This window comes from Dasypus novemcinctus, chromosome 18 (genome assembly GCF_030445035.2).
Source record: "Dasypus novemcinctus isolate mDasNov1 chromosome 18, mDasNov1.1.hap2, whole genome shotgun sequence".
Lineage (NCBI taxonomy): Eukaryota > Metazoa > Chordata > Mammalia > Cingulata > Dasypodidae > Dasypus > Dasypus novemcinctus.
In genome coordinates, this window is record NC_080690.1 from 32,768,589 (window position 1) to 32,840,677 (window position 72,089).

The 72,089-nt window shown below is 39.2% G+C and overlaps 1 protein-coding gene across 1 annotated transcript; it reads left to right on the forward strand.

Annotated features, from left to right (window-relative positions):
* Positions 1 to 3,527: 3,527 nt before the first annotated feature.
* Positions 3,528 to 40,032, forward strand: CSNK2A2 (casein kinase 2 alpha 2). The gene is made up of 12 exons (XM_058279922.2): positions 3,528 to 3,876; positions 4,630 to 4,741; positions 14,528 to 14,629; positions 18,279 to 18,329; positions 25,180 to 25,239; positions 29,200 to 29,283; positions 30,069 to 30,179; positions 30,386 to 30,487; positions 30,938 to 31,038; positions 32,294 to 32,442; positions 33,937 to 34,030; positions 39,585 to 40,032. The coding sequence occupies exons 1-11, from the start codon at positions 3,773 to 3,775 to the stop codon at positions 34,011 to 34,013; spliced, it is 1,053 nt and encodes a 350-aa protein (XP_058135905.1). The 5' UTR covers positions 3,528 to 3,772; the 3' UTR covers positions 34,014 to 34,030; positions 39,585 to 40,032.
* The last annotated feature ends 32,057 nt before the right edge of the window (positions 40,033 to 72,089 follow it).

Below are 72,089 nucleotides of genomic sequence, written 5' to 3' on the forward strand. Positions count from 1 at the left end.
ATAGGTCTCTGCCAGGTCTGTGGGGCGCCCAACCTAACCTACCTGCCAACAAGCCAGAAAAACATACTCTATTTGGCCAACAAACTAGAGGACTGACTGGCGGTTTCAGGACCAAATTAGGGAAGTGTCAGCCAACTCCAGGAGTGTATTGCACCAGAGTGGTGTGTGGGCGAATCCTCAGGCATCCTAGTAGGTGTGGGAGCAGGTTACGTGAGATGGGTGTGGGTTAGTTGGTGAAGGATGAGAGGAAGATGCAGGGAGAGTGGGAGGGGTCACAGGTAGGCGAGGGTGGAGACAAGGAATAGGCCCCTACCAGTGTTGTACATGGTAGTTAGACCAGTGGCTTGGAACCATTTTTGGGTCACGGCCTCCTTTGAGAATCTGATGGATGCTAAGGAAAGAATGCCCACACTCCCCCCCACACACACACACACACACATTGCCCCACAAAATTTGAATATAGTGTCAAGGGTTCCTGGAAACCAGGAAGCTCATCCCAGGGATCCAGATTAAGAAACTCTGGTACAGGCTAGTTTATAGGAAACTGTCATAAAGAAATTCTAAGGCTGCATTTCCTACGGCTGAAAAACGTTTGTGTCTTCTCACAAGAAAGAGATTTAGGGAGGTTTGCAAGTTTGGGAATTAAATGCCAAAGCCCACTTATTCCTTACATGTCTTATTTATTTTCCTTCAGTATTTATTTTGAAAAACTTCATATCTACCAAAAAGTTGCAAGCTCATGTGTTCTTCATCTACATTCACCAATGTTAACAATTCCCCCCAATTTTTCCCAACCCCCATGTTTGCCTTGCTCTCAGGAACCCAGGTTTTTTTTTTTTTTTCTGGAGAACCATTTGAGAGTATGTTGCAGATATTATACTTCATCCCTAAACACTTGGCACGTGTCTCTGTTTGCAGGGTTGCTAGGACAAATACCATAAATCGGCTGGCTTAAACAACAAGAATTTACTGTCCTTACAGTTTTGGAGGCTAGACATTCAAAATCGGAGTATTGCCAGGCCATACTCTCTCCTGGAGTCTCTAGCATTCTGGTGCTGTCTTGCCAGAATTCTTGGGGTTCCCTGGCTTGTAGATGCCTCTTTGCCCCATCACATGGCACGCTCTCTCTCTCCTTCTCTGGCTTCTCTCTCCTGACTGCTACCAAAAGTCCTCTGCTTATAAGGGCTCCAGGCGTATGAATCAAGTCCATCCTGATTCAAATGGCCTCATCTCAATAGGATCTTTGGAGAAACTATTCACAAATGAGTCCACATCCACCAGGGGTTAGGGTGTGAACATGTCTTTATGGGGGTCATGATTCAATTCCCAACATCATGTAATGCCCAAGATCAAGGGATTCTCCTGCATAACCAAAATACAACGATCACACTCACAAAATTTAACATCGATACAATAATGTTTTTTAGTATATTCCATACTCTAATTTCCCCAATAATCTCAATACTGTCTTTTAGCTGTATTTTTCCTCCCCTCTCCTTCCCTTCCTTCCTTCTTTCCCATTTTATTCTCTATCTAATCCAGAATAATACACTTAACCTAGTTATGTCTTGCAGTCTCCTTTAATTGAGAAGACCATTTCGGGGGTTTTGTTTTCTTTTATGACATTGATGTTTTGGAAAAGTCCAGTCCAATTGTTTTGCAGAATGTCCCTCAGTTTGGATTTGTCTGTGTCCTCTGATCAGATTCAGAGCAATTGTTTTTGGCAGGAGGACTACATGGGTGAAGTTGTTCCCATCCCTGTGCATCACATCAAAGGGTCGGTTGGACGCATTTTTGATAAGCTCAGTTCACAGTTAAGGTGATGACCTCCAGGTTCTCCTCTGTAATTCATAAGTAATCCATGGGGTAACATCGTATTCACTGAAAACCTCCAACTTTGGAAGAGGCTGGATGTGCCAGTGGTGAGCACTCATGCTGCTTTTACAGTAGAGGAGATAAGACAGTAAACTAGGAGACAAATCATCATAAAACATGCAGACTTATGAACGATATAGATAGGGTGCTGAGATAAAGTGACCTTTCAGTTGAGACTTGAAGTAGAAGACAGAGTCCACCATGGGAAGATGGCAGAGGCCTCTGACCAAGTTGGGAAGGTGGAAAAAACTGAAAGATGGGCAAAGTGTAGTCTCAGGGAGGGAAAAGTGATAGGAGAAAGTTTCTGGGTCTGGAACTAATAATATTGGGTAATTACCCTTATTGAGCACTTAGTACCTCCCAGATACTGGTGTAAGTGTTTTACATGGAATACCTTGTTCAGTTCTCCCTGCTGCCCTGTAAAGTAAGTGCTGTTAATGGTTTTATACTGTAAACTCTGCAGCACAGAGACGTTACGTGATCAGCCCCAGGTCACATGTCTTGCAAGCAACAGAGTGGGGATTCAAACCTGGATTGATCTGTCCCCTGTGTTCTTAACAATACCAAGGAGGAGGGAGCAGTGTCTCATCTAGAGAACAAAACATGAAAAGGGAGTGGAGTTGAAACAGTCTGGGCTGAGTGAGGAGGTTCTGTTGATAGAGGATGCGGGGTGGGAAAGCAAGACAATGGAAAAGCCCTGAAGATCAAAGAAAGGAGTGTTTAGGGTTAGGAGGCAACATCCCACAGTCCACCCCAATCCCTGGCCGGAGTCTTCAGGCAGAACCCTCACACAATTCTCCTGCTCGCCCTCCTCCCAAACGAAAACGGGACATTTGCATAGTCTGAAATTATCTTCCCTCAAATTACTTATTCATGGGAAAATAGTAACTTTACAGTGGAGCAACCTGGCAGTTTTGATCACTAAGTACCAAAGTGATAATTCAGAAATTGTTCGTTGTTCAGGTAATAGTCTTTCAGGGAAGGGAGTCTAGGGGAAAGAGTAAGAGAAGGGTCTTAAAGGAAGGCTCTGGAGAAGAGACCACGGGAGGCCTTAGGGTTGGGGATTCAAGATGACAGGACCAGGTCTGGAGGAGAAACGGGAGGCTCTTGAGGTGGGGGAAATTCTGGGTTGGTGAGAGGGAGTCATTAGGGAGCGAATGGATGAGAACGTTTGGGTCCGAAGGGGTGGTCTTGGGGAAGGTGAACTCTGGGTGGCTAGAGGGTGGAGGGCTTGGGGAAGCAGTCTCCAGAACAGGGTAGGGACGGAAGAAGGAATGTTGTAATGAGACAGTCTGTGAGCGGGGGAGGCCCTATAGCGTCAGCCCGCACTGCGGTAGCGCACACAGCGGAGCGGGAAATCTGGGCAGGGGCAGTGGCGCCGGCGGGGGGCGGGACCGGGGCAGGACCGGGGCGGGGCCAGCTCCTCCCGGCGGGTCCCCCCGCGCTGCAGGGGGCGCTGTGAGGCTGAGCAGCCCCGGGCCGGGCGGCGGCCGCTCCTAGTGAGCGCGGCCCCTTTTCCGGGTTTCCTCCTTCTCCTCCTTCTTCCCCGCCGCCGCCGCCGCTGCTGCCCCTTTCCCGGCAGGCGGCTGCCACTGCTGCTGCCACCGCCGCTGCCGCCGCCGCCGCTGAGTCGGGGCCGCGAGCCGAGGCCACCTCTGAGCGCGAGCCCCGCCCGCCCTTCCGCCTCGCCGGTCGCTCCAGGGCCGGCCGGCGCGGCCGGCGCCCCCCGCGCCCCCAACCCGCCCGCCCCCGCGGGCCCGGCCTGGCGCGGCCGCCCGCCGCCGCACTCCTCCTCCTCCTCCGGCGCCCCCCGGCCGCCCGCCTGCCCCGCCCGCCGCCCAGCGCCCCCCGCCGCGCCGCCCTCTGTGCCCCGCGGCGCCCCCCGGTCCCGCCCGCCATGCCCGGCCCGGCCGCGGGCAGCAGGGCCCGGGTCTACGCCGAGGTGAACAGCCTGAGGAGCCGCGAGTACTGGGACTACGAGGCGCACGTCCCGAGCTGGGGGTAAAGCCGTCGCCGCCCCCTGCCCGGCCCTCACGCTCCCCTCGGCGCGAACCGCTCTCGGCCCCCGGCGATCTGTCTCCCGGCCTGCCCCTCTCCTGGGCCGACGCCTTCTCTCGTCTGGGGTGGGAGCCCGAGCCCGAGTCCTCCCTACCTCCCGTTTTCCCCGCACATGTCCTTGGTCCCCTCTTCCCACTTGGTGCACCCCTTTCTTCCCTCACCTCCCTTTCCCCCTGGGAAGAAGTAAAGGGTGCCTTCCGCCTCACACTTTCGGGTTTCTATTGGGGTGGGGAGTAAACAGCTGTCCTTTTGAGCTATTAAAATTCTTTGTCTTTTAGTTTTTCTAAATAAGTCTGGGTGGGAGGAGATTTTTTAAAGACGTTCAGATTCGCCAAGCCGGCACTGTCTACTTGCGTTCAGGGTGTGAAAGCTGAGGCAGGTGCTCTGGAGCCGGGGATGGAGGGGTACCCTGTGGGCCTCCAGGATGGATGCTTAGCTCTCATTTTAGATTGGCTTAGAGTGTTGCCTTCCTAGCTCATCTCCCCAAGTTGGGAGGAATCAATTAGGTTAGGAGCTCTGCAGAGTAAAGGGAGCCAACTTTATGTTGTGGATTTCATTTAGGGAATGAGTTGTGGTGCCATGTACAGATAGGTCCAAGTGCTTGATTAATGGAAGCATCTGCATGGAATGTATAGTGGGCATAAACTTGGATAATCCCAAATCCTGGCATTTATGTCTCTCTCTTGCTTTTCACAGTAATCAGGATGATTACCAACTGGTTCGAAAGCTTGGTCGGGGAAAGTATAGTGAAGTATTTGAGGCCATTAACATCACCAACAACGAGAGAGTGGTTGTAAAAATTCTGAAGGTGAGTGTCCTATGAATGGCATTTAATTTTTTTTTTTTTACACAGGCCAAAAGGATAGTTATTTCAACCGCAGTGCTAGCTCTCATTTTACTACCATCTTCTGTCTGATGTCCCTCCACTACTCCTGCCTTCTCATTTCCAGGAAAGTAAGCAGAACAGCCTCAGATCTTAAGCATGTTAGCTGAGGAAAATCCTTGTTCCCAAATTTAAATTATAGGCTTGCAAAGCAAAAATTCCAGTGGGACTCTGTTACAAAATAAATAGATATTCAGAGGAAAGAAAAGCCTTTCATAAAGATCTCATCAATCCATGTGTTGAATATTGTTTTTTTGTTACTCTTGGTGCTTTAAGTTATTCCAGAAGGAAAGTTTGAAAAATATCAGAACTCCTTCAAAGATAAGTTTGAAGCCCAAGTGCAGGAAAACACCTCAGTGGATTATCACTTATTCCTTCCTGCTTGGTGATAAAGTTTCAGGTGGAATGGAAATAGTGAGCCAGTACTGCTGGGAATGTTCATTGTTGCTTGTTAGCTAGTAAAAGTGAAATTTGGAGCAGAAGAGTACACTTGTAATTACCAAAATAATAATTGGAACAAAACAATCTTAATATCTGGTTTAGTGACCTAAGTTTGGTAATGATATGGCTTTTGTAATCACTTGAATGAAGACATAATCTTAATGAAAATGAAGAGTTAACTAAATTTTCCTTCAAGCAACTGATATTTTAGAGTATACTAAAAAGTAACTCTTGGAGCCTGAGATGGGTCCTCATTTGGTCAGGTCATTTAATGTGTGTGCATGTCATTCAGAGAAACATTCAGGAGGCTAAGGAAGCACTTTACATATACACAATGTGGCCATTTTGCGGAGGTTTTGTGGAATAAGAATGTGGGATTAAAAGGCTGTTTTTTTGTTCCTTTAGGGTAGTGTTAGGGCAGCTGTATAGGTGGTCCTTTTTAACGCGTGGGGTCAGGCTTCTGCTGTCTGGAAATTACCTTTCATAAATATCATTGGCTCTATCTCTCAGGACCATCCTAGCCTAGTGATGAAGGAGCACAATTGCAGTAGAGCAAAATAGGCAGTTATGTGCACTGGGAACAAGAAGGTGAGGAATTGATGTTAAAGGTGTGGACTGTGCTTTTCCCCAAATTTGAGTTGCGTCTGTGAAGTCACATGGTCCTTTTTTTTTTCCAAGCACAAATATTTAAGTGAATGTTCTCTTCAGACCCGTCACCTGGGGAAGCCATACAATTATTCTTTTATGTACATAAATAAACATGTTTTTAGTATAAAATGCTTCAAATCTTTCTAGGAAGGCAATAAGACATAAGTTGATGTTAGGAATATCTACATTCCACTATTGTACATTCAGAAAAATGAACTGCAGGCTAAAGCAATTCCAGAAAAATGTCTAAACTTTTGTGGAATGGCAATATTTTTTAGAATAAGTGCAGTCTCCAATCTCTTGTAAATGCCTCCTTTGAAAGGAACAGCATTCAGGTTATATATAAAAATACCAGTATATTCATTTAGGAAAGTATCGCTTTTTTTTTTTTATTCATCCTAAAGAACTTTATAGGGTCAGTTGCTAGATCTCCCTTGATCTAAAAATTCTTGGGATATGGTTAGGGAACCCACAATGGAAGCCATAGGTATTGGTTATTTTTACGAATGGGAAATCTAAGCACAAAGAAACTTAGCTAACATCATTATGTTGAAATGATCTTTACTGGAACTCCTGTTTCCTATCTCTTCCTATGTCTTACTGCTCACTTCGTCATTGAGTTGTAGGATCTTAATGTGGTGCAGTGTTCATGAGCTCTTTTCAGGGTATAGCCTGAACTACCTTGTTTCCACTGGTGAAAACTACACTTTGCATTTTCAAAACCATGTGGCAATTCTATCCAGATTTTGTTTATTAATGGTATCGTGTGGTTTTGTTGTTGCTCTGACAGACTGAATCAAAGTAGATTAAACATATTTTTGCACAAGAATAGGGTCTTTATCCAAAGCTGTGCTCCTCTAGTCAAATAAATTGGTGATGGCTTATATCTATAGTATTATGGTATTTGTTAGGAAATTAAGTCCTTAACAGCTCATAATTTGGAGGAATCTATAGAAAGCTTCCTCTTCATATAGGCCTACTATATTTCAATTCAGAAAGGAACTTAATCTATTAATGTGCACATATTGAGAGATAGAGGTAGTATTCCTAGAGGACAGGGCTGTCTTAGTTGATAACATCTCCAATGAGTCCTTTCCAATATGTGAGTGTGGTTGGATGATGAGTGAATTTATCATATTATTTAATTTACTTCAACAGATTTCCAAGATATTTTATTGATCGAAACATATTGGGGGAAGCTGCTGTGGCTCAGTCAGTTGGGCTCCCGTCTACCATATGGGAAGCCCTGGGTTCATGTCCCAGGTCCTCCTTGTGAAGGGAGGCCCACCTGCACACTGCAGAGAGCCGACTCAGCAGGGTGACGCAACAAAAAAGGGAGACAAGCAAAAACAGAAGAGTGCGCAGCGAATGGACAGAGAGAGTAGACAGCAAGCAAGCCACAAGGGGGAAGGGGAAATTAAATAAATACAGTCACAGAAGAATGCACAGCAAATGGACACAGAGCAGACAGCATGCAAAAAACCACAAGGGGGGGATTGAAAAAAAACATTGGGGCTTATATTAGTTCCCCTAGGACTGCTGTAACAAAGTGCCACAAACCGGGTAGTGAAAAACAACAGAAATTGATAGTCTCCCAGTTCTGGAGTCTAGAAGTCTAAAATGATTATCAGCAGGGTCATATTCCTTCTGAAACTTATAGGGGAGGATCCTTCCTTGCCTCTTCTAGCTTCTGGTATTTGCTGGCAATCCTAAAGTTGGAGCTACAGCACTTTAATCTCTGCCTCAGTGATTGCATGGTGTTCTCCTCTGTGTCTGTCCTCATGTCCAGTTTTCCCTCCTATTGGCTCAGGGCCTACCCTCATCTGGTTTGGCCTTTTAACTAATCACATATTCAAAGACTCCGTTTCCAAATAAGGTACATTCACAGACTAGGGGGTTACAATTTAACCTGTAATAGGGCTGTTAGGGGGTTATAGGAATTTAGAAATTGATGAGCAGGATTTTATTGACAATATCCTCAAGTGAAATTTGGAGGCTAAAATCATTTAAAAAAACAAAAAACAACATTCCAATTAATAGGGAGGTGTGTCTTTGACAAAATGTTTTGAGGGATAAAAGAAAGAAAAACGGTGAAGATTTACAGAGTGGGCCAGAAAACCATTTTAGTGCCTAAAGTTTCATCTCTTGGTCCTGAAAAAAATCAGTTCTTCAGTAGTACCTCTTACAAAGGTGTACACAAAAATAAATGCATTTGCCTGTTTTTTGACAACTTTTAGCACTTTGTGGGCACTGCCTGTGTATGGGTTTCAGCTTTTCTGGGGGTCCCTGAGATCCTGCACATTAAACTGCTGTTTGCTGAATAGGATTTAATAGCAAAAAAATCAGTACAGTGTTGTAAGCCACTGCTACAGTGACTTGGAAATTTCCATACATGCCTGTACATAGCCTTTCTTTATTAACAGCTTGGCTGTGTATTTTGTTTTCTAAAACTAAGTCTCAAGTATAAACAAAGAATGATGGTATTACAGTTTGTTTTTTAAAATTCATTTGTTGTAAACTTTAAAAAAAAAAATTTGCGTTGCCAGGAGGTGTTGCTAAAAGAAAGATGAGATGAATATCGATGGTAGATCCTTGTTAGTAACTTCATAGTGAGCTGGTAACTGGTTAGGTTACATCAAAATGGTGTTTTCTCCATGCCAGTGTAGTGCTTTCTCCTTTCGTTTTTACTGTGTTGGTGGGTAGGTCTTTTTACCTCCTTTCCTTTACCAGGCTTGTGTATTAAGGCATCTTCTTGAAGCAGGACATTAATGTAATTATCTAAATCATTTGTGAGCTCTATAGTTTTCACAAATGTTTTCATAATAGCATAAAAGTCATTCCAACAGTTATTAACCAGAGTATTGCTAACATTAAAAATAATTGAAATTATAACAATTTTAAGTGTACTAGTCAGTGGTGTTCCTAATATTATGATTGTAGGATCGGAGATTGGTTAACCTACTTGAACCAAATCTCAGAACCTGGAGAGCTTAGACACTGTTAGAGCACAATCCTTTTTTCCAGATGATCCAAGACCCAGAGAAAGGATGCAGTTTGCTTAGGGTCACTTGTTTTGGAGGCTGGAGACCTAGTACCTTTGCCTGACATGGAGTCTTGGTAAATGTGAGGAGCAAATTGCTGTGTATTTGACTTCTTGATGAATGTACTATATTGGAAAGATTAAGGTATACTCACTAAAAATCAAATGAAGTTTTTCTTTCTAATAATTTGGAAGTTTTCTTCTGAAAGGGAATATTTGACTTTAGAGCGTTACCAGTTGAAGTGTGAAATGAATGAATGCCCAGTAAGCTACAGGAATGCAGACAGAGGTTTTCTGTGATTTGTATGTACAGCAACATGTTTACACATATGTGAAATATTACTTTATTCTCTTGATTTAAAGCCTCAGTAACCAGTGTTTTTATACTTTTATAACTTACATAGTTCCCCTGAGTCTCATCATGACTACTCTACAGATTTTTGGGCCAACAGTTTCATCCCATTAATATATATTAAAGTTTATGAGAGAGGACCATGTGTGAAAAGTATGTCTTAGTAGAGTATCCATTTTCATATGTAGAGTATGCTCCATATAGTTTTTCGGTCCTAATTTCAGGATCTGTGATCTCATAATCTGAGTGACATAGTGTAAGTACTGTAAATAGAGGGCAGAAGACTTCAGTTCTGGAACCAGCTTCTGCATTTGTACCCATTTTCTCATCTGTAAAATGGGTATGCCTTTCCTGTTTAGCACACAGCGATGTTGGGAGAATCGAATGAGATGTAGATGGATGGATGGAGAAATTAGTGAATGATAATGTTTTAGTAATCTAAAAAGCGTTTATTCTTCCCTGAGAGAGTATGGGTTGAGGAAGTGGACTGCCTAGATTCAGGTGTCACCTCCAACACTTAGAAGTTGTTAACTTGGGCAGCTGTTTAAACTCTCTATGCCTCAATGTTCTCAGGTAAAATGGCATTAATAGTACTTATCTCAGAAGATTAAATGTGCTTTAAAACAGTGCCTGGCACTTAGAAAGCAATGAAATATAGTTACAATTATATCGTTACAACTGGGCAAAGAAAATTATTTTAGAGGGTAGAACCAGTGCTAGAAGGAACTTTAGTGTTCTCTAGATGAGATTCAAAAGGCCTGTTTTATGGCTGGCCTTTTAAAATAAAAATAATTTTTAAATGCTAAAAATAAACAGTTAACCCTCAAGGAGTTTATAATGTAATTGGAAAGATGAGACTTGAAGATTAGGGAAAAGTTCCTCTGAAGAAATACACTACTTGGATATGTTTATATTTAGGTCAGTTGCAGTGGATTTTAGAGATTCCACCAAGGTAATAAAATGAATACCATTATTTATGCTGAATTACTCCATTTATATTCCTGGCAACCATTGTGTATTGTAATTATTTATTACAGGTGATGAAATTAATATTTTAGTGGAATAATTAGTGGTTAGTAGTAGAGTAAATGAACTGCAGAGTTGAAACTTCTTAGCTGTCTTGAATTTATCCATTCATTTTTGCTTGGAAAGATATTTAAATTGGACTTTGCCTGTTGATAGTTGCTGGATTTTATTGAGGTCTTAATTCTTTTTTTTTAAGATTTATTTATTTATTTCTCTTCCCTCCCCCCCCCCCCCCCCCCCGGGTTGTCTGTTCTCTGTGTCTGTTTGCGTATCTTCTTCTTTGTCTGCTTCTGTTGTTGTCTGCGGCACGGGAATTTGTGTTTCTTTTTGTTGTGTCATCTTTTGTCAGCTCTCCGTGTGTGCAGCGCCATTTCTTTCGCACTGGGCGGCTCTCCTTATGGGGCGCACTCCTTGCACGTGGGGCTCCCCTACGCGGGGGACACCCCTGTGTGGCATGGCACTCCTTGTGCGCATCAGCACTGCGCATGGGCCACCTACACACGGGTCAAGGAGGCCCGGGGTTTGAACTATGGACCTCCCATGTGGTAGACGGATGTCCTAACCACTGGGCCAAGTCCGCCGCCGAGGTCTTAATTCTTAAGCTTGGATAGATGTAAGTTTATGCATTCAGCCACAATGAAGTGACAAGGTTCAAATCATTCTCAAATCCAGCTTGTTTTGTTTTTTAGCCACTTTGAGTAAATAAATCAGACCCATTATTGACTTCATCAACTTTTGCCTTTCCAAGCAGCCCATCATTAACTTTGTTTTTGTTTTTGTTTTTTTTTAAATTTTAAATTTGGTAGATAAAGAAAGAGGAGAGGTACTTTACTCCTGGATTACTTTGAACAGAGTTCTCCTGAATAGCTGGTACCAGTTACTATGTGGGTAGAACCAAAAAGATTTTTTTCTTTTTTCTTTTCATTTTCAGAGCTCATACACAGAAAATTTTAAAGATTTTTTCCCCCCTTAAACATTCTCTTTAGGTGTGTGCCAAAGTTTATTTACTATTGAAACTCGATTCAATACTTTAATTCCCTTCTATTTCTTTAACTTTTTGTCATTTTAATACTAGACTTTGAGTTAAAAATAATGTTTTTGGTTTGGTAAATAGCTAAACTGATTTGGTTAAAAAAATTCTGTCTTTAAAACAGAAATTTTCTACATTGAAATAATGAACCCTGGGTGAGGGAGACTTTTTCTAGCATGCAAGGTAAAAATACGAGATTGCTGTGGAAATGCAAATGTCGTCTTCACTTTGTGTAACTGGTGATGAATACGTGCAGACTCTGGGCAGGAGGGTCAGGGCATCCTTATTTCTATAAAACTTCTAATTTATTTTCCTTATACTGCCAGGTTCCTCCCTTGGGGGGAAACTAAGAGAAGGTAATTTTATAGCTTGTCCTTTTAAGTCTTTTTTTCTCTAATTTCCATTTGTAGAATTAAAATGGTCACTTTCACTCTCTTGGACCGCCTTTGTGGTTTAGCTTCCGGAGCATCTCCCAGATTCGGAGGACTGAGCCAGGCTAAATGAAGTTACTTGCAGCCTGGTCTTAAGTAGAAGATAGTTGTCCATGCCTTGGAGGGGAGTATCCTGGGCTATTGGTTACTTTCCTTTTTTAGAATCTCTTCATCTTTTGTCTACATTATGAAAACTCCAGCTGCTACAGGTCTCTGTTGTGCCTCCTCAGAATTGCTCTGCTGTCAGCAATCTCTAATTTGGGACGTTGTTGGACAGATGACAGTCGAGCAGCAAAATATGCTTCATTTGTTTTATAAGTTACCTTTAGACATGATAAAACGTGTCTTAATCTTAACTGGGTTGTCCAGGAACAATGTGGCTACCTGACCTGTTGCTGAATATTAGGAGAACAAAGCCAAGCTTGAAATGGAGCAGCATCAGAACAGCAACTTATTTAATGGTCACCGCTGTACTGATTCACTTTTAGGAGTAGGCCAAGTTTTTTTGGTATATATAGGCTTCTAGCTGTGTTTTCTCTTTTACTATTTCCTCAGATCCAAAGCTGCTTTCTAGTAGAGGGTGACAGCTCTAGAATTTTCTTACATTGAAAGGCACTGAATTAGTGTGATAGCATTGGCTGAATTTATAGATATAAGATGATCAACTTTTACTTTTCTTTTACTTTTTTGACATATTTTCAGATTTAGAAAAATCTTTCACCCAGATTCCCCAGATGTTAGTATTTGCTTTTTCTCTCTCTCTTTCCTTTATACTGTACATACATGTGCATGTAATTTTTCCCCCCAAAATGCTTGAGAGTGAATTGCGGTCATCCCTAAATGTGTGAGTGTGTACCTCCTAAAACCAAGGACAAGTTCTTATATAACCACAGTGCCATGATCAAAATCAGGAAATTATAGTTGATACAATGCTATTATCTAATCTCCAGGCCCCGTTCACATTTACCAATTGTTATAATATTCTTTCTAGCAAAAGAAAATCCCAGGTCATGTGTTACATTTAGTTGTCATATCTTTTTACTTTGGAACGGTTTCTTAGTCTGTGTGTTTCATGACATTGACATTTTTTAAGCTTACAAGCCAGATTTTTTTTTGTTTTTTTTTTAAGCTGGTTATTTTGTGGTATTATGTGGGGTCCCCAGCTGTTCTTTTTTTTTTTTTTTTAAATCAAGTTGTACAGTACTTCATTTTCCCAAAATATTGAACTCCCTGTTTAGGAAGAAGGGAAGACAGAGTGAGGTGAGGTTCCTAAGTAGAATTGTGGAAGAGAGACAGCAGCTGGATTTCCCTACTGGGAACTGTGACAAAGTGGAGAGTGGGCATGATCACAGCAGATGGCTTGGAGGACTGTGGCTAGATTACAGTCTCTCAGTTGAACACTCTATTGTAGGTGATTCATGTGGCTCTGTGTTTCATATTCTTCTCTGTTTTGCTATGTGTTAGAAGCCATATCTTAGTGACTAACAAATGATGAAGGTTTTTCTGGCATGTTTATGTGGTATATCTCCCCTCACATCACCACCAGCATATGCACAGCACACACACACAGACACACGCACAGGGTTTAAAAATTTTTAAATCCTGTTTGTTGTTTCATGGCAAACCAGTTGGCTTCTCTTTGCCTTTGTTACTGTAGCAGTGTCTTAATAATGGAATTCTCCTCTTCCATTGTTATATTTCTTCTACTAACCACCCTTGGGAAATGAAAGCACAATGGGTAGATTGGGGCCTGTGAAATTAGACTGCCCAGATTTGAATCCTGCCCCCACTCCTTACTATCTCCTAGCTCTGTGACCTTGCTGAGTCTATTCCTTAGGGATTTTGTGAAGATTAAGTATGATGATATAAAGTAAGCCCAGCTGTTACTGTTACTAAAACTTTGAAAAAAATAAAGCTAGCATTTATTGAACACTATGTGCTAGTCACTGTTATAAGTGCTTTATAAAATGTACTCGATTGTGATCTGCTCTTTTTCTTCTTCAAACTCTTCCACCCATTCAAGACAAGAAATAACACACATCGTGCTAGTGTTTCTAATTAAATTCTTTAATTTACTATTGAGCAGATCAAAAGGTTAGCAGATAGAATCACTGCTCTATCTGAGATCAGTCTCCTTTGCTGATCCACCATCTCTTCCTTTAGGAAAGGATCCATGGAGAAATTTTACTGTCTTTGTGCTGATTTCAAATTCTAGATATTAAAGAAATAGGAGAGCAATGGAAATGGGAACCAGCAGCTGGGAAACAAGTTTGTAACTTGATGTCAGTGAACTGGTCTTTGCTCTTAGAAGACAAAATTATTTGTACCATATTGGAAAAGCAGGTGTCTCACCATTTTGTTCCAGTTTTTCCATTTATGAATGCATGATATACAGCTGTTCAGGGCTATAACGTTTTCTACTTGGCAGTTATCTAGTATGCAAACTTCTTATTTTTAAAGTGTGACATGGATCTTCAGAATCTTTAAGTACCCTAAATGTAACTACTTAAAGATCTGACATGTAAGCTGTATGAGTTTATAAATGATTTAATTTAATGTTAAAGGTTATTATGGCCAGCTCATTGTGTCTCAATTTTTTTCCCTTCTAATTTATATATTCTCTTTAACATAATCTGGTACAATAAAGCACAGTCCATTCAATTGGCTAACGGTGTTTTTAAAAAGTTTTACTTATACTAACTTCAAAAGGAGTCTTACTTCTGATTACTTTTGTGTATTTAAGCCAGTGAAGAAAAAGAAGATAAAACGAGAGGTTAAGATTCTGGAGAACCTTCGTGGTGGAACAAATATCATTAAGCTGATTGACACTGTAAAGGATCCTGTGGTAGGTGCCTGATGGTTGGGGAGTGTTCTAGCGGACTAGTGTGTGTGTAACAGAATTGCAAAATAATGAGACTAGTGTGTGTGTAACAGAATTGCAAAATAATGAGAACTATCGTTACATGGTGGAGTGGTTGTGTTTGTCTTTGCTACTGAATAGTTTTGAAAGCCAAAAAAAAGGTCATGGTAACCCAATGATAAAATAGCCACCTGTACTGGTCAGGGTTCTCTAGGGAAACTGAATCAACAGGAGATATCTGTCAATGGTATGAGATTTTATAAGAATCTCTCGGGTGACCTGGGGATATACAAGTCCAGGTTCTGCAGGCAGGTTGCAAACCAGGGGTTCTGATGAAAGTCCAGTGAAGTCCTTGATGAGTTTCTGGGAGACATTGTATGTCCTAAGATGAGCTGGGAAATTCTCTCAGTGTTGAAATCACTTCCTCTTTTAAGGCATTCAGCTGATTGGATAAAGCATCACTTATTGCTGATGGCAATCTCCCTCGTTGATTATAGACGTAATCAGCCATCTATGCAGTAAACTCACCGATGACTAAAGTCCATAAATGTCCTTGTATTACATTTAGCCCAGTGCTTGCTTGACCAAACAACTGGGCACAATTACCTGGCTGAGTTGACACATTAGCCTAACCATCACACCACAGAGCTTTTAGGGAAGCTAAAAGTATATGGAGAAACATCCCTGTCTCAGGTTTGTTACCTCATTATTTGATTCATCACACAAATGTTGGCTAAATACCTTAGTGTGGACACGACACCTGACACGGGGGGCTGAGCCAGGCATAGCCCTGGCCCTTGAGGAAACAGTCTTACTGTTTCTCATCTCAGTCTTTATTCAGCACCTATCATTAGGGCTCATATTGTATCTGCAGCTAAAACTAAAATAGCCTTGTTAAAATGCTTGATTTTTAGCTATTTTAGCTGTGCTGTTTAGCTTTGTTTTCTCTTCATGGGAAGTAATTTAGCTAGTAAAAATTTTTGGACTAGCTAAGGTTAAAGACTCCCCCAACCTTTGTATCATTCCCTGTCCTGTTTCTCTTTGCTTTCTTTACCTGTTTTTCTCCCATGATAGTTTTTTACTTGTTTTGGAAATAATTATTTGCTTCTGTCTGGTAAAGACATTCTCATAATAATAAAATAGCTAACATGCACTAGGGCTTAAGTGCATGGCAGGTGCTATCCTAAGTGTTTAACAGTACCTTGTCATTTATTTATTTATTTATTTTGTCTTTGAATACAGATTTTAATGGTAACAATTCCTTAAAGCTCAATTAACTTTAGCTATTACAAGTCTTATGCAGATGTCACTATTAGACAATAGTGACTTGCACTGGGTTCCTCATACAAGACAATTCACTTTAAAATGTAATTGACAATCATTTAACAGTTTTGATATGCCAACACAAAACATAGCTAATTGAGTCACCCCCCAAATCACTAACACAGCATGATAAGCATCCTTAGTAACTTCAACTAAGCCATTAAAAAAAAAGTGAGTGCTTCACTACCCCTGAGACCACTAGTTAACTGTGGTTCATACTTTAAAATGTGGGAACTCACTGTAATGTTTTCAGCTTTTTCGTACATAACATTGCAAACTTGCCTGGAAAAGTAGTCGCTTAAAATAAATTTAAGTACCAATTACAGGCCAACTGGAATCCTTATAGGTTGAGAAACTTTATATACTAATATACATTAAAAGAGATGTAGAGCCAAATCAATCTAATATACACTTCAGTCTTATATATGGTGCTAATAATAGGTGGGATGGAGCAGAGAGAGCAAATGTTTTGATTCATTTGAAGGTTTAATTGGAGATGATCTCAAGTCCAGTGTCCGTACATTCAAAACATTGGTTTTCCAGGTGGTACCATGTCATTTAATCCTCACCTCAACCCAGGAGGGTAGGTACCGTTATTGTCCTCATTGTATAGATAAGAAAACTGAAGTTCTGGGTTTGCCCAAGATTACACAATATTGCTGAATGGAGGAATAAGGAATGTTTTTTCCTTTTGAACCCTGAAAAGATTGCGAGGGATTCTAATTGGCATTAGAATTAATATCCGATTAAAATTAAGATCCTGATTAGCCCAGATTAATTTATAAACAACTACAGAACCTTTGAAAATGGTCTGCATTAAAAATGAGTGTTGTGCACGTAAATAAGAGAACCATGTAAAAGTGGGGATTTCAGGAGAATTTTTAAATTGTGAGCCAATATGTAGTGTTTTACCAGGAGCATCTTTGTTTTGCTTTTTTAAATTATTTTTTTAGCAGAACTTAGTGATACTTGTCTTGCTATTTTTGTAGTTTGTTAACTTATTTGTGTGTTTTATGTGGCATGTAAGACAAGTAAATTGAAGTGCATAATAATGAACAAGGAACCTTGTTCCCTAACTTTTAGGGGACAGGCTTCCTCCACAGCCATTAGAGAGATCTGGTAGTCTTGGAACCCTTTCACTTTTGGATTAGTGAAGAATCATTTGATCATGGTGGCTGCCAGGACTCCTGCTTGGGGTCTGAATTGTCCAGGCAGAGACGTCTGTGCATGCACTGTAGCCTATTTTCAAGGTTACTTTCACATGCCAGGTTGAGTAAAACTTACCAGCCATAAAAATTTCCAAAATGATTTTCTTTCTTTCTGTAACCCTTTAAGCCCCAGCTTTTCTTCCCAGTTGGAAGTGTATTACTGTCAGTTTACATGATTTTACCTCACTTAAATAAACCTATTTGAAAATTTAAATTTACACAGGAAAAAGTGAACACAAGTACTTACTGCGTTTAAGACTATAGTGGTTATAAAATACTTGATTATATATGATTTTTCAGGAACAAGTCTACTTTGTAAAGTGAGACATTCTTTAATGTCTGTAGCCAAGATAATATCTTAGAAATTGATGTCATAGATCATTTTATGAAAGAGTCCCAAGACCAAGATAAAAATATGTCACTCCTTTTAGAGCTGGCAAACTAAACAACTGCAGGGTATTAATATTCACCATTATCAGGCCCATTGAAGTATCTGGTAGGTTGTTGAAAGAATACAATTCTTTTATTTTTTATTTTATTTTATTTTTTTAAGGTACTAGGACTGAGGATTGAACCCAGGACCTCGTATATGGGAAGCTGGTGCTCAACCACTGAGCCACATCAGCTCCCCTGAGTTGTCTCTTTTGTTTACTTGTTGTTTGTTCTTTTTTTGTTTTAAGGAGGCATGGGAAACTGAACCTAGGACCTCCCAAGTTGGAAGCAGGCTCTCAACTGCTTAAGAAGCCACATCGGCTCCCTACAATTCCTTTTTTAAAAAATTTTCTTATGAAAATTTTTGATCATTTACAGAAATGAAGTGAAAATATAATGAACACACTGATCACCCAGCTTCAGCAGTTTATCAGCTCATGGCCAATCTTGTTTCATCTGTATCCCACCCACTTCTCCTTCCCCTCCCCACCCTCAGTTATTTTGAAGCCAATACCAGAAATAAAATTTCAGGAGGGTGTTTTCTTCGCAGACTTTCCCTGATGGGTGAATCCTTTTTTCATCTAAGTGGGACGTGGGAATGAGCCAGTGTGATAGAAGCAGTTATATTTATTGTTTAAGTATACTTAAAGCATTAATATTCTCTCTTACAGTCAAAGACACCAGCTTTGGTATTTGAATATATCAATAATACAGATTTTAAGGTACGTATATACTTTTTCTTTCTGGCATGGGGTTAATTGGGGGGCGTTGATAAGTACTACTGACACTCCAGACCACAAGGGGGCAGGGAAGGTCATTCTGAGAGTGTAGGCAAAACAATTTGGATTCCTTATAGAGTGAGTACAAGGCACAGAAAATGTTTAGGGTTCTTGGATTTGGTGAGATTACTCATCACCCCTTGCCTTGCTCTTAGGAGTAGTTGCTGGACTGGATCTAAGCTAATTCCTCATCTGGAACATTCATGTTGAAGGCAAATAGCTTGGTAGATGTTAACTTTGATTTTCATAGAAATCTTAAATTGCTGGTAGGAAATGATAAACTGATACGGGGCTCTTGTTTAAAAAAAGCAATACATTGGATTCAAGCTGTCAGATAACAAGTGTGTGTTCATGCACTGTTTGTAGTTACAAGGCAGTGCTCTAGAATAGCCTATTCTGGGTTACTTACATATACTTATAATATATATTATTTTGGATTTTGAAGTAGTTTTTTTGTTTGTTTGGTTTTTTTTGTTTTTGTTTTTTTAGGAAATACCAGAAATTGAACCCAGGACCTCGTATATGGGAAGCAGGAGCTCAACCACTTGAGCTACATCTGCCCCCAAAGTATTCTTTTTAAAAGCAGGTTTTTCATCATTTTGTTTTATTGTTATTCAAATATGGAAACCTTAACTTCCAGTAAGATTTTTAGGGTCAGGCATATAGGACATTATAAAATCCTTTCCTAGATCATAATTTGAAAACCAATATAAAAACAAAATAGTGGTGTTCATTGTCAGGGGCACGTGGAGAACTTTTAGGTGATTACAACTCTCTGTGCATGAATAAAAGGCTTGTGATTTGATTGCAATGGGAGTCAGAACCAAAACCAAATCAACAATTGACAGATATTATCAGAACAATGCTTTTAAGTGAAAATGAAAGGATCTTATCATCATGTTTAATTTTTCTTAGGTAATCATCTGACTCTGGTTCTAAAATAAGGTTAATTAGTGAAAAATAAGCCAAAGAGGATATTTTGACCTATAAAACAATTTGTAGCAAGTTTTTTTATAATAATACAATATAGCTTTTCCCATATGTAACAGCTTTCCTTGTTAGTGTGACTCCTTAAAGAAGAAATCAATAGAGAGCTCTTAAAAAGCGAGAAGTATTTTCATTTAATAACCTGTCAGTGTTAGCCGGTATGTGCTGATCTAGGCAGCACTTACATTCTGAATGACTCAGATTTATTAGGGTATGCATGAGTGAGAATGTGTATACATTTTTTAGAGAAATAGACGGACTTTACTGAAACCAAAGCTTGCCCTCATGCAAAAGTTTGAAAGCTGGTCTTCCAGGCACTTTATGGTAAAACTCCTTAAGTTTTTAATACATGTACCCCCTTACTGAGTGGTAATTTCACTTCAGCATTTTATGTTTCTTAGATTGGCATCTGCTCTTTGACTTAACTATATGCCAAAGATCAGTTAGCATGGATTTTGATTCTCTAGAGAAATCTGTGATGTTCCTCCTCTACTAGCTTCCTTTAATGCAGGGGTTCTTAACCACGGGTCCGTGAGCTTGAATTGAAATTCAAAAAAAACACTGTTTTTGTGCAGGGACATGTTGGTGTGGGTTTGATATATTTATTAAATAATACACAGTATAATGTGGACTTAGTAAGCAATCTGTGGTTTTCACCTGACTGGCAAAGGGGTCCATGGAACAAAAAAGGTTAAGAACCCCTGCTTTAATAGGATCATGGGAAATTAATGTTGTTTGAGGCTATGTATATCAGAAAACAACTTTGTCTTCCCATTAGTAGTATTTGCTAGAGGATAAAATTCTAAATTGTAATACATCATTTCCTTGGATGCTTAAGGGAATGTTTTACTATTACCACTGAGGCCATATGATTCCCATTTCATTGTATGTGATCAGGTTTTTTTTTCCCCTTCTTCTTCTTCTGGAAGCTTTTTAGGATTTTCTCTTCATTCCCAGTCTTCTCAAATTTCACACTGATGTGTCTTCATATGAGTCTCTTTCATCTTTTATTCCAGGTTCTTGCTGAACTTTTTCAATCTAGAAACTCAGATCTATCTGTTTTGGAAAAATATTCTTAATGTTCTTTGGTTTTCTTCTTCTCATTTTCTAGGACTCAACTATTAGCTTTCATATCTTAGAGCTCTCTTTTGTTCTCTGAACTTTTTAAGATATAGTATCTTCTTTTTTCTTACTGAGAATATTATGGGTTTTTTCCCCCCTTAAGTTTTCTTCCAAATCCCTTCCCCTTTTTTTTGCATGTGTTTTTGTTTTTTGTCTGTTGAAATTTTCTGAAATATCACAGTTCTTGAATCTCTGCTGATAATTTAGAGTAGTGCTCTGAAAACTCATTGTACGCTCCTATCCTGAGGATATAAACTTGGCTGCTGGCATCTTGGTAACCCGAAGTTGAGAAGAGCTATCCGGAATGTCATGTAGACTTTTACTTAACTTCCCTATTTTCAATTGGATGTGTTAAATCCATCTTCCTTTTTTCAACCCAATTTGCGTGCCTTCTTTCAGTGATAACTGGGGTCACCAATTCCTGAACCTTTCTGTGGTTCTTCAGAATGAAGCTGTTTACTTGTAGACCCCCTCTACCATTGGCAGAATTTTCATCTTTTTTGGTCTGCTAAGTCACCTGGACATCTGTTTTCTACCTTCAAAATGTCATTTCTTTCATTCTGTAGTTCTTATGAGTTAAACTCCCTCTGCTGCTTTTATTTTAGAGGCTCTTCAGGAAGAAGTAGAGATGTGAGATGTGTTTGATCTTCCGTGTTAACTGGAGGTCTCATTTGAATGTTCAAGCCATTTTAGTCAACATAAAATTTTATTAAATGTCAGCAGATGTGTAATTTGAAAGAACAAATAACAGAAAAAAAATTTTTTTCCCAAGTAGTATGACAGACCACAAATAGGGAAATCAGTTGGCTTACTGTCCTGATGTCCTCAAGTCTTTATTTTGCCCTTTCTCCATTTTCTTAGGAAAAGTTGCTTGTATTTAATTTTTCATTTTAATGTTAAGTGTGTTAATAACTGACTTTAAGGAACTATCACCCAGAAGTTTTCTCTGGTTTAATATCAAGGTAAATCAGCAGTAGTACAGCCTCAGTCATTCTTTTCTCTTTTATTGATGCATTTGAGTCCAAATTTTGATTCATAATTACCTCTTCTTGTAGGGTCCTTGTCTAACTTTGGTTTCAGGATTATACTAACCTTATAGAATAAGGGGAAGTTTGTATAAGATAGGGAATATCTGAAGAAGTGTCTTTTGGTGTGGGGAGACTTGTGACTACATTTCCCTTTCTTTTTTTTTTTTTAAAGGAGGTATGAGAGATTGACCCCAGGACCTCATACACATGCAAAGCAGGCACTAAGCCACTGAGCTACACCTGCTCTGCTCCTAATGTTTGGCCTTTACTTGCTTTATCCTTCTCCCTTTCTTTCTCTCTCCCTTTTTATCAAGTCTTTCTAGCAATCTCTTATTAATCCTTTCAAAGAACCAGGTTTTGGTTTTATTGCTTGGCTGTTTTTGTTAGTTTTTCTATTTTTGTTTTTGCTCCTATCATAATTACTTTTTTCCTTCAGCTTTATTGATTTTGCTCTTCTGCCCCCTAATTTCTTGAGTTGAAGTCTTAACTTATTGATTGGTGTCTATCATTCTTGGTTAATAATGAACATGCTTAGGTCTGTACAACCCAAGCTTCATTTTATCTGTATTCTACAGTGATGGAGCTCATGGCTAATGAGTGCATATGGTTTCCAAACTTGTGGACTTGGGTTTTTCTCCTCAAGCTTTTTACTTTGAAAAAATTTAAACCTACTGAAAAATGCAAAGAGGAGCACAATTAATACCCTTTATGTCCTTCACCTACATTTACTAATTGTTAATATTTTGACACATTTGCAGTTATTACTGTTGTGCATGTTCTCTCTCCCCCACCCTTTTTTTTTCTTCCTTAACGCTACAATTGTGATATTTCATTCCCAAATGCACTAGCTCTGAAACATAGGACATTTCCATAAATAACCACAATAACCCAATATATGACTAATGTAACAATAACCACTAACTTACAGATTGAGTCCATGCTCAGGAAATTTCTCAGTAATTACTCTCCCAGTAAAGTCTTGTATAGCTGTGTGCTTGTGAATATATGACCAAGATCCATTTGGGTTTTTAAAATATTGTTATTTTATTGTTCATTCCTAATTTGATTATGCTATGTCCAGAGAACATGGTCAACAAAAGGTTGACTATACGGAATTCGTCAGTAGTTTCTTTGTGACTTTGGTACATTTCATTTTTTTTAAGTGTCCCCAAATGCTTGAAAATAGTCATGTTTTTTGTTAGAAAGTTTTATACTATATGTGTTTGATCAAGCTTGTTAATTTTGTCCACATCTTCTATAGCTATATTAATTTTTTTTCCTTGATATCTCACTTTATGGCGGAGGTACTAGTTTGGTTAGTTTTTCCTTGAAATCATCAGTTATGCTTCATACATTTCAAAACTGTAATATAAGATGCGTGATGATACTTTGAACAAAAGACAAAACTTCAGAACAAATGAATGGGAATGACTTGACACCCAAAGAGACAGTATCTTCATCCTTTGTACATACAGGATGTCGGTGTGCAGCTGAGGGCTGGCTTAGAAGCCTTCCTGGCAGTGCAGACCTGGGGCAGAAGAAAAACCTTGACTGTTTGATTGTTGTGCAGGAAAAGAAAAACCTTGACTATTTGATTGTTGTACAGTTGAAGCCCTCATGGGAAGTGATAACATGCTTGTGCCATTCTGCTTGAACTGGTTCAGTCCTAACCAGGCTCAGCCTCCTGTTTTGGAGCAGCTGCAAGGCAGCACTTGTGTACTGACTTGTAAAGTGAATTCCTGAAAATGCCCTTAGCTAACAGCTGTCTGAGCTTGATGAAATCAAATATTCTTACTAAGCTGGACGGGTGATTACTCTTAAATAAAATGGGAAATTTGTGAAAGGAGTTAAGTACTGACTGGTGTTCTTAGAAAACAGTAAATTTGATTCTTGACAAAAATTTTGGGTGCAGATAATCATTGATTTAAAAATATAAATCAAAAATATAAAATGGTATACAGTGAAAAGTCTTTTACTTCCTTGTCCCCATCTCCCCTCCCCCATATATATACGAGACAACTTTTTGTTAGTTTCTTCTGTCATTTTTGCAAATACAAACAAATACGAGTATGTTTGAATATGCATAGATGATTGCACGTTGTATACACTGTTCTTCCTTCCCCTATGATACTTGGATCTTTCTCCCAATAGAGGAACAACAAGTTGAATCAATGTGTGTTGATTAATTTTATAGACAGTGCTACTTGGCCTGATGGGGAAGAAGATTTACTTGGAGTTGATTGAGTAACAAAGACAATAGTATCAATTCTGACAAGGTTTTTTTGTGTTTGTTTGTGTGTGTAAAAGGATATACCTGTTGTTTTTATTACTATAGTCTTAATTCACAGGAATTCCCTGGAGCAGAATAATTATTAAGGACATATTTATTTAGTCTACTTGTTTTTTTTTTTTTAAGATCTGTAGATCACACAAAATGTTACATTAAAAAATGAGAGGTTCCCATATACCCCCAGACCCCTACTCCTCCTACATCAACAACCTCTTTCATCAGTGTGGCACATTCATTGCATTTGATGAATACATTTTAGAGCACTGCTATACAGCATGGATTATAGTTTACCTCTGTCCCTGCAATATCATTCAGGACAACTTCAAGTCCCAAAAATGCACCCTTATCACACCTCTTCCCTCTGCCTGCCCTCAGTAACTCCCGTGGCCACTGTCTCCACATCAGTGATACAGTTTCTTCCATTGCTAGAGTCACAATAATTCTATAGTAGAATACCAGTAAGTCCACTCTAATCCATAATTTATTCCTCCATCCTGAGGACCCTGGGATGGTGATGTCCACTCTACCTCTAAATCAAGAGGGGGTCTGACAAGGTTTCATGATGATTTTAATGAGCCTTGATGCATAAATACTACTTTGCCACTTAGAAATTGAAATTTTAACACAACTGGTATATGGATCTTTGGATAATCAAGAATGAAAGTTTTCATTTCTCTGTCAGTTTGGCCTGTGATTATTTTCATTACCCTTATTTTTTATTTTAACATCTCACTCCACTACCGCTGTACCCTGCCCCCCGCCCCCACCAATCTTTTATTTCCTTAGCTCCCATCAGTTATTGCCAATGAAGTGTTTTCTTTTTTCCAGCCTGGAAATGGTTTGGGGAGGGCAGATTTTTTGGAAGTCTCTTGCCATCTCCAGTGGCTATAGTGCCTCATTTTCTTTGTGTTTCTGTTTGTTTGTTTTTCATGAGCAACCTGACTCTCTTGCAACTATCTTACCACATTGGCCAATAAAGTTCTTCAAATCTCTACTGTCTACCCAGAACTCAATATACTGTGGTACTTTACTGGGATTTATTTGGTGTGCAGTAAGAATATGAGGACAGTTGGACAAATTAAACTTCATCTCCATTATAAAACCATTGTGACTGTAAATCCTGGAGCATTATATGCAGCAGATTTTTTAAAAGATCCATTAGTTTTCTCCCTTGGAATTCCCCTTTTTTTGTCTTCTGTCTTCTGAAGGTTGAAGTATTAGACCCTCATTTCCTCAGTTATACTTTTTGTCCTTATTTATTCCAGATCTGATTGTAAAAAAAGCATTTATAGAGAATGGCTAACATTTGGGATGACAAAATAAAATGAGACTATATTAACTTCTTGTTTTCTGTAATCTGTTTCAGCAACTCTACCAGATCCTGACTGACTTTGATATCCGGTTTTATATGTATGAACTGCTTAAAGTAAGTGGCATTCATAAACAGTGGATTTTTTCAGACTTATTCATTAAAATAGAAAGCAGAGTACTTGTTGACTCCCAGAGAATTTACTTACATTAAACCTTCCATCACAGGATGTGCATAGAAGCTTTCCAGTAGAACTGAAAAAGATGGCAAATCAAGGGGTAGCAGGGGCATTATACCAGAAATTAGAGCCTACCGTTTCGTAACTCTTGTTAATACTTAGTATTAGTTTCCTCTGTATAACAAATCACCCCAAACTTAACGATTTTAAAAAATGATTTATTTCTCACAATTCTTTGGGTTAGCTACATGATCTTTCAGTTTGGGTCAAGGCGACTGGAGCAGGATGGTCCAGGACAGCCTCATTCACGCATATGCAGCCACAGCTGGGTTGGAGTCTTTCTGTCTGCTGGTCTCTCATCCTCCAGGAGGCTCTTCTGGGCTTCTTTCTTTGGTGGTCTCAGGGTTCCCAGCATCAGGAGAGGGCAGCCCTCATAGTGTGAGCACTTTGCAAGCCTCTGCTTGTGTCATGTTTGTTTATGCTCTGTTGGCCAAAGGAAGACATGTGGCCAAGCCTAGATTCAAAGAGTAGAAATAGACCACCTCTTGCTGGGAAGAGCATGAGAATCATGTTGTAGAGGCACATGTATAAAGGGGATGGTGAGCATTTGCCGTTGTCTTTTTTTTTTTTTTTTTTTTTTTTTTTGCCATCTATGGCAATCCTCTTCTTGTTTGAGACTGCTTCCCTCTCGTCTAATCCTGCTAGTTTACCACCACATGCAGGGAGAAGTGCTGAGAACTCCTAGGAGACTTAACTGATAGATGGGGGAATGACCTTTTTTAGTTTGTCCAGGTTAAACACTTAGGTATAAATTCCACAAAGTTTTGTAAAATAGAATAGACCAGTGGCTCCTAAGTTTTTTAGGGTCATGGACCCTAAGAATCAGATGAAAGTGATGAACTCGCAAAAAGAAAAAAAAAGAAAAAAACTTACAAAGCTTGGCAGACTTCAGGGGGGTGTGGCCCTCAGGTGAAGAACCTCTGAAACATGATAGAGGTGACTAAGATATTGGCATTACTAAAGAAAACTACCAAGATGGAATTGTTATGGGATTGTGAACTGTTATTTGAACAAAATACCAAGTTGAATTAAGGCAGAGCTTTATTGAAAGAGGGTTTGAAGAACTAGCATTATGAAGAGAATGTCTTTTCTTATGAGTTATTGTGCAGCGTGCTTGTTATTAGAAAGAGCCAAGATGGTGAATTTACAGGATTGCTCTGATGTCTAATGGGTCTTCTTTACGTCAATAAGAACAGAAGGACAAAGGAAATAGATCTTTCTCCACGTTCTCTCCACACTAGAACTGAAAGCCTTGGTGTGGAAGGGCTTTACAGTGCCACTGTCGTGTGAACTGTCAGGCTAGCACCTTTCCTGGGGATGCTTCCCAGAGAACCCATGCCCTCACTTCTTGAGACTTGCACACTAATTTCAGCCATTGACTATTTTTAAGTTGGGTGTTGGGATTTTGTGGTTTTTAGCTAGCTCCTAAAGTCCTTAGATTAGGAAAAGATGTCCCCAACACACAGGTCTTCATAGGGTGGTCATTCCAATGGCACTCAATGTCCTATGTCCTTTCTGCTTTCTGGAGACAGCAGCTAGGCAGGAAGGGTGTAAAATTGAACTGAATCCCCAAGGTAGTTAAAAAGCATGTCAGTAACTCCACAGGGAGTCTGACTAGGGAACTTGGCAAAAGAACTAATTACCTTGCTATAGTGGTTGGTTCAGCTTTTGCTTTTATCAGGTATTTTTCACATGCCAGGTATTGTGGTCCTAATTAGTTTATTCCTTTCGGGAAAGACTAAGCAAAATAACACTTGATAAATTTTTCTCTTAAGAAAAGTAATGGTCCCCCTGGTGCAACGGTAAGAACCAGGAAGGAATGAGGGTGCAACAGTGGGCTCCTGATACTAATGACTATGCTTGTGAGCCTGTACGCCTGCAATAAGAACAAGGACTAGAGCAGCACTGTGCCTGGGTGTTTCCTCCTGACAGCCTTCATGTTACTCAAATGTGGCCAGTATTGAAGCCAAACTCAGCATGTAGATGCAGTGCATTCCCCCCAGCGTGGGACATGACACCCAGGGATGAGCCTCCCTGGCACCAAGGGATCACTACCAAATACCATCTGAAGATGCAACTAGAAAATGGCCTTGAATTAAAGGTTCAATGCGGATCAGCAGACTATCCCTGTCTACATATAATAACATGACTTTAAAATGCTGTTTGACCTAATGTAAGGGGGAAATGGAAAGGAGAAATGAGTTTATATGGCTACGAGTCTCTAAAAAAGAGTCTGGAAGTTGTCAGAAGGATTGCCCTTATGCACACCTGAGCAGAGTCTCAGAGACAGATAAAGTAGATACAACCCCAGGTATTGGTTCTTTTGAGGGCTAAAGAGACCCACAGGTTCTATGGTCATGGCAGATGGGGTTCACTGCCATGTCAGATGGCCCTTCTTTGGAGCTGGTGTTTCTGCATAATGGAACTGGACTCAGATGGGATCTCTTTTCACAAGACTTTCATGCTACTTTACTGGAATTGTAGTTGGTGTTGGGGTTTAAGATATATTTAGGGGATTTGAATCTCTGGACTGACAATATGATAGCCAGGCCCTGAGCCTCAACAGACTTCAGCTCCTACGCTCTGAGTTATTGGACTTACCCCCCCCCCCCCCCCCCGGCTAACATGGAGTTGAAGAATCAACCACCACACCATGGAGCCTAGAGTGCCTACAACTGAAAGCAGGAGGATTGCATCCAGTATCCATGTGGAATCTAAGCCCCCTCTTGACATAGATATGCAATGGACACAACCAATCCAATGTCTACAGAGAAAACGTGGTTTTGGTGTGGGAAGGGTGGCCATGGTGGCTGCTGGGTGCGGGGAATGGGAGGAAGAGATGAGATGGGGAGGCGTTTTCGGGACTTGGAGTTGTCCTGGGTGGTGCTTCACGGACAACCACGGGACATTGTAGATCCCCCCAGGGCCCACTGGATGGAACGTGGGAGAGTGTGGGCTATGATGTGGACCATTGACTATGGGGTGCAGCGATGCCCAGAGATGTACTTACCAGGTGCAATGGATGTGTCATGATGATGGGAGAGAGTGTTGCTGTGGGGGCGGTGGGGTTGAATGGGACTTCATATTTTTTTAATGTAATATTTTTTTAAAAAATGAATTAAAAAAAAATGTAAAAAAAAATCAACAGGACAATAAAGAATTATATACATGAAAAAAAAAAAAAGAAAAGTAATGGGAGTCAGGAAGAGAGAATATTTCATTAACTTCATCTAAAATACAGTAGAAACTGAGTGTGAGGGCTGCAGACTGATTGCCCAGTGACTCACTGAGGATTTGGGAAATCATCACCCAAATCTACATCTGGGTGTCCAATATAGTGGCTACAGGTATCCCATGTGGGCTTTCTAGATAAACAAGCATTCTAAAAGACAAACCATGTATCTGGATGTCATTCGTCTTGTCCGCATGGATTCTTGCATGTCCTTTGAACTGCTATGAGAGGTGACCCCATTCAGGTTTTAATCATGTCAAATTAGGCCAATAAATTAAAGTGTGATTTTTAAATCCAGATGGCTAATAAATTGCTACTCACTCCAAGTAGGAGAGGAGTGCCTAAAGAAGTTGAGCATTCCTTTTTTAAGAAACCTTCATTGTATGCTCTCGATGTTTCCTCCATAGCCCTTTCTCCCAACTATAGTGTGTCCAGAGGGCAAGGGATGCCTTCTAAAGCATGCTCTTTCTCTTTTGTTACAGACAGTAAGCTGCCCTTGGGAGACTATTCAAGTCAAGGTGTCACAAACAGAAATACTAAAAATTTTCTTGCGTTGGAGGGTGGTAGAGGGTTTGCTTACTTTTCTCTGTGCTTTCTTACCTAATAGGCTCTGGATTACTGCCACAGCAAGGGAATCATGCACAGGGATGTGAAACCTCACAATGTCATGATAGATCACCAACAGAAAAAGGTACCATCACAGCCAGGCAGCAGCAAGCTTTGCGTTAGAAGGTTTAGAGCAGACCAAAACACTGTCCAGGACCTAGGTTGTTTTTATAGACCCAAACTGTTTTCTTTGACACCCTATCTTGATATTTCTCCAGTCTCCAGATACTGCTTTGTACCTTGCATAAGCATAGTACACAAGGCAAGTAGACAGTTGACCTTAACTATAGTCACTTATTGATTTTGGTCCATGGTTTTCTGAAGGGCCTCAAGAAAGAAACTACAGCTGATGGTTTCTGCTTCATTTCTTAATGACCTTCAGACCCATCAATCTGCCTGGCCTTAAAAGTATTCTTGGGTCCCTTCTATTTTTGATATCCAACTCTGGTTGTCCTGATGGGTGAGTAAATGAATCAGCTAGTGATCAATTAATGAGAAGCTAGAGCAGTGCTTTAATCCTGGAGTGGGGCATATGCCCCCAGCCCTTTCAGTTATGCCTTTCTATAATGAAAGCTATTAATGATGGGGGGGATGTGTTAACATTGTATGGGGTGTGGGAAAGGTTGAGCACTATTGATCTAGAGTGAAGGGCCAGAATGATTTTTTTTTTTTTTAATGCAGAGGCTCCCAAGTGCTCTGCTCTGGAAATGACCTTAGGCAGTTGCTGAAGGTGTAATTTTTTAGCCAGTGCACCTGCTCACATTTTTAATATGACCAAATATTTGTTATCTTATGTGAGGTGGTGTCGTTTTAGGGCATAGGCATCTAGTAACACACCTTTCACATGTGTTATTTCTGTTGTATTTGTAGCTGCGACTGATAGATTGGGGGCTAGCAGAGTTCTATCATCCTGCTCAAGAGTACAATGTCCGTGTAGCCTCGAGGTACTTCAAGGGACCAGAGCTCCTTGTGGACTACCAGGTAAAATTGTTAGCAAAGCTGCCCAGATTTCTTACACTTCCTTAGGGATTTAGTAATTTTGAATACATTCAAAACCCAGTCTTTATTCCATGCCAAGAAACTAATTTCATATTTTCATACCTGCAAAGGTCAAATGAAGACTAGAACTCAGGTTAAAAAATGGGTTTCTTACGCCTTTTACTGACTGACTGTCCTTTTTTCCTCAGATGTATGATTATAGCTTAGACATGTGGAGCTTGGGCTGTATGTTAGCGAGCATGATCTTTCGAAAGGAACCCTTCTTCCACGGACAGGACAACTATGATCAGGTGAGCAAACTCAATCTGGCTTTATCTATGTAGGGGCAAATGCTAAGAAAACAGTATCCTTAGATATGGATACTATCCTTGATCCACTCAATATCACTCAATGTCTTCATATAAGCTTTTCTTCGAGGTAGAGTATTTCACAAATTTTGTTTATGATTATTGGGTTCCCAGAGATATAGAGTCAGATAATGCTGTCTGTGCCCAACTTGCAAACCAAGTCTATAAAGAAGTCCTTGTCTCATCTACTTGCCTCAGACTAGATTCTAGTCATTAGATTGTGGTGCTCCTGTAATTCTCAGCTTCTAGGAGATTTGCTCCTAAATTGCATTAATTTAAAGGCATTTTGGAAATTTGGATTCTTGTGAACTTGAGTCTCTCTTTGGGTTGTGTCCTTGTATCTGGCAGTGAGTTCTGTGCTCAGTGATTTGGTCAGTTTATTTTGTGTTTCAGCTTGTGCGCATTGCCAAGGTTCTGGGTACAGATGAGCTGTATGGGTACCTGAAGAAGTATCACATAGACCTGGATCCACACTTCAACGATATCCTGGGACAGTAAGTAAGAGAGAGAGGAAGAAAGAGGGGTTTAGACCACTCCATTTCAGAAGTAGAGAGGTTACCCAAAATCACTTTCTAAATTCTCCTTCCTGTCTAATCATATCAAAATTGAAATAGCCTCCTTTTCTCCAGTGTGAATTTGTTCATAGAAATGTAAAACAAAATAGTGTTGGAAAAAAAGTTTTCTGTTACATGTATCCCTATTTTAGTGGCAGATATTGGAAAGCTGTGGTTCTGCTTTGAATAAGAGGTTGTATAGTTTCTTTTCATGCTGTGTAATAGATTTTCCATAAGGTAGCAAGTTTTTTCAAGTATAATGCATTGGTGTTAAAACATAAGTGTTTTATTGACAATTTCAGATAGATTTATGAATTTCCAAATCTCTGAGGATAGCTCTTTAAGTACCTCTGCTTCCCAATAGAAACTACTCAATTTTGAGTTATTGCTTACCCATAATTAACTAAAAGCCTGGGGCTGATGTGGAAAGATTCCATGATTTCCAAGTCATATGTAGAAGTTTTAATTCTTTTCATCATTCATGGAGCAGTGATTATAACTGAGGGCTGGGGCATTGTATTAGCCAAAAGGGGTGCTGATGCAGAATACCAGAAATGAATTAGTTTTTATAAAGGGTATTTATTTGGGGTAGGAGCTTAGAGATAACCAGGCCTTATACAGCATAAGTTACTTCCCTCACCAGTCTATTTCCACGTGTTGGAGCATGGTGGCTGCGATGTCTGCAAGGGTTCAGGCTTCCTGGATTCCTACGTTCCTGGGGCTTGCTTTTCTTTGGGTTCAAGGTTCCTTTCTTCCTGGGGTTGGCTTCTCTTTCCTCTGTGAGCTTATTCCCAGGTCTTCAGCATCAAACTCCAACATCAAAACTCCAACATCAGAAAACCTTCAACTCTGTTCTTCACCTTGTCTTTTATCTGTGAGTCCCCAGCCACCAAGAGGTGGAGACTCAACGCCCTAATCATAACTCAATCATGCCCAGGTACAGATCAGATTACAAGCATAATCCAATACTTCTTTTTGGAATTCATCAATTACATCAAACTGCTACAGGCATGTACAGATAAGAATGAGAAGTGAGGACTGGGGCATGTACCAATAAAAATGATACTTAGTCTTTCCCTTAACAAGCTTGTAATTAGTGTGGTATTCTGAGAGTTTGCTGGCTTTAGCCCTAAACTAGATAAGGATTCTTGTTGAATTTAGTTTCTGAATATTAATGCTTCACTTTTCTTCTCAGACACTCACGGAAGCGCTGGGAAAACTTTATCCACAGTGAGAACAGACACCTTGTCAGCCCTGAGGCCCTAGATCTTCTGGACAAGCTTCTGCGATATGACCATCAACAGAGACTGACCGCCAAAGAGGCCATGGAGCACCCGTATTTCTGTGAGTCTCAGAATCTCTGTCCAGAGGACGTCATTAAGGAAAAGAAAGACTTCTGTGCTTTATCTTTGAGGCCAGGCAAGAGGATTTTAAGTATTTGGATTGGGTCTTCCCTGGAATATGGTCTCGTTAGTTCTAGACTATGGGGACAATTTTGCAGTTAATTTCCTGGTCCCCAAAGACTGACTCATTCACCAGCCGCAGCTCCCTTCAAATCTGGACACTGAGCACTCCCTGTGTTTCTGGGTTAATAGATCACAAGTATCTCAGTTCGGTTCTCAAATATATTCATCAAAAATTATTTTTCCCCTCCAAAAAACAAACATTGGTTAAAAGTAATAAAGTAATCATAATATACTTCTAAAAAAGAAAAGAAATTTAAAAAATGAAAGGAATTTGAGGAAAGGAAAGTACGTATGGAAAGACCTCACTAAAATCCTAATTGACCGATTGGCTTCTTATGTTTCACTTAAAAGTATGTGTATATATTCAGTTTATATGTCTGCTTATTGTGCATGGGTGTAGTTCTTCCCACTGATAGAAGTGTGTTTCAAGTAAGCTGTACTCTTATTCTCGGCAACGTGAGATGATTTAGTCTAGTCAGTGAGGACACTGGAGAATAAGGGAGGTGAAGTGACTTGTCTTAGTTTATTCTGAATCAGGATGAGCATTTTGAACCTTTAAAGTTTTTGTCTGTTGTTTGACCAGTATACTATTTTTCCTTGACCTGTTTTTCTTCTGAAGGTGAACTTAAGCCTTGCCTAAAGAATGCATTGCCTGGCATTGAACCTCCTGGCCCATAAGCATAAATAGAGAGCACATTTACCTTCAGCTTTCTCGACCTCAGCCAAATGCAGTTCAGAGGCACTCTTTCCTATTTATGGCACAGAAACCTGTTTTTACCCTTTGAGTTAGATCAGGTTAAGGATCCTGTTGTTTATGATATATAACTCAGGATCTGTCTACTTTTCTGTGTGGACAGCACACTTCAATAAAAAGTTTTTAAACTACTCTTGCTTAAAGTTGATAGGTCTTCTAAAAGTTCTTTTTATTCCCCCTTTTCTCCAAAGTGCTTATTATTGAACATACTTTGAAGAAATTAGGGATCAAATTTGATGTTAGTATTGAATATATATATCTAAGAAAGTTAATGGAAATTTTGAATGGTGGGAAATTAGTGTTTCTGCACCTCTGTTTTCATGGGGTCTCAGCAGTTGAATTTGTGCCCTCAAAAAGTTTATGAGTTGAGTATAAGAACAGGTCCCTCGATGGTCATTTTTCAGTGTCTGTTTTTTAGAAAATCTTAATTCTGTGATAGTGATTACTCTTTCTTTCTATCTCACCCTAATGTGCCTGCCTTTTCTGATAGTGTCTCTCCCTCTCCCTCTCCCCCTCCCCCTCTCTCCCTCTCGCTCTCTCCCTCTCCCTCTCTCTCCCTCTCTCTCCCCCTCTCCCTGCCCCCCTGCCTGGCTGACTGTTAATCCTGCTCTCTTACAGACCCTGTGGTGAAGGAGCAGTCCCAGCCTTGTGCAGATAATGCTGTGCTTTCCAGTGGTCTCACGACAGCACGGTGAAGACTGGGAAGCGACGGGTAATGCAGCATTGATGCTTGCCAATAAAACCAACCAACCAAAACACACATCTTGAAGGAAAACTACAGTGTGATAAAAAGAAATTCTAATCATTCCTTCTAAATGCAAAGAAGAGTAAAGACCTAAAAGTCTGTCAAAAAAAAAAAGAAAGAGAAACTCCCCAGTCCTAGACTACAGGGATCTGCCGCTCTGGCAGCGTGACGATGCACATAGTTCAGGGTCTGAAGGAACGCTCCCTCTGGAATGCATGGGAGATGAGAGACTCGGAGTTGTTGTGCATTACCTTTATTTAACAGGAGACCACTGTTGAATTAACCCGTTCAGTCAACAAGCTCTGAATATCTGACTTCCTATCTATTCCATTGTGGTCTGGGTTTCCTTTGGTGAGATTCAGGCTCAAGTTTTAGCAAAATGTCAGCAGTCTGTACTGACACACCAGCCTCATTTGTGAAAAGGAGATATTAAACAGTGACAGTATTTCTTTTTTTTTTTTTAAAACTCTTTTACAAATTCATGTTTTATGTATTTTTAATGACATGAGCTCTCCAGGAAATGTACCTCATTCCTACAGTTTTCCTCCAGGTGTATTCATTTGGGAGCAAACTGTAATCATTTCACAAAAGAGTACTCTTGATGTCAGGTGGCATCACTTTAAACCTTGCGGTGCCATGAATAAGTCCATCAGTCTCATTCAAAGTTAGATGCTAAGTGTAACCTTGGTTGATTTGCCTAACCTTAAAAATGCTGTTTTTTGTTTAGCCTTTTTTTTTGCAGCCTTGTAAGGAAAACTTACTACTTTCTAGCACATCCGTATGTGTGTACCTATTTCAATGCACCTCTTTGAAACAAAGACCTTGTTCACAACTGTAATCGAGCTGGAAAGTCTATCTTCAGGCAGGTCAGGGAAGGAGAAAAAAGTCCCATTAGAGTTTATTCAGGAAAGATTTATTGGGTAAAAGAAACATTGTCCTCCATCCCCACCCTTTATCCCCACGAGAAAAATTGATTTCCTGCTATAATTAGGATAACACACATTTTTAAGCTCTGATACATAAGATACATACATAATGTGATGGAAAAGACAAGTCTTTTTCCCATGCAGGTGCTAGAGTTGTGTGACAAGGCCACTCAAGTGAGCAAAAGGAGGGCAGTACACCCAGGGTGTTGAGAGGGAAGTGGATCTATTGGCGCCAGAGTTAAAGCTTTGGATCCATCGTGCTAACCTATACGTTAGCAAAGGAAGCTAGATTTTGTTTATTTGTTTTTAAATAGCGCTGATTTCATTTTGAGAACTTGTCACCAACATGATTTGCAGGCAATCCCCTCACCCCAGCTGCCCCTTAGTATCTGAGCTGCAGAGCCATGCTATGGCTACAGGGATCACACCCGGGCTAGAGCTAGACATGTCATCACATCCCACTTTAGGATTCCATTCATTATTAACTATTTAATAATGCCGTACATTTTTACAAAGTTAGATTGTTTGTTTGAAACATCTGTTTACATTCCACATTCCAATAAAATCGTATTGGTATTGGTAGCGGGTCCTATCTCTAAATGTAGATTCTGTTTTGTTCGGTTGGTCTGTGGGAACTTAAAATGCAAATGAAACTCTCCTGTTATTATAGAGTTGAGTTTGCAGAATAAAAAAAGATCCCAAAGCCAGGAAATGAGTTCAGCTAAGGTTTTCATACCAATACTTCCTGCCTGTATTGCACATTATGTATATTAGTGTATACATTGTTCTATCTGAAAATTGAAAGCAGGGCGTGTGCTCTCAGCCAAGCCTGTATCAATATGTCATACAGCAGAACTCAATGTTTTGGGTTATCAAAAGCCTTCTAATGTGCCCTTAAAGGCAGTATTGAACCATTGGCTGTTATCAGGGAGCTGTCCTACTATGTGTCTTTCCTGCTTCCCTACCTCTCCCTTTTTCCTTTACTCCCCCCTGTCTTGTCCTGCCTTTTTTTTAAGTTGCCTATCTGGACCGGGTAGGACGAGCCTGCTAGACGGTCTTGGTAAGCAGTAACATTATTTCTTTCCCTTGGTTCCCCCAGAGGCAATAAAAGAATCTGGGAGAGAAGAGTCAGATGCCCTCTCTCCTTTGTTCATGATTTAGTATGTGCAAACACAACTAATCTGCCTGTCTTTGGGTTCTGTAACTGAGAAATGACACAGGAGTAGTTTTTCCTTTTTATGCATACAGTTTTCTCTTGCAGCATCTATGTTTTTTTACCTCTCCTCATGCCTTAGACTTAGAACATAACTGGGTGTGAAACGCTCACTCCCTTCTGAGTCTGATCTTGACAAGTTGACTTGCTAGCTGACCAACTCTGGGCTGTTCTTTCCCAAACTGAAGAGAGTCCATTCCAGACCTTCTGTCTCTCACCTTTCTCCAAAACAATTTTGTGTCCAGAGGGACCTAGCTCCCCTGGGATTTTAGAGTAGTTACCTAGTTTAAGAGATGGTCTTAGCCTAAAAGGGGTGTGTATGCATGTGTGTGTGTATGTAGGAGTGGCAGAGTCCTAGATTTAACTATTGTAGATTTACTCACCCATTGTCCTTTTTAGTTAGCATATTATTTTTTCAACTCATCTCAGTAATTATCAGACATTTTGTTTTCTTCATTACCTTATATAGCAGGTTAAAAGTGCCTATGACAAGGACTTGATTATTTCTAGAGAAAAGCAAAAATATGTGGGGAACAGGGTAGTGTTATGCTATCATCTCAGGTACTGCCTGTGTTCAAGAACATAGATCTTGTATGGTGAGAACAAAAGGTTCCTATGCCAAATACGGAGGTATATCGTAGTTTATTGGCCACAAGTGAGAGAGATCATGCTGAGAGTAGAACTGATGAAGTGAAGAGTAATATTTTTATCTGTGGTTTGGTGTTTGTTCATCCTCCCCTGGATCACGTCAGCCGGCCAGTCCCATCTTATCCCTGTAGTAGATGATTGTGGTGTGAAAAACCTTTGTGTGTATAATGCGGACTAATTCCTGGGTCTTCTTACCAACTAGAGGAGTCAGTGCCAGTTCAACGAGACACTTAAGTGTCAGCCACTCAGCTGGTCTCCTCCGTAGCACATCAGGACTCAAGGCTCAAACAAACGTGTTCCCTTGCAGAAAAGAAAGCAAGGTAATCTCAGACGGATTGATTAGAGGTGGCAGAGGGAGCTTGTATTCCTGTGGGGCTTGGAAAGAGTGTCTGGGGAGAAGGGGCTGCTTAAAGAAGAAAGGAATAGTCTAAAGGTAGATGAGGAGAGAACATACTAGGGATAAAAATAAGAGACATCAAGTTCATGTTCTGGAATGTGTCATGAGCAGGATTGGTTCCCGTGGGCTAAAAGGTGGTGCTCTCGAATCAGATGCTGAGTCCCCGAGAGAGCTGGGTGCCATGGGTCTCACAGTCTGCGCCTACTCAGGGAAATGACTTAGGTTCTCCCAGGTGCTGCATTGATGAGGGTGGAAGCAAACTACTTTGGAGTGCAGGCAACAGTTTTGAAGAATTTTTGTATGTGCACTGAGGTAGAGCTGAAAGAGCGCAGTTAACAGTTTAATTAAATGATTAGTTTGAAAACCTGTGTTGCTGCATGAGCACCCAAAGGAGTAAGCATACTTTCCTCCTACAACTAAATGGAAGTGGATGGATAATAACTGATCAGAGTCCAAGGTATTTAAATACAAACCTTCCGAAAGAAAAGCAGGGTCCACATGAGCACACGAGAGGCCAAAGTTTGTCATCTTAATAAATTAAGACTAAATAATGTCTTGCCTTGAAAAACTAAAGGTGGGGATAGGGAGAGGAGGGGAGGTGGTGAAGAAACACCTGGCCATGAAAAGCAGTCGTGATAAGCTTTTAAGCTATATGGATGTGTTCATGAAAATAGCCCCAACCAGGTATAGTAGAAGCTGGGGAAAGTGATGTGATGAAATTATACAGGTGATGAATATTTTTGTGTAGAAACTCAACAATGTGCTACAAATGTGCTACTTAACCCTGAGCTGCATGTATTGGGGATTAAAAGACAAAACAAAACATTGAATCAATAAATTAACAGTTTTTCACCTGCTGGCTCTTTTTGCTGTACATGGTGACTAAAATATTGGGACAGAAATTATGGCACCCAGCTGGAAAGCTTGGATAAATCTTCAAGAACCATGGAGCAGACTGTTTTGCAGAAAAGCAACGCTGCCTGGGTTGTGATCCTTAACAAATGACTACTTCAGACACAGTTGGCCACCTCTCTGTATCACTGGATGACCAATGTATGATTTATGTGCTGCTGCCATTAGAGGAAAGAAAAATGCCATGTTAAATTCTGTTTTCCTAAATAAAAATGTTGACAATAACCAGTCTTCTCAAGTGGAAGGCAAGCCATTGCTATGAGGATCTAAACTTGTATTTCCTGACTCTTGGGGGAGGGGAGGGATAAATCTTGAACTGCAAAGGTGTGAGCATGGTGGTTGGTGTGAGCACTGACTTTCTGCTGGGGGTGCGGCTAGAGTGGTGTCTTGGTGGGGATTGCTCAGTTCCTTGGTACTTACTTGCTAATTGTACCACTCAGACACCTGCTTGGAGTCAACTTGTTTCATCATGGCTTTAACCTTTGTGGCAGAGGAGGGTATACTGCATTTACAAAGATCACTGCTTACTCCCAGTCCCTGCAACACAAGCATGCGTGGGCAAGCACATGCTTTGTTTGCAAGGTGGTGGTCTCTAGTGTGCTGCTTTCTCACTGGCTTCCCATGGAGTTGGACCCTTGGGAATCAGTTGCTAATGTGCTTAAAGGCAAGTTAGGAATTTCTAAACCTTATGCATCATACAGCCTGTCCCAAATGCTAAACAAGTGAAATCCTTAATCCAAAGAGGTTTCATGAAGTGGTTTTTTGGTGAGACCAATTCCTAGGGAGAAGCGTGCATAGATTTTTCAGTGCTGTAGTACCATCTGTCCAATGAGACATTGCTTCTAGAATTCCATTGGCATCTCACCATCCATTTCTCTTTGCTGGACATGGAGAAACTAGGATTTCAGGCCAGGCCAAACAGCTGTTTCCAGGGGAGAGTTTAAAAACTTTTTGAGCTCACTTCCTGCTCTTTGTTTTTTAGTAGACTCAGCCCTTTCCCTGTGTAAACAAAAAAGTTGTCTTCTGATTCTTAGTTCCAAGACTTCTACAATAAAGCTGCAGTCAGGTCTTAAGGGGATCTAGCGTGACTTCACAAAATGGTCGAGAGACTTTGGCTGGTCTAAATCAGCACTGTAGACCTGAGGGAAGGAGTAGAGTGTCCAGAGCTTTTCCCTCATGCGCACAGAAGGCCGTGCTAAAGACAGCCTCTACTGTAGTGACTGGAGGATGATAGAAGAGGTACTAGTTGAAATCTGAAGTCCTCAGAGAGTGAGTTCTCACTAGGCTTTCCCAGCGTGAATGGGGATTTACAGCCTGCTACAGTTCCCAGCATTCCTCCAGAGAAGGGCGCTGCAGAAGTGGAGGCCTGGTCCTGGCTCCCAGATTGATTAATGCCGTCTTTCCCCTCCTCCCATCTCTCCCCAGGTCTGTTGCGGTTCCTCCCACTTTTCCATAAGCAGAACAAGCACCAAATCAAACGTCTTAACGTGTGTAGAGAGATCACGTTCCGTGAGCAGACACGAAACGGTGGCAGGTTACGCCAGCACGAACTAGACCAACCGAAGGGCGGCCCGCTACCGTATATCAAACCTCACTTCTGAATGTAAAAGGTTCACACGCCTTTGGCTTCCTGTTGACTTCCTCCTGACCCAGAAAGCATGGGAAATGTGAAGGGTATGCAAAATGGTTGTTGGTTACTATTGCTCCCCTGGGACCCCTGATGTTCCCTGGCCGACTGTTTCTCCAGCAAACCACGTTAACTAGCGGACCACAGACTCCAAGCACGGGAGCGGGGACAGTTTATGGCATGATGGGCAGTTACATATAAAAATTTTAAAAGTATATATTATTGAATAAAAGGTTTTTAAAAATGTATGGAGAGTGTTCAGTATGAAAGGGGCCATTGACAGACACCTGTGGCCACAGAGGACTCCGTCAACTAGAAGGGCACTGGTGACAGGCTCATGCCAAAGGAAGGCCGGGGAAGACCCGGAGAAGAGAGGAGAGCTCCTCGTGAGGATGCTCTTACAGCGATGAGAACTGGAAAGAGGCGTGTGGTGAACCAATCCTGGGAATGGGGCAAACCCCAGGTACTGGAAGAAGACTCGTGAGCCAGGAAAGCTGGGCTTGGCCTTGCGCACATTTCCATCAGCCAGCATGCTCCTCTGACCCCAGCTTCCAAAGTGGGGTGAGCCACCCACGGTGAGGTGGAAGATCAGGGTGGCCTCCAGGGAGTTGAGGGAGGTGCCTCCACCTTGCTTTCCCTTTGGTAGTGTCTCCACATTTCACTCAATCTTCCGATCCTGTCTCCACCCCAAACCGCCCTACCCTTCTGGAGAAGCATCTGATCTTGAGGACAGTGGAGTCTGCTGTCCCGAGCCCTGTGGGGTCAGGGGTGTTAGATCTGAGGGCTGCTTTGGATCACATTTTCAAACTCCTGTGAACTGGAAGGAAACGTGAAAGGGTACAATGGAAACACCAGTTGTATTTACTAAATGAATAAACAAAACCTGTTTTACAAACGAGCCTTCCCCAGCTGCCTTGGGTGGCCATGCCAGGGAGGGGTGAGCGCGGTGACCAGCTGATGGCGGCTCAGCCTTGTCTCCCACCGCAGGTCCCACCGCCGGCCTGCGTCCTCCCACTGCGACAGAGAGCAGGAGGGCAGGCAGATCCGCACACCCAGCTGGCCTGGGGCACCAGTTAGTTCTCCATAAAAGTTCCTTGGGGTGCACGACATTCTTTTTCCGTCTCTCGGCTGTGTCCTGAACAAACTGGACCAAGGTGTGGGCGCTCAGTTTCTGAAGCGATTGTCAGGAAAGCAAAGAGGCCCGTTTCAGTGCTGCCACAGCGTCCTAGTGTCCCTTGGACCAGTGTCTGTCATGTCCAAGTGGCTCCTCGGGTGTAGGTGCTTGAGCCTGTGCATCCCCTCAGGCCCCGGTGAGGGAGGGCCTGCAGGCCCAGGGCCAGCGGACCGTGCAGGCCAAGAGGACACCAAACAGGCGCACTCGGTACTTTCCAGCTCCATTCCCAGGGTTCTCACTCTGTCTCTGTCTCTTGGAGCCCCTTCTGACTCAAGGCTCTGCAAATTTCTATTGTCTCCCAGATTTCTGGAAATACCTTGTTACAGTAAGCACGTCCCTTAGCGATTCGTTGCCCTGAAATTCCGTCCAATGTGTGCGTCCTGAGTGCGTGTTTAGGCACACAGCAGGTAGCTGTTCTCTCTGTGTTGATCTGTGGGTGTCAGAGGCTCTTTACATACGTGGAGAAGCTTGTCAGAACAGATGCAGGGTTTATTGCCTTGGGAATTTGTGGGCTGCCCTGGAGAATTTAAACGCCAACTTCGTCCTCCCATTTCCCTTCTCAGCCACGGCTTTCTTTAACTTCTCAGCGTGAAAGTCTTGTTTTCCAGAAACCTGTGAAGTATATTAGATAATCTTGTTTTTTGTGGATGATAACTGTTCGGTGGGAGAATGGTGTAGAAAAAAGGGGAAGGAGGAGTTTTGGCTTAGTTTTTTGTTTTGTTTACCTTAAGAGAAGGGGACAAGGAACCTGCTACCCTAAGAACAGTCTAAAGCTCACCCACGACGTGTGGAAATTCAGAAACACCAGTTCACTTCTTCCAACAGTCGTTTATGTTTTGGTTGTTTAAAATAATATGTATTACATTTTCCTAATTTCCAAAATAATATGTGCTTGTAAAAAAAAATTCAAAGTGTTACAGAAAAGTGAAAAATAAAAGACACCCTTCCCTCCCCTGCATCCTTATCCACATATATGCACAGACAAAATCACCTCCCTACCTTGGAGGTAACCACTGTTAGTTTGGTTTCCTATGCATATCTTTGTATTTTGATTTTGATTTTTATAGAAATGTAATTGGACAGTACACTCTTTGCTGAGACTTGTGTTTTCACTTAGATGTGGAAATCTTACTATGTTGGCATGTCTAGATCTACCTCACCCCTTTGCCGTGGCTGCATGGTATTCCACGGTGTGGATGTACCGCAGTTGAAGCAATCCCTTACTGATGGACTTTGGATGGTTTCTAGTCTTTTAATATTATATCTATTACTGCAATGTACAAAATTTGCCTGGACATTTCTGCACAGCATGTATGTCTGCAGGATAAAATGTTTTGAAAGAATTAACCATACTGTATGATTTTTTCAGAAGGGGAATTGTTATGGTTTAAAGAAATCAATCCTCTGTGTTCCCTTCCCTCACTGGTATAGGTTGAAGCTGCAATGACTTTATCTGCTCCTGGGATTCTTGCAGGGTTCCATCAAGCACGGGAGGCCTGGTGCCAACATGAACTTACCAAGGGCCTACAGAAATGTGTGAGCCCTGAAAACAAAGTGTTGATTCTAACATAAGAATATTGCAAAATAGGAATTAATAAATTTAATGAAATTACTTTAAAATGCACTACCTGTGAACCTCATTAATTGTCAAATTGAATGTTTGCTTTTTGAAATATTCTTCTCATGATAATTAGTGAAGAGTAAAAAACCAAATAATTTCAAAAGAAAATTCTAAAGAACCTTTCTGAGAAAATGACGGGGAAAAAGTTACCTTGAATATGAAAGATGGGTGCATTTTAGTATGTTTGAAATGCTCTGGAGAGGCCTTCAAAAGTAAGCATACTTGAGAGTGGAGAAATATTTTTAAATAGCCCTAGCCAGAATGGCCTGGTTGGCAGAATGGATGAGAAGCCCTTTGCAGAATACTATTCTACAAATTATTAAAATAGTGTGTGTCTCAAATGCGTTATGCTAAATAAAAGAAGCCAGACTCAAAAGGCTAGAAACAGATGATTCCATAATATGACATTCCGGAAAAAGCAAAATTATAGGAATAGATAACAGATCATAGTTGCCAGGGGTTAGGGTGGAGGGAGGGTTTGACTACAAAAGGGTGGCAAGAAGGAGTTTTTTGGGGGGTGGGTGATGGGACTGTTCTATGCCCTAAATGTGATGGCAAGTTAAATGACTTAGCGGCTTTGTCAAAACGCAGAATTGTGTACCAAAAAGAAATTGTTCGCAAAAATTTACTGTATGTAAATTTAAAAATAAAATAATGTTGCAGAGGCCCGATAGGGTCCCATTTGGATTTCACGCACAGAGCAGGAACCTCACGTGCCCCACTGATTTAGTCAGAACCAATAATCTTTAGCTGCAGCGACGTCGGCCAGCTGAGTGACCCAGGCATGTGGGGTCCTCTTCCATCTTTCTTACCATCCAAGGGGCGATTCTCGAGGCCCAGCCCCTCGCTTCGTTGTTCATCGGCAGGGAGCAATGGGGAATAAACTTGGCCTTATGGCGTGGGCAAGTCCCTCAGGACCCTCAGAGGCCAGGCGCTCCAAGTGAGTTTCTTTGCTTGGACTAACAGGAACGGACACTGTCCACTGAGTTTTAACACCTGATTGGGGCTTTTGTGCACTGAAAGGGATGTGTACAGTTATTGGTGTTTTAATTAATAGCTTAGGTACTGAAGTTGTATATCTTAGTATAAATTTGTCTTCTGTCTTTAAGATAAATTTGCCAATTTTTTCGGTACAAACTAGTTGGTTTTGTATATAAGTATACACTTACTTTTGCTTAATCTTTGATTGATGTTCCAGTAATTCGAAACTTAAGGGGGCAATAAAGAAAATGCCTATTCAAAAAAAAAAAACAACTTGAGGAATTATACCATTAACACGGCTTACTCACTTAATTGAGTTTCCTTAGACATTTCAAATTCAATCACATACTTAATGTCTTATTCACACAAACAATTCCAATACCTAATAAGCAAGACCTAAAATCTGATGTAATCTTCCTAAGCGTTCAAAAGCTATTTATAAATCTAAGTCTAAACTTGTAGATTTAATAAATCAATACCTTTTAAACATTGTTAAAAACTTAAATTTTCTTAGACTTCTAAAAAATTAAAATCACAAATCTAATTTCAGTTTCATTTAAGCACTTCAGATTAAGCCCAGAGTATCAGGTCATCTAACATTGGGTTCTCTTTCATATTCCAAATATCTTAAATAATGAAAATATGACAATAACTATAAATTTATTCCTCAACTTGATGTGGATTATTGATGTCATGGGTTTGATTTACTTTCCATCATCTCTGTGTTTTGACATTTACCCTACCACCAGGTGACCAGTAGGGATTTGTAAATAGGACCTTTTAAAGATGTTATCATTAGTTAAGATATGGCCAAACTGAATCAGGATGGGCCTTAATCTGTATGACTAGAAACCTTATAAAAAGAAGAAATTCAGAAACAGTCTATAGAACTAACTACTAGCCATCAAAACAGTGAGAACAATAAATTCCTGTTGTTAAAGGTTTGCAGTAACTGGGTCGGTACCAAATCAAGAAAAAGGCAACTTTTAATTGGTAGGGAGACCTTGTGGTGCCCTTAGAGACCCCTGTCCACGGTCCCTGGTTGGGTGTGAGGAGCTGGCCTGTGACCTCAGTGCAGTTCGCTGATACCGCTCCAGAGAGAGCAGAGGAAACCCTATGTGCATACTGTGTGCACGTATGTCTGTGATAACCTAGCTGGTGGCAGTCTGAAGGACTGTACCAGGACACTTGTCTCTGCCTCTCTGTCCCAGAAGTTGCCCTGCGTGCAGAAGTAGCTTGAAGAGAGCTGCTTCTGCATTGTAAGAAACAATCAAATCACAGCACCCTGGGACAAAGGATTACCAGCTTTAAGATATTCAATAGCGTGCACACGACAGGGAAGACTATTTCATAGGAAGAAGAGGGGGCATTCAGATCCCTGTAAATGGGGGAATTCCTAAAGTCAGGAGCACAGACCCAGGGCAAGACATGCTCAAAAAAAGCTTTTCCCTTGGGCTATTCAGGTTCATTGGAAGGAGAGTTAAGTTCTGAAGAACACCAACCAATACAGAGCCAATCTGCAAAGATCATGAAAGCTGTTTTTGGCATTTGTTTGTTTTTGTTAGTTCCTGGCATTCAAGGAAATCTGTTATGTCACTAACTGGGTAAAAACTTGAGACAGATACTTAAGGGACTAAATTCCAGAGTTAACACATTAAAATATTAAAATATACAGTATACAACAAAAGATTACAAGGCAAACAGGAAATAATGGTCCAGCTAAAAGAACAAAACATCAGAAACTATCAATGAAGATGACAAGAATTTGAATATAAATATAACAGAGAAGTCTTTTTTAATGTATTTATTTTTATTAGAGAAGTTGTAAGTTTACAAAACAATCATACATAACATACAGGATTCCTATATGCCACCCACCACCAACACTTTGCATTGCTATGGAATTTTTGTTACAATGAAAGAACATCATCAAAATATTACTGCTAACTATAGCTCATAGTTTTTATTTTGTGTATTTTTTCCTACAAACCTACCTATTATTAACACCATGTACTAGCATTGTGTTTTTATTATAGTTCATGTGATAACATTCACATATTTGTACTGTTAGCCAGAGTCCATCATCCACCATGGAGTTCAGTGTATTGTACTGTTCTATGCCTTGTACAATCCATCCGAAGTGTGCACTCAGTGGCTCTCAGTTTTACCAGAGTTGTGCTATCATCACCTCAGTCAATTTTAGAACATTTTCATAACTCCAAGAGGAAAAACCCCATATCCTCTTATGTCCCCCTATTGTTGACCCTTTACATTGTTATAATAACTTGTTTGCCATTGCTGCAAAAATATTGCAATATTACTGTTAACTATAGGTCATAAGTTATCTTCATATCTGCTGTTGTGTGTCTTCAATGTACTTTTTCTGTCATAATTGAGATTTTATTCAAATCCTTTTTATTTATTTATTTTTTAAGATTTATTTTATTTATTTCTCTCCCCTTCCCACCCGCGCCCCAGTTGTCTGATCTCTGTGTCCATTTGCTATGTGTGCTTCTTTTTGTCCTCTTCTGTTGTCAGCGGCATGGGAATCTGTGTTTCTTTTTGTTGTGTCATCTTGCTGCGTCAACTCTCAGTGTGTGCAGCACCATTCCTGGGCAGGCTGCACTTTCTTTCGCACTGGGCAGTTCTCCTTATGGGGTGCACTCCTTGCATGTGGGGCTCCCCTATGCAGGAGGCACCCCTGCATGGCATGGCACTCCTTGGGTGTATCGGCACTTTGCCTGGGCCAGCTCCACATGGGTCAAGGAGGCCCAGGGTTTGAACCATGGACCTCCCATGTGGTAGATGGACGCCCTATCCACTAGGCCAAGTCCACTTCCCTCAAACCCTTTTTAAAAAAATGTTCTTAAATATGTTCAAAGACCTAAAGGAAAACACAGATTAAAAACTAAAGGATATCAGGAAAACAATATATGAACAAAATGAGAATTTCTTTAAAGAGATAGAAATTATAAAACAGAAATACTGGAGTTGAAGACCACAATAACTGGATTAAAAAATCCCCTAGAGGGGTTCATCAGAAGAGTGGAGGTGGCAGAAGAAAGAATCAAGGAGCTTGCAAGTAAGAAAATTGAAAGTTCTCAGACTGAGGAGCAGAAAGGAAAAAGAATGGAAGAAAAAAAAAAAGAACAGAGCCTGAGAGATAAGTGGGATACCATGAAAGCATACCAATATAAGCATTATGGGAGTCCTAGAAGGGGAAATAGAGAAAGGGGAAGAAGAAATAATGTCATAAAAACTTCCCAAATTTAATGAAAAACATGACTATACATATTCAGAAGCCCAACAAACCCCAACCAGGATTAATTTTATGAGATACACGCCCAGACACATTAAAATCAAACTTCCAAATGCCAAAGACTAAATCCTGAAAGCTGCCAGAGAGAAGTGATACATCATGTACAAGGGATCCTCAATAAGATTAAGGGCTGATTTCTCATCAGAAACCAGGGAGGCAAGGTGGCAGTAGGATGACATATTCAAAGTGCTGATAGAAAATAATTGCCAGCCAAGAATTTTATATCCAGCAAAACTATCTTTTGAAAATGAGGGAAAGACCAAGGTATTCCAAGATAAGCAAAAACAGAGGGAGTTCATTACTACTAGTCCTACCTTATAAGGAATGCTAAAGGGAATTCAGGTTGAAAGGAAATGACACTAGACAGTAGAATGAAGCAGCATTTTAAAAGAGGTTATTGGTAACTACATGGGTAATTATAAACACTAGTACTATTGTATTTTGAATTTGTAACTTCTTACTACTTACAAAAGTTCTAAAATGCAAATGCATAAAAGGTAGTGATAAATCTATGGTTTTGGAATATGATGAGCAAAAATGTAATTTTGACAAATACAGCATAAAGGTAGGAGGATGGAGGTGTAGGAATAGTTTTATTTGTTATTGAAGTTAAAATGGCATCAAATTAAAAGCAATTGTTATAGGGGAGCAGAGGTGGCTCAAGCTGTTAGGAGCCCACCTCCCACATAGGAGGTCCCAGGTTTGGTTCCTGGTGCCTCTTAAAGAAGAAACAAATAGACAACAAGCAGACAATGAGAAAGAAAAGAGAGAGATTGATTGTTATAAATTTGGGATGTTAAATTTAAGGCTTATTTTAACTACAAAGGAAATACGTGAAAAAAATATACCCAAAATGAAATGAGAAAGGACTCAAAATGGTTCTCTATAAAAGATCAACTAAATACAAAAGTAGACGTAATGAAAGAATAGAGGGACAAAAAATGTATAAGACTTACAAAAACAAAATGGCAAAATATTAGAACAGAGCCCTGCATTTTCAGTAGTGACTTTAAATGTAAATGAATTAACACTCTAGTCGAAATGCAGACATTGGTAGAATGGGTTAAAAAAATCTGACCCAAAGGTATGCTGTTTACAAGAGACTCATCTTAAATTTAAAGGCACAAGAAGGTTGAAAGTGAAAGGGTGGAAATAATAACCAAAAGAGAGCTGAGGTGGCTATTACTAATATCAGTTAAAATATTCCTTAAGGCCAAAATCATTACAAGGGACAGAGGACACCATATATTGATAAAAGGGTCAATTTACCAAGAACATATAACAATTATATGTGCACCTAACATAGAAGCCCCAAAATATATGAAGCATATAATGTCAGATTTGAAGAGGGGGGAGATAGTTGGTTTTACATTAATATTTTTTCATTTAAAAATTTATTGAAGTATATTATTCATACATAAATATGCATAAACAATAAGTGTATAGTAAAAGTTTTGAACTTACAAAACAAATATCATACAGGGCTCCCATATATTATCCCACCACCAATACCTTGCATGATTGTGAAACATTTGTTACAAATTATGAAAAAAGCATTGTCAAAGTATTACTATTAATTATTGTCCGTATCTTACATTTAGTGTATTTTCACCCACTATTAATTTCTTTGTCCAAAAACCATACAATTTATGTAAAGTGTACAATCAATATCATATGGTATAATCACAGAGTTGTGCATTTATCACTTTAATAAATATTAGGGCATTTTCATTACTCCAAAAAAAGAAAAGAGCAAACCACTATCATATCCATATGTTAGAGTACTAATTACAAATCCTATGATATGCTTACACCATTTCTATTCATTTCCAGACATTTACTAACAACTTTTTACCAATTCTGCACAGATTAAACCTCAGCCTTCCTTCTCTAACCACATTCTATTATTCTCTAGTGACTCATATTCTAACTATTAACTCCATGGGTTTGCTTATTATATTCAATTCATAATAGCAGCCATAAAATATTTGTTCTTTCATGCCTGGCTTGCTTCACTCAACATAATGTCTTCCAGGTTCATCCACATTATCATATGCTTCGTGACTTCATTTCTTCTTACAGCTGAATAATATTCCATCATGTGTATATACCACCGTTTGTTTATCCATTCAACAGTTGATAGACACCTGGGCTGTTACCATCTTTTGGCAATTGTGAATAATACCACTATGAACATCGATGTGCAGATGTCTATGTACCTGCTCTCAGATCTTCTGGGTATATACCTAATAGTGGTATTGCTGGGTCATGTGGCACATCCATATCTACCTTCCTCGGGAACTGCCAAATAGTCTTCCACAGTGGCTACATTCCCACCAGTGAATAAGTGTCCCTCTCCACATCCTCTCCAACACTTGTAGCTTTCTGTTTTTTAAATAGTGGCCATTATAGTAAGTGTGAAATGATATCTCATTGTAACCTTGATTTGCATACTGATATTGGACAATTTTTCATGTTGTTTCCACCATTTGTATTTCTTCTTCAGAAAAATGTCTATTCAGGTCTTTTGCCCATTTTTTAATAAGGTCATTTGAGTTGTAGGATCTCTTTACGTATCATGGATAGTAGATCCTTGAAAATGTCTGATTTCCAAATATTTTCACCCACTGAGTAGGCTGCCTTTTTACCTTCTTTACAAAGTCCTTTGAGGTACAGAACTGTTTAATTTTGAGGAGGTCCCATTTATCTATTTTTTCCTTTTGTTGCTTGTGCTCTGACCCCCACTTACTACAAGGTCTTATAGATATTTCCTTACATTATCTTCTAGGAGTTTTATGATCCTGGCTTTTATATTTAGGTCTTTGATCCATTTTGAGTTGATTCTTGTATAGGGAGTGACAGAGGGGTCCTCTTTCATTCTTTTGATTATGGATATCCAGTTATCCCAGCATCATTTGTTGAAGAAACTGTTCTGTCCCAGAAAAGTGGACTTAGTAGGCCTATCAAAAATCAGTTGGCCATAGAGGTAAGAGTCTATTTATGAACTCTCAGTTCAATTCCATTGGTCAATGTGTCTATCTCTATGCCAATACCACACTGTTTTGACCACTGTAGTTTTCTAATACACTTCAAGGTCAGGAAGCATGCATCCTCCAACTTAACTCTTCTTTTCTTTAGGATGTCTTTGGCTATTCAGGACCTTTCCAAATAAATTTGGTAATTGACTTTTTCTATTTCTAGGCTGTTGGAATTTTGACTGGAATTGTGTTGAATCTTTAAATCAGTTTGAGTAGAACTGACATCTTCTCAATGTTTAGTCTTATAGTCCATGAACATGGACTATCCTTTCATTTATTTAGGTCTTCTGTGATTTCTTTTAGCAATGTTTTTGATATTTCTGAATATAGATCCTTTATATTCCTAGTTAAATTAATCCTGTATATTTGAGTCTTTTGTTGCTATTGTAAATGGATTTTTTTCTTGATTTCCTCTCATCTTGCTCATTTCTAGAATATAGAAACACGACTGATTTTTGCATTTTGATCAAATCCTGCCACTTTGCTGAACTCATTTATTAGCTCAAGTAGCTTTGTCATAGACATTTCTGAATTTTCTATCATGTCATCAACAAACAGAGTTTTACTTCCGTTTCCAATTTGGATGCCTTTTATTTCTTTTTCATGCCTATTTGCTCTAGCTAGAACTTCTAGCAAAATGATGAATAACAGTGATGACAATGGGCATCCTTGTCTTGTTCCAATCTTAGAAGGAAAGCTTTCAACCTCTCCCAATTGTGTACAATGTTGGCTGTGGGATTTTCATATATGCCCTTTATTATGTTGAAAAACTTTCCTTCTATATCTATTTTTTGAAGAATTTTTTATCAAGAAAAGATGCTGGATTTTATCAAATGCCTTTTCTACATCAATTGAGATGATCATGTGGTTTTTCCCCTTCAATTTGTTAATGTAATACATTATGTTAATTGATTTTCTTATGTTGAACTTTCCTTGCATACCAGAAATAAAACCTACTTGATCAATGGTGTATAATTAATTCTTTTAATATGCTGTTGGATTTAATTGGCAAGAATTTTGTTAAGAATTTTTGCATCTATGTTCATTAGAGAGAGTAGTCTGTAATTTTCTTTTATTGTAGTGTCTTTATTTGACCTTCATATTAGGGTGATGTTGACTTCATAGAATTATGGGGCAATTTTCCCTCCTTTTCTTTTCTTTCTTTCTTTTTTTTTTTTTTTTTTAAGCATTTAAACAGGATTGGTATTAATTCTTCTCAAAATGTTTGGTAGAATTCACCTGTGAAGCCCTCAGGTCCTGGATTTTTCTTATTGGAAGGTTTTTGATGACTGATTCAATCTCTTTAAATGTGATTAGTTTGTTGAGTTCCTGTATTTCTTGTAGTGTCATTGTAGGTTGTTTGTGTATTTCTAAGAATTTGTCTATTTCATCTAGGTTGTCTAGATTATTGGCATACAGTTTCTCATAATATCCTCTTATGATCCTTTTAATTTCTGGGTGGTCAGTTGTAACTTCCCCCTCTTTACTTCTGATTGTATTTATTTGCATCTTCTCTTTTTGTTCTGTTAGTCTAGCTAAAGGTTTGTCAATTCTATTGATCTTCTTAAAGAACCAGCTTTTGGTTTTGTTCGTTTTCTCTATTGTCTGTTTTCAATTTTATTTATTTCTGCTCTAATCTTTGTTATTTCTTTCTTTTGTTTGCTTTGGATTGGATGCTGTTCTTTTTCTAGTTTCTCCAGGTATTCAATAAGGTCTTTGATTTTAGTTCTTTCTTCCTTTTAAATATAGGCGTTTAGGGTTATAAACTTCCCTATCAGCACTGCCTTTGATGTATCCCACAAGTTTTGATAAGTTGTGTTCTCATTTTCATTCATCTCAAGCTAACTACTAATTTCTCTTTCAATTTTTTCTTTGACCCACTGATTACTTAGAAGTGTGTTGTTTAACCTCCATATAGTTAGGAATTTTCCTCTCTCCTGCCTAATACTGATTTCCAGCTTCATTCCATTATGATCAGAGATGGTGCTTTGTATAATTTCAATCTTTTTCAATTTATTGAGAGCTGCTTTGTAACTTAGCATGTGGTCTATCCTTGAGAAAAATCCATGAGTACTTGAGAAGAATGTTTAACCTACTGACTGGGGATGCCAGTGTTTTGTATATGTCTGTCAGGTCCAGCTAATTCATCATATTGTTCAAGTTCTCTGTTTTCTTGCTGATTTACTGTCTAATTGTTCTATCTATTGATGTGAGTGGCATGTTTGAGTCTCCAACTATTATTGTAGAGACATCTATTTCTCCTTTCAGTTTTGCTAGAGTTTGCCTCGTGTATTTTTGAGGCACCCTGCTTAAGTGCATACATATTTATGACTGTTACTCCTTCCTGGTAGACTGTCCCTTTTATTAACATGTAATGACTTTCTGCATCTCTTATCACTTATTACATTTAAAGTCTGTTTTGTCAGACACCAGTATAGCTACCCCTGCTCTCTTTTGGTTGTTGTTTGCATGAAATATCTTTTTTCAACCTTTCACTTTCAGTCTATTTGCATCCTTGGATCTAAGGTGAGTTTCCTGCAGACAGCATATGAATGGCTCATTTTCTTACCATTCTTTTGATTGAAGAATTTAATCCATTAGCATTCAGTGTTATTACTGTAAGGGCATTACTTACATCATCCATTTTATTATTTGGTTTTCATATGTCATATCTTATTTTTGTCAGTTTTTTTACCCTTTTGGTTACCCTTTCTGATAGTCTTCACTTCTACACTTTCCTCCAAGCCTCTCTCTCTTGTCTTGTCTTTTCTGACTGCATAACTACCTGTAGTGTTTCCTACAGAGCTGGATTCTTATTTACAAGCTTTCTTAGTTTATTTTTATCTGTGGATGTTTTAAATTGACCATCATGTTTGAAGGACAGTTTTTCCAGATAAAGAATTCTTGGCTGGCAGTTTTTCTCTTTCTAGTACCTGAATTATATCATACCATTGCCTTTTCAACTCCATGGTTCCTGAAGCAAAATCCATACTAAATCTTACTGGATGTCCTTTGTACGTGATGTTGCAGTTTTCCCTTGCTGTTTGCAGAATTTTCTCTTTATCTTTGGCATTCTGAATATTGGGGTAGGTCTATTTGGATTTATTCTAATTGGAGTACACTGTGCTTCCTGAACATGTATATTCATGTCTTTCATGACAGTTGGGAAATTTTTAGCCAGTATTTCCTCAAATACTCCTTCTGCCCTTTTCCCCTTCATTTCTCCTGGAACTCCATGACACGTATATTGGCTCACTACATGCTGTCATTCACCTCCCTGAGCCCCTGCTCAATTCTTTCCAGTATTTTCTTTCTCTGTTCTTTTCTCTTCAAGTTCAGGTGTTCTGTCCTCTATGTCACTGATTCTTTCATGATTTCAAATCTGCTGTTGTACACCTTTATTGTCTTTTTAATCTCACTTTTTCACTCTTTCATTCCCATAAGCTCTGTTATTTTTCTATTTAAAGTTTCAAATTTTTCTTTTTGTTTGCCCAGTGTCTTCTCAAAGTCTTTTATTTCGTTAGATATGTTGCCTTTCAACTCCAAGTTTTGATTTAGGGGATTTGTATGAACATCATCGATTAGTTGTTTCAACTCCTGTGTCTCAGCTGGAGTTTTGATTTATTCCTTTGCCTGGGTCATATCTTCCTTTTTATTAGTATGGCTTATAATTATTTGCTGATGTCTAGGCATCTGATTATGATGCTGATTTTACTCTGATGTTCAGTTTCTCTCTCTTGCCAAGAGATTTACTGTTAAGTAGCTCTGTGCTACCACTTTGATTCTTGGTTCAGTTTGTCCTAGATATTTAGGATTGCTCCTATTTAATTGTTCAAACCAGGGCTACTGACTCAGTAGTGGGGTGCAGGCCAGTTCCCAAGAGTCTTGGAAAGGGAGGCAGTAAGAGACTAGACTGCTTCTTTTATTTATTTCTTACTATTTTTCACTTCCTCGCATGACTTTCCTCTTCTACCAGGAGATAACACCCTGGCAGACTTCTCAGCTCAGGCCCAAGATGCTAGGGGGAAGTGCATTCACTGTAACTCTGCCCAGGCAGGCAGTACAGAAACAATGTCCTCAGGGCTGGCAAAACCTCACAAACTTTTGCAGAAGCTATTCTCCTCCCCTGGTGGGCTGCACCCTCCCTTCCTCTGCATCCTCAGCAACCAGCCCAGGGTAGTAGGGAGGGTGTTTGAGAAGGCAAATTATCTTTAGCTCCCTGCCAGCTTTCGGGGCAAACAATGTCAGGGCCTCACCCAGCGTGGAAATGTGCTACCCCCTCCAATGCAGCAGACCAAGTTTGCTGGTCAAAATCAGAATTTGCCATAAGCTGTGTCCCTCCCTCTTTGCTTTCTTGGGGAAGAGAACCCTGGCAACCTCCTCAATCCATAACCGCCTGCCAGGGGCTGGAGGACCCAGTGCTGTTTGTTTCAATGGTATGGAGGGTTGAGCAGCAGCAGTTGCTGCTGCAGCTTTACTCAGAGGATGTTTCCAGGCAGCCAAGACTCCTTTCCTTTGCCCCTCTCTCTTCTGGGGGTGTCTAGCCTTCCCCTGGTGTCTTAAGCCCTAGAACAATGTTCTAGACAGTTTCTGCCTGTTCTCCAGCTATTTTTCTGGGAAAGAAATTCTCCATCTTCCAGGAACTCTCTCTACATTAATTTTTTACATTAATAGTAGGGAGACTACAATACACCACTTTCAATAATGGATACAACATCTAGGCAGATGATCACTAAGAAAACAGAATACTTGAACAATACTATAAACCAACTAGACTACCAGACGTATATATGCGTCAACAAACAACCACATATCGCACATTCTTCTCTAGCGCACTTGGATCATTCTCTAGGTTAGACTGTAAGTTAGGTCATAGAACAAGTCTCAGTAAATTTGAGAAGATTGAACTCATACAAAATGTATTGTCTAACCATGATGGAATGAAGCTAGTAATCAATACCAGAGGGAAAATTGAAAAATTCACAAATAGGTGGAAATTAAACAATATGCTTTAAACAACCAATAAGTTGAAGAAGAAATCACAAGGGAAATTAGGAAATATCTTGAGGTGAATTAAAATGAAAATACAATATACCAAAACTTGTGGTATGCAGTGAAGGCAGTGCTGAGAGGGAAATTTATAGCTCTAAATGCTTACATTAAAAAAGAAGAGGAAAAAGGAAAAAAAAGATGTTCTTGAATCATAAGCAATTGTGCATATTCTGTCAGGTCATTTGGGTTTATTTTATTTCTCTTTGCTCCAAAATAGAATATAAATACTTTTTTTCATTTCTTCTAAATATAAAACTATATAGATCTTCATTGTTAAAAATTCAAAAAATGCCAAAAAGCTAAGAACAGATTAAAACATAACCTTTATTTCTATTATCTATGATTAACTACCACCAAGATATTAATGTTTTCTTAAAAACCTCTGGGTAACTGTAATAATCCACAATATAAGTTCAATAAAATATATTTAAGCAAAACACTATTGCTAGGGAAACAGATGTGGCCCAAGCAGTTGGGCTCCCGTCTATCATATAGGAGGTCCAATGTTCATTACCCAGAGCCTCCTGGTAAAGGCAAGCTGGCCCACCTGACAAGCTGGCCCATGTGGAATGCTGGCCCACGTGGAAGAGCCCCCACACACACGAGTGCCGCCCCATGCAGGAGTGCCAACTGACGCGGAGAGCTGGTGCAGCAAGATGATGCAACAAGAGACATAGAGGAGAGAAATAAGAAGACATAGCACGACAGGGAACTGAGGTGGGGCAAAAGAGTAATCACTTCTCTCCCACTCCGGAAGGTCCCAGGATTGGTTCCTGGACCCACCCAATGAGAATACAAGCAGACACAGAAGAACACACAGCAAATGGAGAGAGCAGACAACAAGGGGGGTGGGGGGAGAGAAATAAATAAATAAATCTATTGTTAGGAAAAAAGTCCATGGAACTATACAACACAGTGAAACATACATTAAACAATGGACTCTAGTTAATAGTACATTTATTAAAATGTGCTATCATCAATTGTAACAAATATTCCATACCAATGCAAGGTATTAATAATAGGGTGGTATATAGGAATCCTATATTTTTGCATGATTGTTCTGTTAATACACAACTTCTCTAATAAAGAAAAAACACTAAAAAAAAAAACCTCTCAAATTTGTAATCTAATTTCACACTTGGAGGAACTAGGAAAAGAAGAGCAAACTAGGCCCAAAATGAATAGAAAGAAAGAAATAACAAAAATTAGAGCAGAGATCAGTAATATGAAAAATAAAAATGAAAAATCAATAGGAGAGTTGAATGTTAACAGATTAAACCCCTCAATCAGACCAGTGGAGTGGAATGGATGAGAAAATATGAGCCATCTATGTCCTGTCTACAAGAGACTTAAACTTAGACCCAAGGATACCAATAGCTTGAAACTGAAATGTTGGAAAAAGGTTGGAGTAGCTATATTTATATCCAATGAAATATATTTTAAAAACAAAACTGTTACAGAGACAAGGAAGGATATTATATATTAATGAAAGGGGCAATTCACCAGGAAGAAATAATAATCATAAATGTATATGCACCTAACCAGGATGCCCCAAGGTACATGAGGCAAACACTGGCAAAACTTAAAGGAGAAGCAGAGGTCTCTACAATAACTGTTGGAGACTTCAATGCACCATGCTTAGCATTGGATAGAACATCTGGGCAGAAGATCAATAAAGAAACAGAGGCCTTGAATAATATGATAAATAGATAAAACCTAATAGACCTATAGAGAACATCACACTCCAAAACAGCAAGATATACATTCTTTTTAAGGGCTCATTGATCTTTCTCCAGGATAGACCATGTTTTGGGTCACAAAGCAGATCACAATAAATTCAACAAGATTGAAATTATACAAGCACTTTCTCTGATCAGAATGGAATAAATTCAGAAATCAACAAGAGGTGGAAAAAAGGGAAAATTCACACATATATGGAGATTAAACAACACACTCAAATAATAAGTGAGTCAAAGAAATTTCAAGAGAAATCAATAAATATCTTGAAATAAATGAAAATGAGAACAAAATATATCAGAACCTATGGGATGCTGTGAAGGCAGTGCTAAGAGGGAAATGTATAGCTCTCAATGCTTACATTAAAAAAGAAGGAAGAACTAAAATTAATCACCTAACTACACAGCTAGAACTAGAAAAGAATAGCAAACTAACTCCAAAGCATATAGAAGGAATGAAATAACAAAGATCAGAATAGAAATAAATGAAATTAAGAACAACAACAAACAAACAAACAAAACCAAAACTTGGTTCTTCAAGAAGATTAACAAAATGGAAAAACCATTACTTAGACAAAGAAAAAAGAGAGAAGATACAAATAAATGAAATAAAAAATGAAAATGGGGGCATTACTACTGACCCCACATAAATAAAAAGAGATCATAAGAGGGTACTATGAACAACTGTACACCAAAAAACTAGACAATGTAGATGAAATGGAAAAATTCTAGGAACATACAACCTACACTGACCCTAGAAAAAATAGAAGACCTCAATGAACCAATTACAAGTAAACAGTCATCAAACAACTCTCCCACATGAAAAGATCAGGATCAGATGGTTTCACAGGTGAGTTTTACCAAGCATTCAAAGAAGATTTAATACCAATCTTACTCAAGCTTTTCTAAAAAATTGAACAAGAAGGAATACTCCAAAATCATTCTTTTAAGCCAATATCACCCTAATACCAAAGCCAGGTAAAGATATTAAGAAAAAAGGAAATTACAGACCGATTTCCCTAATGAATACTAATGCAAAAATCCTTAACAAATTACTTGCTAATTGAATCCAACAACACATTAAAATAATTAACATAAAATAAAATAGTTTATAAATGGGTATATACTACGCATTAAAGGGTGGTTCAACACAAGAAAATCAACTACTGTTATACACCACATTAATACATCAAAGAAGAAAAATCACATGATCCTATCGATTGATGCAGAAAAAGCATTTGACAAAATACAGCATCCTTTCTTGATAAAAATACTGCAAAAGATAGGAAGTGAAGGAAACTTTCTCAACATGATAAAGCCCATATATGAAAAACCCACAGCTAATATTGTATTCAATGGTGAAAGATCGAAAACTTTCCCATTGAGATCAAGAACAAGACAAGGATGCCCACTGTCACCACTGTTGTTCAATGTAGCGCTAGAGGTTCTAGCTAGAGTAATCAGTCAAGAAAAAGAAATAAAAGTCATCCAAATCAGAAAGGAAGAAGTAAAATTTTCGCTGTTCACAAATGATGTGATCCTATATCTAGAAAGTCCCCAAAAATCTACAACAAAGCTGCTAGAGTTAATAATCCTGACAGTAGGGTGTCAGGATTCAAGATCAATACACAAAAATCAGTGGTATTTCTATACACTAGTAATGGGCAATCTGTGGAGGAAGTCAGGAAAATATTCCATTTACAATAGTGACTAGGAAAGTGGATGTGGCTCAAGTAGTTGGGCATCTGTCTACCATATGGGAGGTCCCAGATTCAGTTCCCAGTGCCTCCTAAAGAAGACAAGCAAGAAGCAAGCTGATGTGATGGGCTGGTGCAACAATCTGACCCAACAAGATGATGCAAAAAAGAGACACAACAAGGAAAACAATAATGAGAGACCCAATAAGCAGGGAGTGGAGGTGGCTCAAGTGATTAGGTACCTCCCTCCCACATGGGAGGACCCAGGTTCGGTTCCCAGTGACTCCTAAAGAGAAAATGAGCATACAACGAACAGAGAGAGCAGACAGTGAGTGCAAACAACAAGGGGGGTGGGGAATAGATAAATAAATCTTTAAAAAAAAATAGTGACTAATAGAATCAAATATTTAGGAATAAACGTAACCAAGGCTGTAAAGCACTTATATTCAGAAAACTACAATGCATTGTTAAAAGAAATTTTAAAAAGACCTAAATAATTGGAAGAGCATTCCATGCTCATGGATTGGAAGAGTAAATATCATTAAGATGTCAATTCTACACAAACTGATACACAGATCAATGCAATACCAATAAAAATTCCACCATACACATAGACCAATGGAACCAAACTGATGGTTCAGAAACAGACCCTCTCATGTATGGTCAAGTGATTTTTTTCTAGCCTGTCAGACCCACACAGCTCAGGCAGAACAGTCCATTTAACAAATAGTGCTGAAATAACTGGATATCCATAGCCAAAAGAAGGAAAGAGGATGCCTATCTCACACCTTATCCAAAAATTAACTCAAAATGGATTTTTAAAAACCTAAAAATAAAATCAATAACCATAAAGCTTCTAGAAGAAATTGTAAGAAAATATTTTCAATACCTGGTAGTAGGTGGTAGAATCTTAAAGGAGATAAGAGGAGGACTGAAATGGACTACTGATGTTTTAATGTATGTAGAAGTTTTAATTAGCTTTACTGTAAAAGTGTGGAAATGTATAGAGTGGATAATAACACACAGTGGTAAAAGCTAGTTTATAAATGGGTATGTGACTGAAAATGGTAGTCAAGGTATGTAAATGCCAATTGACAGAATGCTAGAGAATAATCTAGGATTTGAATAGCACAGTAAATCTAGAGATGGATGAGAATTGTGACTGATGGTACAGATGCAAGAGCATCCTTTGTTAGCTAGAACAAATGTACATCACTTTGAAGGGTGGTGGGAACATGGAGAAGCATGGGAAAATACAACTGGAGTGACCTATGGACTGTGGTTAGCAGTAATAATATAATATTCTTGCATCTATGCCAAAGATGACTGTGTTGATAATAGGGAAGTATGGAAAATGTGTGCCAAATGTACACAATGGATGTGGTAACAATCAGACGATATTATCTTATCTGTAACAAATGTTCCACCACAGAGTGGTGTGTTGATAGAGGGGTGTTGTTTGGGAATTCTGCACATGTGCATGATTGTTTTATAAGTTTACAACTTCTGTCATAAAAATGTATTTAAAAAATAATAATAGGGTGGGTTGGGGAGGAAATGCACCAATGTAAGATAAGGACTATAATTAGTAGTAAGATTTTGACAATATTCTTTCATAATTTATAATAAACGTCTCACAACAATGCAAGATGTTGGTGGAGAGTAAATATATGGGACCCCTGTATGATGTTCTGCATGTTTGCTTTGTAAGTTCACAACTTCTACTGTACACTTATTGTTTATGTATGTTCATATATAAATAATATAAAGATAATAATGATAATAGGGTGGGTTGGGGGAAAATACTTTTCTTAGTGGTAATATTTTGACAATGCTCTTTAATCATTAGTTTAAAAGGTTTAACAACAATTCAAGGTATTGGTGGTAGGGTGAGGTATGAGAGTCATGTATGATGTTACATATGTTTGTTTTTTAAGTTCACAACTATTACTTTACACCATTATTCATGTAGGAGTGATATACTTCAATAAATTAAAAATACATATATTTTTTAAAAGAATGTGAAAGGAAAAAAATCAAAAAGAGAGAACCAACTAAACCAAAACTTGGCTCTTTGCACAGATCAATAAAATTGATGAACCCTTGTCTAGACATCCAGTGAAAAAAAGGGAGTATGTGAATAATAAAAGTCGGATATGGGGGGGGGGCATTACTACCAATCCCACAGGAATAAAAAGGATCATAAGAGGATATTATGAACATTTTTACAACAAATTAGATAACCTATATGAAATGGAAAAGTCCTAGAAACACACACATAACCTAAACTAATCAAGAAGAAATAGAACACCTCAATAGACCAATAACAATTAGAGATTGGATCCCAATAAAAAATATATGTAGGATCAGATGGTTTAACTGATGAATTTTACCTAATATCTAAAGATGAATTAATACCAATCCTGCTCAAACTTTTCAAAAAATATTGAAAAAGGGGAATACTTCCTAACTCATTATATGAGTCCACCATCACCCTAATACCAAAGCCAGATAAGGACAAGACAAGAAAAAATATAGAGACCAAAATACCTTATGAGTATAGAGACAAAAATCCTGAACAAAATAAATAGCAAACTGAATCCTGCAGCACAGTAAAAAGGATTATATACAAAGGATTATAAATCAAGTGGGATTTATCCCAGGAGTGCAATGGTGGTTCAACATAACAAAATAAATTGATACAAGACACCACATTAATAGAATTGAAGGGGGGAACCCACATGACAATTTCAGCTGATGCAGAAAAGGCATTTGACAAATCCAGTACCTTTTCTTGAATTAAAAAAACAAAAACACTGATCAAAATAGGAAGAGAAGGAAATTTCCTCAACATTATATAGGCATATATGAAAAACCCACAGCCAACATCATACTCAATAGTGAAAGACTAAGCTTTCCCTCTAATATCATGAACAGGACAAGGATGCCTATCATCGCTATTGCTCTTCAACATTGTACTGGAAGTGCCAGCCAGAGAATTAGCTCAGAAAAAGAAATAAAAGACATCTAAATTGGAAAGAAAAAAGAAACACTATCCTTACTCACAGATGACAGGGTTTATTCCCAAAGAATCCACAAGATCTAATATATAAATTTGACAAAATGATGGGGTACATGATGAATACACAAAAATCAGTTTGGTTTCTGTACACCAACAATGAACTATATGAAAAGGAAATAATGAAAACAATTCCATGTACAATAGCAACAATAGAATAAAGTATAATAAAAACAAAAGAACAACAGGAATGAGTTAATCAAGGAAATAAAGGAATTGTACATGGAAAACTAGAAATCATTACTGAAAAAATTAAAGAAGAACTAAATAAATGGAAAGATATTTCATGCTCATGGATTGGAAGACTTAATATTGTTACCAAAGTGATCTACAGATTTAATGCGATCACAATAAAAATTCCAACAGCTTTCTTCACAGAAATAGGAAAGCTAATCATCAATTTCATAGAAGGGCAAGGGTCCCCAAAGAGCCAAAACATCTTGAAAAAGAGAAAGAAATTGGCGGTGGACTTGGCCAAGTGGTTAGGGTGTCCGTCTACCACATGAGAGGTCCGTGGTTCAAATCCAGGGCCTCCTTGACCCGTGTGCAGCTGGCCCATGCACAGTGCTGATGCGCGCAAGGAGTGTCCTGCCACACAGGGGTGTCGCCCGCATAGGGGAGCCCCACGTGCAAGGAGTGCACCCCATAAGGAGAGCCACCCAGCGTGAAATAAAGTGCAGCCTGCCTAGGAATGGCACTGCACACACGGAGAGCTGACACAAGATGATGCAACAAAAAGAAACACAGATTCCCATGCCGCTCACAGCAACAGAAGCGAACAAAGAAGAAGACGCAGCAAATAGACAGAGAAAACAGACACCTAGGGTAGGGGAGAGAAATAAATAAATAAATTTTAAAAAATAATAATATAAATTAAAAAAAGAAAAAGAAATTCAAAAGATTCACACTTTCTGATTTCAAAACTTACTACAAAGCTACAGTAATCAAAACAGTGTGGCACACTGTTTTGTACTGGCACAAGGGCAGACATATACTAATGGAAAAGAATTGAGAGCACAGAAATAAACCAACATATGTATGGCCAAAAGATTTCAACACAGGTAGCAAGTCCACTCAATAGGGAAAGAATAGTTTCTTCAACAAAATTGGGACAACTAGACAGCCGCATGCAAAAAGTATGAAAATGGATCCCTATATCTCATTATATAAAAAAATGGATCAACAACCTAAATATAAGCTTTAATACTATAGCAGTTTGATATGGTTTATGAATTCCAAAAATAGATATTGGATTATTTTTGTAAACTGGTCTGTTTATAAACAGTTTACAAAAGTAATAAACTGATTATGTTTGTAAACTGGTCTGGCATATTAGGGTATATTAGGGATGTGGGGCAAGATGGCATCTGAGTAAGTACACCATAGTCATCTCTCCTGCAAAGGACCAGCTGAGAGGGGATGGAATCCTGCTGGAGCAGGCTGTTTCGGGAACCTACAGAGCAGGAGGTGTCTGGACATCCATCTGGAGAGACTGCAACAAAATTAGTGCTTGCTCAATGTAAAACTACGGGTTTCTAACACGAACTTGGAAGCCGTGGGAAGGTAAATCTCTTTGCCCCCAGGGCTAAGGGCCGCAGAACTCCCTGAGAACTGCTGGTTGCACGGCAGTGCTCCCAAGGCCCGTGTTCCCCAAATGTGTGAACCCCAAGCCTGTGTTTCCTGAATCTTGCAACCCACATTTCACAGACCTATGAACCCCAAGTCCACATTCTCCTGGGTCTCTGTTTCCCAAGACAAGCACTCCCAGAAATCTGGCATTGCCCTAGGCCTCCAGTCTCAGACTAACTCCGGGAGCGGGAGGGTTTAGGTGGGAGGTGCAGAGGGGCCCAGGGAGTGCAGGTTCAATTTTCTGGTGCCCCCCCCCCCTTTTTATTGAGTTTGGAGGAGCATATCAGGTGACTTGGGGAGAGCCTAGGAAGAGAGAAGAGGCGAATCTGGTGAGAGAGCCTCATTTACCTAAATGCCCTGGGATAGGAAACTTGGTCTGGGAGAAGGTGGAGTCGGAAAATTAACTAGCCCCCCTGTAGCACATCTAAGGGAGAGGGACAGTAGGACATGCTTTGCAGGCTTCCAATAGCATATTTAGGGTTTCTGGCAAGGGGTGGGCGCTTTCTCTCAAGAAATTAAGAAACATTATTTTTTGAGGTAAGTTAGTTCACCAGGAAACCATTTGAATCTCCTACAGGAGCCCTCACACAGCCTTCCTACTGTCCTGGGAGAGAGGGAAGAGAGGAAGGGAGAAAGGGGGAAGGTCAGACTCCTAAGCAGTTTATTCATTTGCAAAGAGGATTCCTTGCCTGAGGCCTTCTCTGGTCTTTTTTGTTGGTTAGCTTTCTTGTTTTTCCTTCCTCTTTATCCCCCCATGGTCCTTTTTTTTTTCTCTTTTTTTCCTTTCTCTTTTACTTGCTTGCTTTTTTCCCCCTTACTTCCTCCCCTTTTTACCCTTCTTTTTTCTTTTTTTACATTAGGTGCTGCAGGTAACATTCCTTATCCTCAATTTCCTCTTTTCTGTGTGTACTGATTTTGGCTACCAATGTTATACCCTTTCCTTTACATCTTTCTATCCTCCATCATTTACTGTTTCTCTTACATTCCACTTCTCTTTGTTTAGCCCCCAATATTTCTGACTTTTTATCTCTAATACCTCTATTCTGTTTTCTGTCTTTTATTCACTCTTTATATTATTGTCCTTTCTTTTCTCTTTCCCTCTCTCCTGACCACACTGGACTTTTAATTCATACTATTATTCCTCCCCATATTCAGTTTATTCTCTCATTATAGGTACTCCACCTTTTTACTGTTATAACTCTGCACAGTTTACATGAGGTCAATATCCATTCTCCTAGATCTCACATGGTTCTTCTGCTAACATTCACTATCAATACTACTATTATATTTTTCTTTTCTTACCCATTTTGCTTTCTCTGGCCCTAATATTTTCCTTCAAGGGAACTTAGCCAGCAAACAAGGAACTAGAATAAAAAGAACAAAGTGACAAAGAGAAGACTTAACACACACACAAAAACAACAACTAATTAAACCCCAAGATGAAGAAGCTAATCAACTGAATAAACCCAACAAGATAAAATGATGACTAGACAGCAACAAAAAACTATAGACCATACCAATATCAGGAAAACATGGCCCAATCCAATGAACAAACTAAAAACCAGGAAGAGGAGTGGAACATTGAACAACTAATTAAAGCTCTCAAAACATGTATCATGGACCAATTTAATGAAGCAAAGGAAGAGATTGAGCATATAAGAAAACACTTGGGGGAAGCAGACTTGGCTTGATGAGTAGAGTGTCTGCCTACCACATGGGAGGTCCAGGGTTCAAACCCAGGGCTTCCCGACATGTGTGGTGAGCTGGCCCATGTGCAGTGCTGATGCATGCAAGGAATGCTGTGCCATGCAGGTGTGTCCCCCATGTAGAGGAGCCCCATGTGCAGGAAGTGCGCCCTATTAGGAGAGCCGCCCCAAACAAAGAAAGTCCAGCCTGCCCAGGAATGGCGCTGCACACATGGAGGCCTGATGCAGCAAGATGATGCAACAAAAAGAGACACAGATTCCCAGTGCCACTGACAAGAATACAAGCAGACACATAAGAACACACAGCGAATGGACACAGAGAACAGACAACTGCAGGGGGAGGGAAGGGGAGAGAAATAAATAAAAAATCTTTAAAAAAAAAGAAAAAAGAAAACACTTGGAGAGCAAACGGAAGAAATTATAAACATACACAAAAAGATAATGGATATGATGGGATCAACAGCACAATCCAAGAAATCAAAAATACTCTTTCAGCAAATAACAGCAGATTTTAAGAGGCAGAGGAAAGAATTAGTGATGTGGAAGACAGTACATCTGAAATCAAACAGATAGTAGAATTGATTGATAAAAAAATAGAAAAAATCCAGCAGGGACTTAAGAGACCTGAATGACAATGCAAAACACACATAAGCATTATAGGAATCCCAGAGGAAGAGGAGAAGGGCAAGGGGACAGAAGGAGTGTTGGAGGAAATAATGGCTGAAAATTTCCCAAACCTATTGAGGGAGATGGATGTACATGTCCAGGAAGCAAAATGCACCCCAAACAGCATAAATCCAAACAGCCCTACCCCAAGACATATACTTGTCAAATTATCCAATGCACAAGACAAAGAGAAAATACTAAAAACATCAAGAGAAAAGAGAACCATCACATACAAGGGAGACCCCATAAGATTAAGTGCTGATTTCTCATCTGAAAACATGGAGGCAAGAAGGCAGTGGTATGACATAGTCAAGGTACTAAAAGAAAAGAATTTCCTACCAAGAATACTCTGTCTAACAAAGCTAGTATTAATAAATGATGGAGAATTCAAAATATTCACAGATAAACAGAAACTAAGAGAGTATGCCAAAAAAAACCTTCCCTTCAAGAAATAATAAAAGGAGTTCTGCAGGAGGAAAGAAAAAAAGAGGAGAGACAGAGTTGGAGGAGATTTTAAGAACAACTAAAATGGAAACAAGAGAAAAAAAAAATCAAACAACATATGACAAACACAAACCAAAGAAAGTATGGCTAATATAAGTAATTCCTTGAAAATAATAACACTGAATATAAATGGCATAAACTCACCTGTTAAGAGACACAGATTGGAAGATTGGATAAGGAAATATGACCTATCTATATGCTGTCTACAAGAAACACATCTTAGACCCAAGGATTCAAGAAGATTGAAAATGAATGGCTGGAAAACAATCTTACAGGCAAACAATAACCAAAAAAGGGCAGGAGTAGCTATACTAATATCAGACAAAATAGACTTTAAATGCAAAACTATTGTGAGAGACAAACATGGACACTACATATTAGTGAAAGGGATAGTCTTTCAAGAAGAAGGAATAATCATAAACATCAATACCTCTAACAAAGGCACCTCCAAAGACATGGGGCAAACACTGAAGAAACTAAGGGAAGGAATAGATGCCTCTACAATTATAGTGGGGGACTTTAACATACCATATCACCATTGGACAGGACATCTCAAAAGAAAATCAATAAAGAAACAAAGACTTGAACATTATATTAGAGGATCTGGACGCAATAGGCATATACAGAACATTATACCCAAATACAGCAGGATATATATTCTTTTCAAGTGCACATGGATCATTCTCCAAGATAGACCACATGCTAGGCCACAAAGAAAGTCTCAATGAATTCAGAAAGATTGAAATCATACAAAATAATTTATCTGACCACAGTGGAATGAAGCTAGAAATCTGCATTGGCCAGAGACGCAGATTTGGCATCAAGATATGGAAGTTAAACAACACACTCTTAGAAAAACAATGGGGAAGCAGACCTGGCCCAATGGATAGGGTGTCTGTCTACCACATGGGAGGTCCATGGTTCAAACCCCGGGCCTCCTTGACCTGTGTGGAGCTGGCCCATGCACAGTGCTGATGCATGTAAGGACTGCCCTGCCATGCAGGGGTGTCCCCCACGTAGTGGAGCCCCACACACAAAGAGTGCACCACATAAGGAGAGCCGCCCAGTGTGAAAGAAAGTGCAGTCTGCCCAAGAATGGTGCTGCACACATGGAGAGCTGACACAACAAGATGACACAACAAAAAGAAACACAGATTCCCAGTGCTGATAAGGATAGAAGTGGTCACAGAAGAGCACACAGAGAATGAACACAGAGAGCAGACAACTGGGGGAGAGGGGGAAGAGAAATAAATAAAAAATAAATCTTAAAAAAAAAAAGAAAAACAATGGGTCAAGGAGTAAATCTCAATAGAAATCAATAACTATCTTGAAACTAATGAAAATGATAACATAACATATCAAAACTTATGGGATGCAGCAAAACCTGTACCAAGAGGGAAATTCATAGCCATAAATTCATACATCAAAAAAAGAAGAAACAGCTAAGATTGAAGAACTAACTGCACAATTGGAGGAATTAGTAAAAAAAAAACAACAAACTAACCCCAAAGAAAGAAGAAAGAAAGAAAAAGCAAAGATTAGAGAAGAACTAAATGAAATAGAAAATAAGAAAGTGCTCTAAAAAATAAACAAAACAAAGAGCTGGTTCTTTGAAAAGATCAATAAAATTGACAAACCCTTAGCTAGACTAACAAAGAAAAAAGAGAGAAGATGCAAATACACAAAATAAAAAATGAGAAAGGGGATATCACCACTGACCCCATTGAAATAAAGACTATCATAAGAGGATCCTTTGAAAAAATATATTCCAATAGGAAAGACAATTTAGAGGAAATGGACAAATTCCTGAAACATATAAGCAGCTTACATTGACAAAAGAAGAAATCAATGATCTCAACAAACCAATCACAAGGAAAGAGATAGAATCAGTCATTAAAAACCTCCCAACTAAGAAGAGTCCCAGGCCAGATGGCTTCACAGGTGAATTCTACCAAACATCCCAGAAAGAACTAACAACAATCTTGCTTAAACTCTTCCAAAAAATCAAAATAGAAGGAATATTGCCTAACTCATTTTATGATGCCAACATTACCCTAACACCAAAGCCAAACAAAGACACCAAAAGAAAGGAAAACTGCAGACCAATCTTAGAGAGATTGAACCTAGATGTGAAAATCCTCAACAAAATACTTGCTAATTGTATTCAACAACATATTAAACGAATTATACACCATGACCAAATGGGTTTCATTCCTGCTATGCAAGGATGGTTCAACATAAGAAACTCAATTAATGTAATACACCACATAAACATATTGAAGGAAAAAAAATCACATGATCATATCTGTAGATGCAGAAAAAGCATTTGGCAAAATACAGCATCCTTTCTTGATAAAAAACACTGCAAAAATAGGAATAGAGGGAAACTTTCTGAACATGATAAAAGGTATATATGAAAAACCCACAGCTAACATCATTTACAATGGTGAAATCCTAAAATCTTTCCTTCTAAGATCAGGAGCAAGACAAGGATGCCCACTATCACCCCTTCTATTTAACATTGTATTAGAAGTACTAACTAGAGCACTGATGCAAGAACCAGATATAAAAGGGATCCAAATAGGAAAGGAAGAAGTCAAAATTTCACTATTTGCAGATGACATGATCCTATACATAGAAAGCCCTGAGAAGTCTACAAGAAAACTTCTAGAACTTATAAATGAGTTCAGTAAAATTGCAGGTTATAAGATCAATGCACAAAAATCAGTAGCATTTCTGTGCACTGATGATGAGCAATCTGAGGAGGAAATCAAGAAACAAATACCATTTACAATAGTAAATTAAAAAAATCAAATACCTAGGAATAAATTTAACTAAAGATGTATTAGTTAGCATCAGGGGTGCTGATGCAAAATACCAGAAATCTGCTGGGTGTTATAAAGGGTATTTATTTGGGGCAGGAGCTTACGGATACCAGGCTACAAGCATCACTTACTTCCCTCACCACAGTCTATTTGGAGCAAGATGGCTGCTGACATCTGTGAGGGTTCAAGCATCCTGGATTCCTCCATTTCTGGGGCTTGCTTTTGTCTGGGTTCAAGTTTCCTTTCTTCCTGGGACTGGCTTCTCTTTCTTCTGTGAGCTTACTTCCCAGGGCTCCAGCTTAAGTCTTCAGCATCAAAATCCAACATCAGAAACCCCAACTCTGTTCTTTGCCATGCCTTTTATCTGTGAGTCCCCAGCCACCAAGGGGTGGGGACACAACGCCCAAATCATAACTCAATCATGCCCAGGCATAGATCAGATTACAAGCATAATTCAATATTTCTTTTTGGAATTCATCAATTATATCAAACTGCTACAGATGTAAAGGATTTATACACAGAAAACTACACAACACTGTTCAAGGAAATCAAAGAAGACCTAAATAAATGGAAGAATATTCCCTGTTCATGGATAGGAAGACCAAATATTATTAAGATTCTTTCCTACCAAAACTTATATACAGATTCAATGCAATGCCAATAAAAATCAACACAGCATTTTTTAATGATCTAGAAAAACTAACTATGAAATTTATTTGGAAAGGAAAGGGGCCCTGAATAGCCAAAGACATATTGAAAAAGAAAAATGAAATAGGAGGAATCACACTACCTGATTTCAAAACATACTACAGGGAAGCAGACTTGGCTCAATGGATAGAGCATCTGCCTACCACATGGGTTCATGGAGCTGGCCCACACACAGTGCTGATGTGCACAAGGAGTGCCATGCCATGCAAGGGTGTCCCCTGCATAGGGGAGCCCCATGTGCAAGGAGTGTGCCCTGTAAGGAGAGCCACCTAGTGTGAAAGAAAGTCCAGCCTGACCAGGAGTGACAGTGCACACATGCAGAGTTGACGCAGCAAGATGACACAACAACAACAACAACAACAAAAGAGACACAGATCCTCGGTGCCACTGACAAGAACACAAGTAGACACAGAAGAACACACAGCAAATGGACACAAAGAGCAGACAGTGGGGGGCGGAGGCGGAGAAAAATAAATAAAAAATAAAAATAAATCTTTTTTAAAACATGCTACAAAGCTACAGTACTGAAAATGGCATGGTATTGGCACAAAGATAGACACACTGACCAATGGAACCGAATTGAGAGTTCTGATATAGATCCTCATATATACACTCATCTGATATTCAACAAGGCCACCAAGCCCACTCAAATGAGAATGGCCTCTTCAACAAATGGTGGCTAGAGAATTGGATATCCATATGCAAAAGAAGGAAAGAGGATTATCATCTCACACCTTATACAAAAATTAACTCAAGATGGATCAAAGACCTAAATGTAAGAGCTAAGACCATAAAGACCTTGGAAAACAATGTAGAGAAGCATCTACAGGACCTTGTAATAGGAAATGATTTCATGAACTTCACACCCAAAGCACAAGCAGCAAAATAACAAATAGATAAATGGGACTTCCTCAAAATTAAAGCCTTTTGCACCTCAAAGGAGTTTGTCAAGAAAGTGAAGACTTGTACTATTTCACAATGGGTTCTGCTCGATAGATACTAGGCCAGTGTTATTGAGGTAATCAAGCAAGATCTGTTCCACAGGGCTAATGCCACATTCTCCCCTTAAAATTTTGTAGAACTTATAAAAAGAAAGTGGTATGTTGTGTGATGATTAGCTCTAAGTCCTGCATTCCTATTAAAGTGATTTGGGCCATAAGAAGGGAGTCAAAATGAAGTCTGACTAGAATTCTACTGCAGAGGCCAAGTACATTTTAGTATGGCATTGAGTTGTGATATAGTTTTACTTTGATGTGCATTTTGAATTTCAGCTACACCTAGATAGACTTAAAATAATTAAAATGCTGTAACCAACTTTAATAAAATTGGCACCCAGCCACTATTTTGTTGACTATGAGAAAGTTTAAGTTCATGTTAATTTTTAGGTTCTGTAGAATATTTCATGTGTATTACAATGGTATTCATATGCTATGTCTCTAACCTTTATTTTCAAAAGCTTAAGGACCAAATACAAACTTCTCTGGGGGGAAAAAAAAAGAGAGTGAAAAGAGAATCTACCCAATGGGAGAAAATACTTGGTAACCATATGTCTGGTAGGAGACTTATATCCTACATATATAAAGAACTACTATATCTCAAAAATGAAAAGACAAACAACACATTTAAAAAATGGGAAAAAGATTTGAACAGACACTTCTCTAAAGAAGAAATACAAATGGCTAAAAAGCACATGAAAAAATGCTCAAAATCACTAGTTATTAGGGAAATGCAAATCAAAACTACAGTAAGACTGGCAGCTATGAAAAAAACAGAAGACTACAAGTGCTAGAAAGGATGTGGAGGAATGGGAACACTCATCCACTGCTGGTGGGAATGTAGAAGGATCCAGCCATTCTGGAGGACAGTTTGGCAGTTTCTCAAAAAGTTAGCTATAGATTTGCCATATGACCCAGCAATTCCACTGCTGAGTATATACCCAGAACTGAAAATTAGGACACAAACCAATATATGTACACCAATGTTCACAGCAGCATTATTCACTATTGTCAAAAGTTGGAATCAACCCAAATGCCCATCAACAGATGAATGGATAAAGTGTGGAATATACATACAATGGAAAATATTACTCAGTATAAGAAGGAATACAATCACCTAAAAGGAGTTTGTCAAGAAAGTGAAAAGAGTCTACACAATGGAAGAAAATATTTGGTAACCATATATCTGATAGGAGACTTATATCCCACATATATAAAGAACTCCTATATCTCACAAATAAAAAAAACAAACAACCCATTTATAAAAATGGGAAAAATATTTGAACAGACACTTCTCCAAAGAAGATATACAAATGGCTAAAAAGCACATCAAAAATGCTCAAAATCACTAGCTATTAGGGAAATGCAAACCAAAACAACAATGAGATACAATCTTACTCCCATAAGACTGGCAGCTATCAAAAAATCAGAAGACTACAAGTGCTGGAGAGGTTGTGGAGGAATGGAAACACTCATCCACTGCTGGTGGGAATGCAGAAGGATCCAGCCATTCTGGAGGACAGTTTGGTGGTTTCTTAAAAAACTAGCTATGGATTTGCCATATGACCCAGCA

Excerpts from the sequence above, each read along its gene's own strand:
- CSNK2A2 (XM_058279922.2), top strand. The coding sequence starts at position 3,773 with ATGCCCGGCCCGGCCGCGGGCAGCAGGGCCCGGGTCTACGCCGAGGTG. Across the intron at positions 25,240-29,199 it reads ATATGTATGAACTGCTTAAA|GCTCTGGATTACTGCCACAG; the intron begins GTAAGTGGCATT and ends CTTACCTAATAG. Across the intron at positions 30,488-30,937 it reads GACAGGACAACTATGATCAG|CTTGTGCGCATTGCCAAGGT; the intron begins GTGAGCAAACTC and ends TTTGTGTTTCAG.